The sequence below is a fragment of the Phragmites australis genome, chromosome 1 (assembly GCF_958298935.1).
Source record: "Phragmites australis chromosome 1, lpPhrAust1.1, whole genome shotgun sequence".
In the NCBI taxonomy this organism is placed as follows: domain Eukaryota; kingdom Viridiplantae; phylum Streptophyta; class Magnoliopsida; order Poales; family Poaceae; genus Phragmites; species Phragmites australis.
Window position 1 is genome coordinate 48,620,746 of NC_084921.1, and position 62,850 is coordinate 48,683,595.

Consider the following 62,850-nt stretch of genomic DNA (forward strand, 5'->3'; position numbering starts at 1 on the left):
ATTCTTTGTTTGTGCTCATTGCAAGTGTATTTAGGCTTCTATATGAATTTTAGATAATCGATAATAAACGATTAAAGGACTAATGTATTTATTGGAGTCATGAATAGACTTTAGTCCTATTTGAGAAGTTCAACAATGTTGGCGTCCCTCAAAAAGAAAGGAGAAGCTACATAAAGTTACTCATTAGGTTTAAATTGTTTTTATTCTCAAACTTGAGTTTAGGAATGTTGTAATATTAAGAGGGATTAGATTTAAATTATTTTTATTCTCGAACTTGAGTTTAGGAATGTCGTACTATTAAGAGGGATACGCTTATGTTGACTTGAAGAGACCTCAGTGCTCAAATGACTCTTTTAGACTAAATATGAGGGACACAATCACCTTATGGATAACGAGAAGGTCTTAGTATTTGTTTGCACTTAGAATGTCCAGGCTGATCCGGAGTCTCCAGGTTACCGCAACCTCCATATAAGACTCTGGCCACGGGTGCTCGGGTAGAATCTAAGCCTAACTCCGGAGTCTCTGAGTTGATCAGGATACTCTGAATTATGTTCAGTGACCCGGAGTCTTCGGGTTAGACTCCGAGTCAAGCTCTATGTTTGGCTTGAATGCCTAACCCGAAGTCTTCGGGTTGACCCGGATACTCTGGGTTATGAGGAAGTTCGGACCCTCTAGATAGGACTCTGGACAGAGGTCTTTGTGGCGCTTTCGAAGGCCAACCCGGATACTCCGAGTGAACTGGATACTCAGAGTCAATACAAGAAGAACTGTAACGGGTAGTTTTTAGGGGCCGAGTTTAAATACCCCATTCTCTCCTTTCATCGGTGTTGTTGAACCAACTCGAGATAAAAGACTTTATAGCCTCTTTAGAGCTCATCCACTTCTCTAGTGTATTAACTCTAGCAAGGATTTGAGAGTTTGGATTGGAAAGTGAGATTGAGTGCTAGTGAGCTTAAATTCATCTTTTGAGTACTTGAGTTTATCGTCAAGCCGTCAACTCGTATTCGTTACTCTTGGAGCTCTGAGCTCCTAGACGGTTAAGCATCACCCGGAGAACACCCAAGCTTGTGGAGTGTCCTGAAAAGTTTGTGAACGTCATCCTTGCCTCCGTAAGGAAAGATGAAGGTTGAGTAAGCCCCGAGCTCAATCTTTATGGTCGTTGGGTGAGGATAAGGGTTGAGATAGACCTGGCTCTTTCTGAGCACCTCAACGGAGATATAGAATCGTTGGATTCGAACTTGGGGAAACAAATACTTGTCTTCTTCGCTTTCTTGCATACTTTCTTATTCTAGTTGATCTTTTGGATGGGTTACCCCAATCTACTTGTTTGTGAGTTTGTGACCGCAGGTGGTTGTTGAAAAGAAACTCATACATCAATCGAAACATGTGGTAACTCATAGACTCAACTAGATTTGCCTAAAAATTCATAGTCTTCAATTTTCTGTTACTTATAGACTATCTGGGTTCACCCGAAGTATCCAAATCTTGTGCAACCCGGAGTCTCCGGATTGACCCGGATTGCCACTTCCTATTAGCCAATTAAACATTGCATATTTTTTAAAAGAAAAAAATTTGATGTGACATATCTAGTGCATAACAATAACTTAGTTACATCATAGAACATCTTCAATCTATTACAAAACTCTTTAGAAAATTTCCAATCATCCTTAGTTAGACAAGAAGGAGTAAACAACTTATCACGCTGAGCGAGACGTTCAAAGACCTCTTGGTACACTACTATAGTGATGAGCATTAGATAAGTAGAATTTCATCTAGTTTTACAATCAAGAGCAATTCTTTTTTCATATGTAATATTTATTTGTAAATCCATTTTTTTCAAACCTCTCATGCCTTTTTGGTGTGGATGCCCAAAATCCAACACTATCTCTAACCCTCTCAATCCCCTTCTCCAAGACAAATATTTCATCTTTCACAATCAGATTTAATATGTGTGTAGTACAACACATATACAACAATTTACCCTTCATTATAAAAGTGGCAAGTGGCAACTTTTTTTTGTCATTTTCTATATGAGATTATCGTTGGTGCTGCAATTATCAAGGGTTATAGTGGACAAATTTCTCTCAACGGCCTAATCCAGAAGAACTTCATGAAGAACATCAGTTATAACTTCGAGGGTATGAGGGATGTACAAATTATAAAATAGTAAACTTTTCAACAATGTTTACATAAACAAGAATATTGTAATAAGAAGCAAGAATGGCTATAGAAGCTTCAATATTACCTCACAATGAAGCTTTTATTTTTTTATCCCCTATAATACTATTATAACATCCTCTAACACTATTATAATATCTTCTATTTTTTTTCATCTCTAACTGTTACCATATTTCCTACCTTCTATTACTCTCTTCCTTTCCTCGGGCCCACAGTCATACTCAGGGAACAGTGATACGCCTCCCGTATCCATCGGCAAACTTGCCGATCAATGCCTCCTCCCGCTTCCATGTAGCACGGGGAAAAGAAAAATACTGATTTTGTTGGAGTTGTTTGCAGCGCATGCGATCTGCAAATGTACGGCCACACAGGGATACGACAAAAATACCATCTCCGTTGGAGATGGCCTAACATTTTAAATGCCATTGTCTGAATCATGGGAAAAATATAATCCCCTCAAAGTCACTTGGATTTTGACTTTCCCCCCTAAAAATTGTTTTGTTGCAAAAAACCCCCTAAAGGTTTGGTTTTGTTGAAAAACACCTTCAAATTTTTTTAAAAAAATAAAAAAAATCACAAAAAATTCTTAAAAAAACTATAGAAAATTCTAAGACCTTTTGTGAAATTTGTTTTCAAAAATAATATCCTTTGCATCATATTTCATGGAGAGTAAGTTTGAAAAGAAAAAAGAAAAACGTGCAACTCATTTCTTAATTCAAGGTAAATGCATAGTTAATTATTTACTAATCCAAAAATTATGAAACAATTTTTTTAGTCTTCTAAAATACATGAAATCTTGAAATAGTTATTGTAATGTGTAGGATTGAGTAAATGTGTTGCAGATAGATTAATTCATAACTATTCCATAACACCCCAAAATCAGTGAACCACTTTTATTAGTTTACTTAAACAATTATTTGTGTAGGAAAAATAATGGTAGATATGATAAAGTTAAAATAACATGAGTTAATAAATGAGCTACATTTTTTTTGTAAACTTTCTCTCCATAAAATATGATACAAAAGATATTATTTTTGAAAACAAATTTCACATAAGGTCTTAGAATTATCTCTAATTATTTTTAGAATCTTTTTGTGATTTTTTTTTAATTTTGGGTTTTTTTTTACCAAAGTCAAACTTTTAGGATTTTTTTCAACAAAATAATTTTGGAGAAAATCAAAATTCAGGTGACTTTTGGGGTTTTTTTAAACTTTTACCCTGAATCATTCCGCTCACGTCACAATCATAGGCACTCACGGACTTACCATGCGCCCCTCGCGGTGGCCGCGGCCCTTCCCTCCGCCGTCGGCGAGCAACGAATCCGACCCCGGAAAGGGCAGAAAAAAGGTGAAGCTTTCACGCGAGCTGCTATGTCGGTGACCACGTCGGCAGCCGTGCACCGGCTCTGCGCCGCCGGCGATGTGCGGCTAGCCCTCGCGGTGCTCGCCCGGGGGGCGAAGGCGGGCGACGCGGCACTGGACGTGGCCACGTGCACCGCGCTCGTCCATGGCTGCTGCAAGAGCGGCGACGTGTCGGAAGCTCCAAGGGTGTTCGACGTAATGCCGCGCCTGGGCCTGGCCCCTAACGAGGTCACGTACACTGCTCTGATCCACGGCTACTTCGTCCATGTGCACAGAGAGGTTTCGCTTTGTTTGAGGAGATGAGGAGACGCGGAGTCGAGCCAAACCTCTACACTTACAACTGCTTGTCGGGTAATGGAGCAGGACAAGGGAGTTCCAGCTCGCGCATCTCCTGTTCGACGAAATGCTTGTCAAGGGCATCGTGCGCAATGTTGTCAGCTACAGCATCCTCGTTGCAGGGCTATGCCGGCACAGCAAGCAGAATGATGCCGTCAAGCTGCTGGAGATGATGAGAAGGGAGGGTATCCATCCAAGCATGGTGACATTCAAGCTTCTCGTTGATGGCTATGGCAAAGTCGGGAAGATGTTCAATGCTTTGCATTTCTTCAACCGGATGAAGGCGGCGGGGTTCCCACCTAGTGCAGTGACATACAATGCGCTCATTGCCGGGTTCTGTCGTGTTAGAGATATGCCCTGGGCAATCAGGGCTTTCTCGGACATGAAGGAAAGGGGTTTGGCGCCCACCAAAGTGACGTACAGCATACTCATTGATGCATTTGCCAAGGAAAATGAAATGGACAGGGCATTCAAGATGTTTTCAGAGATGGAGAAGACTAGTTTGGAGGTGGATGTGCATACCTATGGTGTCCTCCTACATGCACTCTGCATGGAAGGGAAGATGATGGATGCTAGGAGGCTATTCCAATCAATGGACTTGAAAGGTGTCAAGCCGAATAATGTGATATATGACATGATGATCTATGGCTATGGGTGGGAAGGGAGCTCATATAAGGCTCTGAGGCTGATCATGGAAATGAGGAAGAGTGGCTTGGTTCCAAATGTTGCTAGCTATGGCCTGACGATCCGTCTTCTCTGTAATGAAGGGAAGTACCAGGAAGCTGATGCTTTGATTGATGACATGGAGCGTGCTGGTCTGCGAACAAGTGAATCCTTCTGCAGGGTATTATTGTATGCTAAGGCAAGCTAGATTGGATGGTTGTACTGATGACTCTTTTACTTAAAAGTAGTTAGACACATTGTTTCTGTTATCTGCCAGGTCGTATGTCACTATAATTATCATTTTATTCGAGCAGTCACTATAATTATCATGATGAAGTGGGAAGATGACACGCAAAGAAGCACTGCTACACAGTAAAAGTCTACTGAAATATGTCTTGTAACAACTTTCTGGTGGTTTATTGAACTTTTGTAACATCCCAGTTTTTCGTCAAATCAAATTTTAAATTTGATTCAAACAAATCTTTTCAAAATCCTTTCAAAGCATTTTAAAATCTTTCTCCAAAATCTCGAAACCTCATCCTTTCTCTTGGACTCAATTTCCTTCTTTCTCTTGGTCTAGCCTACTCCTTTCTTCTTCCTGACCCGGCCTTTTTCCTCTCCCTGGGCCGTCCTCCCTCTCCCTCCTTCCCCAGCCCACCTCCCCTCTTCTTCCCTTCCTTCCGCGCTGCGCCAGCCCAGCCCGTGCACCCCTCCTTCTTCCTCCCTGGGACAGCGCCGTCCCCACGCGGTACGCGTGCGTGTGTGCATGGAACTTGCTCGGCCACTGAACGCCTGTGACCCCCCCCTCTTTCGCATTGTGCACTTCTCCCTGCCGTACCGTCCTCTTGTCCCTTCCCCTGCCTAGCTTGTCACCTACCCGTTGTACCAACAACGACCGAGCACGGAAAGCCTACCGCCGGACACCACGGTGTCGACCGCTCGCCTCGCCCATGCTCCTTCCTCGCGTCGCCCACCCAGTACGCGCGTGTGGAGGCTCGCACGGCCAACGTATTATCCTCTCGCCTACGGCCCCTTTTAAGACACCAGACGCCGAGCTTGCCGCGCCGTCCTTGTTGCCGTCCTCTCATCGGCGAACTCCCGCCCCTTCCCCGCCTATAAATAGCCACGCTCTAGCTCCATTTCTCTTCACCGCGGCCACCCAAGCTTTCTGAGGCAAGCTCTACTCTCTCTCTCTCTCTCCCTCCCTCTCCCACTCTCACTGCCCTCTCTCTCCGCCGAGCCGAGCCACCACCATCGATCTCCCTCACCAAGCCACCTCCCCCATCCATGAGCTATCCCAGAGCACTAACTCACACTCCTCCACCCTCCCATGCACTTCCCGCCTCTCCTCCGGCCCTCACTGAGCTCCACGCCGAGCTCCCCAAGCCGCCGTTATAGCCACAAGACGTCAGCCTATACTATCCCTCCCCTCGCTTGGTTCATCACAAAAACGGATTCCCCACACCTCCCTCTCTCTTCCGGTACATTCGCCGTCGAGAATGGCCGGAAAGGTTTTCCAGTGAGCTTTCTGGCGGTGCTCCGCCGCAGAAATCTCCCAGCCGCCGTCCCGCGCCACCCCTCTGAGCCAACGTCTCCCCGCCGTCTCCCTTCCGTCACCCCCTCTCTCTGCCTTAACCCGACAGGTGGGCCCGAGGCCTTAACGCCGCCTGCTCCCCCTCCAGGCCGCCATGGGCTGCTTCGGCCCAGGAGGCCGGCCCACTAGCCAAGCCCAACACCATATACAACCCACTGTGCACAGTACTCTTTCACCTTTCCCAAGAAAACCAAATTTCAGTGGAATATTCCGAGGACATTTCCCCTTTTTTTATTCCACATATTAACTTCCAAAACCCATAACTCCTCCGTTTTAACTCCGATTTCAACGATTCTTCCACAAATATTCTTATAAATTCAAGCTCTATCCACTCATACTATTTTATATTTATTTAAAAAATTATTTATATTTTATTTTTAATGGTGTGTTTGCCTTGTTGTTTGTTGCGACTAGACGCCGGAGAGTTTGTTGAGGAGGAGGAGGTGCCAAGAACCCAGGGGTTCAAGCAGTACCCCCTCAAGGACTTCAACGAAGGCAAGTCTCAATTCGTTTTTCCTTTGACCATATTGAACCAAGTTTTATCAACACGCCCCGTAGCAGATGTTTTACTCTGATATACTGTATGAAGTATTACTATTTGGCATATTTTAAACTGTTGAACTAGTTATGACCTATTGTAGCTTAGCCAACCTTCTTTTATTTACCATATATGCTAAATCTTGGTAAAACTTAGGATCTCGCCTTAGTCCATATACTTAAGCTCAGGCGATTACCTTGTTATTAGCATGCTTAGGACAATAGTCTTTACTGCTACTTCATGCTTAATCATATCTAGCTTTTCAAATGTGTAAAACTTGGTGTTGGTGTTGTGTGGGTTATGGTTGGGTAAAACCTTGTTGGATGATAATGATAATACCTGAGTTGGGATAGAGCTGGAGCAAATCAGGGTTCCTTCGGGAATGTCTAGGGAGTCGGAGCGCTGTCAGTGAGACAGGCTTCGGAAGGAGCACTGCCCGTGTGGCAGGCTCCATATAGAGATATTTGCCTTGGCTCGTTTAAGGACCGAGTTGATGTGACATCGTATCTAGTCTATACAGTACAACCACTCGACTTTGTATAGACAGAGCTTAGTCTAAATCCCCTTAGCTAGTCTACTATCGTCTGGAGGTAGGTGTGCAGCGGGGAACCATGGAGCAGGTGCAGGCGGTGCAGGCTTGGCGACTCGGTTGGAGGCCTAGCTAAATGTCATGAATCCCTGATTAGCTCCCGGTGTTTAGTGTGGTAATGCTGTGGTGGGTAATGACTTTGTTGAGTCGTGCTTCTACGTACTCTTATACTTTCAGAGGATGACCTGAACTTCACCGAGGCAGACGAGTAAGCTTGGTCGCGTCCGCACCCGAGTTGCCTGTGGAGTGGTGTGTTCTTCATGATATCTCTGTCGTGTACTCTGTTGTCGTGGACCCTTGTAATAATGCATTTGGGTTTAGTGCTGTATGTTTTATTAGGCTGGTGGATTATACTCTCCGTCCTCCGAGTTATATGACATTAGTAATACCTATTATAAGACTCCTTTTACCAACGACTGATTCAAAGACTGATATAATAATAATTTTAAGCACTAGAAATAACCCAGACGCTTCAACTTTCCCACTATGGGCGAGAGTGGCTGGTTCCTATAGTCCTATATTCACAGCAGTTGAAAGATGAAGGGATTCATGTACCGAGGTATTTTTTGGCCAGACAAAGGTCAGTACATTTTCCTTTCAAAGGTGGATTTTAGTCGTGTACAGTCGGTTGATTTGTTGTGCAGCTACCAAGCTGTTGTCAAGTCTGATTTTTTTTTCTTCTTACTCGGAGGTCAACCACGGACATGCTGAAAGAGTTCCTGCTATACTCAATGATTGGTTCTTAACCATCTTGTTGACTGCCTGCCATTTTCTCCAGACAAGAAAATAAAACTTTACATTTCATTTTTGTATAGTATTCCATCAAAATGAGGTTCCTTCTTCTATCCTTGTGATTTTGACTGGAATAGCCTTTTTGGTTGCTGTCTTTGTGATACATGTTTTCCCAAACAAGCTTATCAGGGCATGAACAATATTAGGTGCTTATGGCTACGTATTTAAGGAAAGAGAGTGTTAAGCACTTACTAAAAATTGTAATTTTCAATATAAATAAAGACTATATGTGCTTAAAAATTGTAATTTCTAATACAAACAAAGACTACGTATACTTAAATATGGTTAATTATCTTGTTAACATCAATATAAGTATTGGTGTCTAATTAAGCACTTAGTTATTGGTCTAAACACCTATGCTACTACAATTAAGAAAAAATGTTTTTTCATAAGCACTTACTCTAAGTATCCCATTGTACATGCTCACAAATCAAATTTTAGAGCTTCGACATATCCAGCAGAAGATTCCTTAAAACATTGATGTTACTTCTAGCAAATGTAACATGTTACATAATAAACCCGTTTTAGTTTGTGACAAGCTAAACGCCTAAGCCCAGTCATCATATGTTGTGCTGGTCTGCAATTGCCACTTGCTGTGTGTTCTGCGTGCTTCATTTGGCTTTTACAAATGAGGGACTTCTCCACCAAGTCTATCATTCAGTCCTCTCCGTGATGTAACCACTTCATCAGTGGCGTAAGAAAAGTACATACTTTATTTTCCTTAAGTGATTGTATTTAGTTTCATCAGATAGATAAAGTACATTGACGGATACTCCCTTCGGTCATAAATATATGATATTTTAGACAAGCTTCTGATCATATTTTTAAAACTTTGACCATTAATATCCTTAAAAATATTTAAGTTGGAAACACTAAAACCATATGTACATATTCAATTTGAAAAGTAGTTTTACCTTATCATAACTTTATTTATTTTATAAAAAATATTCGAATAAAAAATAGTAGTCAAAGCTACCTTTAAAGACGTAATATTTAACCTTCAAATATTCGAATAAAAGTGGTTATTCCTCGCTAAGGATGACAAATGAGTTCTTCTGAATCTATAACAATGAGTTTATTGATAAATTTATCACTCTACCGAATGATATGGTGATAAAAATATCAAATGCCCCCTTTAAAGACCATGGCTTTCTTAAAACATCAATTATTTGTGACTGGGAGCGAGTATCATGTAACAGTTCATTTATGAAAATTTGATAGTACTAGTAGTATGATTCTTTATTACTGTTCCTAGTACTTCAGCTGGAATGCTTGATGGTTAAGAGTCGTGACGAGACCCGTTGTATTGTATTCCAGGGAGGCTACAGGCTACTGCTGTGCAGTTTGAGACGATGACCGCAAAACGGACGCGTGCCCTGGATGGAAATCGAACGGCGCAGGAGAGCCACCAAAGGAAGGGACGGCCTGATGCGGTGGGGTCAAGTTCTACCGCAGCATCGCACAAGAGGAGCCGTTAGGGGTTCAAACCTCCGGCCTGCAACGGTAACAGGTAGGCGTTAGCTAATGCTACAACCGCCGCTTTCCATGGTCCAGGCTGGCTCGACACCCGACGACGTCGTCAGCCCCTCCGTCACACCACCGTGGCGTCCGTCGTACGTTTCGTTCCGTCTCCGTGCGCACTGCTCCTCTTTTCATATTCCACCCCCTTGCTTCGACTAATTGCATAAACCGATTGCAAAAAGATATCGCAAGCCAAAAGCATTTGGCGTCTATTTGCATAATTTTTTTATGCAGTATACATGGTGTTACTCACTCTGTTTGCAAATATAGGTCGTTTTAGTCTCCTCATCTATTCTCTAAATATAAGTTATTCTCGAATTTTTATGTATTTTTTCTCTTTTATTTCTGTCTTGTTCTTGTTTAATAAATGCTATCACTCTCACAAATGAATGAGTTATTTTTTTTTCAATACAGAATAAATGAAGGGTAATAAGATCATTTGATCTATTTTTTAATCTTTGTGCACAAATCTAAAACGACTTATATTTATAATAAAAGGGAGTAGAACTCTAACTCTAATAATTCTTAAGCTGATTATTTTTAGTATAAAAATTTTTAAGTTAAAAATGTGAACAAATTGAAGATTTTTTTATTAAGATATCTTATTTTTATTGTAGATAAAAGTAAATATTTAAATTATTTTATTTTATTTTATTTTATAAATTTTAAATTATATATAGATCTTAAAACTAGGCCTAAATTAAATCATCATGAAACCCGATGAAAGCGACTTCACTAAATTTTAACCACAATTACATGAAGTTTAAGAGGCACATGGCAGTTTCGTCCATCCCCTGCCGAAGTGGATAATAATTTGACACTGCAGGGGCCAGTTGGGAAAAGATGCGGCTAGTAATTTATTCCTCTGTTCCTCCTCTTCCCCTGACCTTCAACGGGCGAGGTTTTTTGAAAGCATCCTCCTCTCCCCTTCAACTCCCCCGACACCCCAACCGAAGCCGTAGAGAGGGGTAGGGCAGCGAAAAGCTTGCTCTTTTATAACTTCCTAGGGTTTCGAGCCCCATCCCTCGCTCGCTCGCTTCGCGCCACCTCCCGCCTTCCCTCGCCGCCGATCGATTCGCCGTCCGCAGCCCCAATTCGATCCCACAGTCGCTCGATCTGGGATCCGATAGATTCGTAAGGCGGCGTCTTGTTCGATCTGTTTTGGGGGGTGGTTGCCGTGTGGATTTTTATCTGAAGTTTGGTGTCCTTGGTGGTGATTTCGCCGTTTTAGGTTGTGGCGGTGATGAGGAGGTGATGGGGGCGATGGCGGAGGTGGTGCAGGAGGGGTGCGTGGAGAACCGGCAGCACCTGGCGGCGTCGAGCTCGTCGGTGTCGGACGGCAGCAGCTATGGCGGGGGAGGACGGGCGGGGATGTCGCCGCCGGTGTCTAGCTCGGCGAATTCCATATCCGGTCTGAGGTGAGGCTCAGTTGGTCCTATTCGGGGAGGGATCTGGGCCCTTGACGTTGGGCGGTACCCTTTGCTTTATTACCTGGTTTGCATGCTTGCTCCGGTTGTGCCCTAGTGTGCTGGGTGTTGGGGGCGAGAAAAATGGGTCTTTTATGGATTTGCGGTGCTTGCGTGGTTCTCTCAGCGCTAATTTGCTTGGTCTGTGATGCCATTAGTGTTTCACTTGTGATTTTGAGAAATTCTCGCCGCTAGGAATGCTGTCTTAGTGTAGACATGGCACATGGGTGGTTTGGTGGTTGTTGAGATGAGAAAGGTGGACTCTTTGTTGGATCAATTGAGTTACTGAGGTTTTAGCTGGTACAGTTTGCTTGCCTTGTGATGAGTTACATGCTGAATTCATACGAGTTTAAGGAATAGCAGTACGCTACATGCTGAATTCATACGAGTTAAACGAACGACAATACATTCATGCTGTCTTTATTCAGATGATGTTTCTCTACGGTGGTTACTTCAATGGCATATGCTATTTTAGGCATGTCTACGTTAAGGATGTTTGAACTGCTGTGATTGCAGTGCTCAGTTGTTTGTGTGCGTGCAGTAGTTGTTGGTTTATAGGAAAGATGGTGTTTTTTTGTGTTATTTCATGATTACCGAGGTTTTAGTAGCTTAGTATGGTCGGCTTGCAGTGTTGGAGATATGGTTTAGGACTTTAGTCATTATTTTCATAACTTCTGCCTTGTATAAAATTTGGTCCTCGTGAAGGTGCTAAATAGTAAATACTGCTAGAGCACCTGCTGTAGCATAGTGGAGTTTTAGCGGCTTACAAACACAGCATAGTGGTCCAAAATTGAGGCTGCTATAGCCTAAAGTGGTGGTTGCAGATGATATAGCGTTGGTAATGGCTGAGTTAGTGGCAGTAGTGGTTTTGCAATATCTTTTCTTTCGAAATATGTAATATTTATACTTGTTATGCTAAAAAATGATATATGGATATATGATACTAATTCAATGTTATGTTGATACTAGGAAGGCTATAAATGTACACATATAACTCAAATTTATGAATATTGTTTTAATATACGAATATAGCTTCTGCTGTACACTGTCCCTGCCCTGAAGCTAATCCACTACTATCCGCTATGTAGAACCTTGGTCCTGATTTGCTAAGGCCGAGCCCAATTCTTTTAGGGTGGGCTTGTGACATCCAAACAAGGCATAAAAGAAAAGAACAATGTTGAGGAACAGTGTTCAGAAAATTAGTACCTTAGTGATGAATGGAGCCATGAAGTGTGAACCGCCATTTTTTAGTGACCAGCAGTGGCAGGAAGAGATGGGTGTTTGAGTATACAAGAAAGCCATTTCATTGGTGTAAAATTAGTCCGGTTGTGTTAGTAGCTGTACTTCACAAATTTGCAGGGGATTAGCTGTTTTATTATTTTTGTTGGCAGTACCTTGTTGCCTGTTCTTGATTCTTTACAATCTTCATTGTCCTGGATCACTATTAAGAAATGGTTGTTACCAATCTTTTCTTGAATGAAGTGTGTCTGCATGCTGCAGTAAGTTCTTCAGTAGTTGCAGCATACATTTTTTATGTTGGGCTGCTCACTCTGGTGTCTGTATAGTGGATACACAAAATTCTGGCATCTTAAGGTGCCATTAAGGTGTGATTTTTTGTGCATTTGAGTAAATCTTTTGCGAGAATTTAATGACCACCAATTTATGAAGATAGACTCCGCGGGGATGGTCTGCATGCTTGATCTAATAAGTCTAGTTAGTGTTTCTGTTTGAAGTGCACACTAATAATTATACCTGATATAAGCCCTTTTTTCAAAAACTACCATCCTGTTTATCATATGCTAGTGTATATCTGTGCTGTATCAGTAACTTCTGGCACCTAGTATGTTATTTTCACACCCCCAGATGATAAATTTACGCTTTTGTTTTGCTAATAAATCTTTCATTATGTTAGGCGAACAAGTGGGCCCATAAGGAGAGCTAAGGGTGGCTGGACACCCAAGGAGGTCACTATCTCACTTTCTTTACTATAAAGACCAAGTGTCTATGACATGCATATATGCTGAAGTTCAATGTGTCTAGTTTGGTTTGTTGATCTATCTAATGCGAACTTATGCATCAGTATCGTACTCCACGATCAATTTTCTTTTGTTATATTTATCATTCATTCATGTTTTCCTCGTTGCTCATGGTCCATCTGTTGATATTTCTCTCTCTGGAACTTTCTCTTTTCTTTCTTTTTGAACATAGCTATGAACTGTTACTAATTGGTTTCAGCATATGCAAACAGGATGAAACACTGCGGAATGCAGTTGAAGCATTCAAGGGTAGAAACTGGAAAAAAATAGGTTGCCTCTTCTTTCCACTGTATACAACTCATATACTCAGTCGTCCTTATAAAAATAAGGTTTCATGCATATTTTTCTTTGGCATTGTATGGCATTGTATGTAGTATGATTCCATGCTATTCTTAAGCCTCAAGTGTGCCCATCAAATAGGCAGGCATGTCAGTTTCATATATAGCTTTATACTACTTACCATTTGAAGTCGAACATGGTTCCTGTGGTTTTCTCTGCTTAACTGTTTATTTGCTACTAACAAATAGTTGTTTTGAACACTGCAGACTATGCTGTTGCACCTTTCTACTAGAAGTGGTTGAATAACTGTTAGTAATTTAATGGTTTGGATAGAATAGGAAAGAAGGGAACATTTGGCACCAGAGGCTATAGACTGTAAATCTAGAATTTAGAAAAGATGAATCAGGAAATGCTGGCAGTAGGTTTTGACATGAAAATTAACTGTGAATGTTAACTGGTCTCGGGAGAACTGAGAATACGTGGTTAGATTTTGCTTCCTGTATAATACCCCAAAGGTGCTCTCCTGCCATTGTTGAAGCTCCTCAGGCACTGCACTAAGGAGGTGAATCTAAAGCATTTAGCATATTTAATTCTATTAACAAATACCAACCAAGGAAAAAGGGGCATTAAAAAGGGAAGAGCAGTTATTGGTGCTCTTATAGCAAGCCTAGCTGTTCAATGCTGAACTATGGCATTTATCTCTATTTCCAATGGGTGGTAGTTGGTACGGTCACGCACATGTCTTGTTTTGGCTAGATAAAGAAATGTCAAACTTTTTTAGAAGTTTTTCTTTAATGTATAGGTGTATGGTGAACTCACAGAAGATATCTGTATCTATTTATGCAGCTGAATTCTTTCCTGATAGGACAGAGGTACAATGTTTGCATCGCTGGCAAAAGGTTTTAAACCCCGAGCTTATCAAAGGCCCTTGGACGCAAGAGGTTTGTAACTACAGTGTTGACTTCACTTTCACAGAAAAAAAACTTACACACGTTGCATCCATGAGATTTTTTGTAGAGGAAGATGTTATATCTATGTCATTTTTTTGCAGGAAGATGATAAAATCATTGAACTTGTAAATAAATATGGACCAACAAAATGGTCTGTCATAGCAAGGTCATTGCCTGGCCGCATAGGCAAGCAATGCCGAGAGAGGTATTCATCCGATCATGTACAGATTATTCGCAAAGTTGTGTGTATCGTTGTTAATAAACATTTCAATTGATATTATGGAAGTACTTTTCAAGAAGAATATGATGCACTTTCATTGTCATCTGTCCAATCTAAATATTCATAGAAATATCTATAGTCGAAGTTTTAAAAATTTGACTGCATGCGTCCAAAAATGCCACTTATGTTTGACAGGAAGTAGTACGTTCCTAGTTAGTTCTGTAGCCTAGTTAATTCTATGCAGCAATGGCACATTCTATATGCCTGAGAAGGAGAGGAAGTTGCTGGACAATGTGAGGAATCTCGTCAGAAGTAAAGCTTGTGCTCTTGTGTAAGATTTGTCAGGGTAAAAGGCCCTTGAATCTGTCTTCCTTTCTGTTGATGTCGTCCTCCCTTTGCTTTTAGCTCTAGTTGTTCTATGTTTGTTCCCTGGAATGGCTTGCTGTCAGCACCCTCTTCCTTTGTCTGTGAACTTAGGCTTACAAACTTACGTCTGGCTGGGCTGGTCCCCTTTTGTCTAAGAGTTCCATTGCCTATTTCATACATTGGAGCAAAGCTTGACGTAATACTATACATAATGTTAACTTTTGAACCTAGTTCTGAACTCATGCAATTGTAGGTGGCATAATCATCTTAATCCAGAAATAAGGAAGGATGCTTGGACCCCTGAGGAGGAAAGGGCACTCATTAATGCTCATCAGGTTTATGGGAATAAATGGGCAGAAATAGCAAAAGTTCTTCCTGGAAGGTACTTCTAGTCTTCTACACAGCTTACTTTCTTATGGGAATTTTTTTTTCTGTTCATCCGTTCAGTTTATACAAAATCACTTTGCTCCTCTCAGTAAACCTAGTGAAACGATGCTGAAGTGGCACTGAATTACTTTTAAATGTTGTTCTTGCAATTGTTTGGATACCTGACTTGTTAAAATATGTGAACAACATGTTAAAAAAGAAGAAGAAATAACTGTGCCATGGTAGTTTATTTTGGACTATACTCTGTACTTTATTATTTGTATAAAATTGTAAAACCACTGGATCATTTTAGTGTTACACAGTGTATGGGAGGTCTCCCCTTTTTTTTTAACTTCTATGTCGGATGTTCTATGACATGGCTTTCCAGTGACTGCTTCACCAGTATCAGCTGTTAGGCACCTGTTTGTTCAGATAAAAAGGAAATTCAGTTACAAAATATCATAATATAAATACTGTGCGATGCTAGATTTGAATAACGAATAGCATACTCCGAAGACACAGGACGCTGTAAGATCGAAATGCTCCAGAGAATCATGTGAATGCCATTATATTCGCTTGTACGTTTAGGCATCACTTCCTGGTGTCATGAACGCATCACTGCAATATACATTGTTTGATTTTCAAAGTTCTGTTTGCGACTGATCTATATCTCTGTGAAGGTATTAAACTCCTGATTGTTTTTTTTCATAAATATTAAATTGCATTGGTATTTGAAAGGGCGCACTTGTACAGAATCTTAGTTATCCCTTTGCACTTCACAAGAGCCTGAGTGCCTGATTCTGTATTCTGGAACCATGCTGATAGTGTCTTTTGTTTCCAGGACCGATAATTCTATAAAGAATCACTGGAACAGTTCTTTGAGAAAGAAGCTAGATGTCTACAATACCAGCAATGTTCTTGCTGCTCCAAAACTACTTGTCTGTGATGATTTCAAGGAAAAAATGAAGCCAGTGGCTACTGAAAACTATCTTGATCTGAACAAGATGCCCAGCGTTGGTTCAAAAGATCTCCCTGGAATAGCTCATCATTCCAATTTGAGCCCGCTTTCACAGGCATACAAATTGGAACCTGTCAAGGGCTGCTCAGGGTTCCTTTCTCTTACCATACCAACTGCGCAGCCTCTAACTTCATATGAAATGTCATCACTACTTGATGGTTCTGCTGTTACTTTAGCGGTACAAGGTCTGGAAAGTGACTCTGTCCGTGACAAGGGCCTAGAAATTGATTCTGTTCATGAGAAGGGTATTGAGGTTAGCTCCACACCTGATCCTGTGGGGGAGGCCTGTGCCATTCAATTAGAATCTGCACCAGCCAAAAGTGGGCCAGAATCATCTTTGAAGAATGTGTTGTATCCTACCCTTGGTCCTCTTTGTTATCAGATTCCTGATGTGGAAGTTGTGGCCCCTATGAGTTCCCTGCTTAGTTCTGAACATCATAGGGCACATCAGACAACACAACATTGCATGGATGGGCTAGGTTACACTTCTCCCTCTCCAACAAATGGAAAAGTATTAAGTCCACTAACGGTTGATTCAATTTTGAAGACTGCCGCTGACAGCTTTCCAGGTACTCCTTCAATATTAAGAAGAAGAAAACGTGGTAAATCAACACCTGCTTCAGATAATGAGTTGAAGACTGGTGGAGTAAGCACTGATAACTTTTACACTCCTAATGGGAAGAGAGCTACAACAGATACGCCACGATCGTTTAAAACTGCATCCTTTTTGTCATTGGGTCCTCTTGATGGGTTGTTGACTTCTGTAAGGAGCTCTGATGTTTCACCACCGTATCAGATCAGGTCAAAAAGAATGGCTGCCATGAAAACAGTTGAGAAACATCTAGATTTCTCAGCAGATGGATTGGATAGTTCTGGTTCTGAGATTCGGAACTCCCCTTGCCATAATTCTCAAAGCGCAAATTCTATCACTGAAGCCCTAAGAATGCAGGAAAAGGAGCTTAATGAACATGTTACTCAGCTGGAAACTTTAACCAAGGATTAGCACATACAGCCGATTTGGATGTAACCTAATTCCTTAATGGGCAGGTATGTTATCGTGAACTCTTTAACTGTGTATTCCTGCACTTAGGTGCATGTCTGTTTAGAAAGCTTAATGCGTTTTGTGGTCAGTGTGTAGAATTTAGTTTCCTGATCAATGTTAATGAACAATGCATCCTCTAGTCACTATGTAGACTTATTTCATTTTTTAGAACGAACTAAGCCTCTGTTTTTGGGGAGGTGTGGGAGCTAATCTCACAAAGACTAGAGGCTTAGTTCGTTCTAAAAAATTGATTCTCTTCCTTGCCTTTTAGGAACTAATCTTAATCTTACAAAGCACAATGGGACATATGAAGTGCCTTCCGTACTGACGAGCTTCATGCAAATGTCTCGGCTCGAGCCAAAATGCAAATCAAACACCACCAATGGAGAAAAGAACCTTCCACAATTGGAATGACGGGAAGGGTCACCAATTACCCTGTCATCTGTTGTAATCATGGTGTACAAAGACTGTCGAAATTAAAATGACACTCCATAGAAGACTAAATTTTTTTCTTGCATTGTGAACTTACAGCTAGGAGTCCAGAATGTAGAAGCCCACAGCTGTGTACAAAAGAAGAAAACATAGCTTTAGAAACATATAGCTGAATAAGAGCTTCCCCATTGGAATGTCAATTTCTTTCTTCTTTTTTATTTGTGTCCTGCTTGTTGCGTAACAGTAAGGGTCTGCTCTTTGTAATAAGTAAGCCTGATTTACGGGCTAAAAATCTGGCAAGAGTTTGTCAAGAAACTATTTATGACAGGCATCTTTCATGGATGACAGCATCTAATCTGCTTCTATACTTGTTGAAGGCATTCCACGCTTCTCTGTTGCGAACTAATCATACAAACTGTTCGCTGCATATCTGAATCAAACATGCTGTCGTGCATAATTTGATGATTGCAGTTATGTTTGCTTGAATTCAGAACGAATGCTGATCTGCCTGTGACGTTGATTTTGTTTTCTTGGAGATGATGCGACGTTGACAATTGACATGCCTAGCTCATCATCTGTATCACTTTGTGTTTTCCACTCGATGATTTGTGTGCTACTCTGAAACGGATCATCGGCCATCGGAGAAAACGCAAAAGGCAGGACCCAAATCTTCTTTCTTCCGCCCCAAGAAGCCAGCCACGGCCACCTGATAAATTTGGATTTTTTTTTCAATATTGGTTCTGAGGAATTGCCATTTAAAATATATCTCTTATTTTCTTGCCGTTATATCAATTCATGTTATATCTAATGACACTCAAAATATATTTTTCAAACCACAAAATAGCAAAAAAAATAAAATCAAAGGGACAATATTACAAATAGCAATTCTACGAAATCAACCTTTAAATTTGCAAAACCGTGAAGCCTCTGACTTCACAAGATGTGAAGTCACGGTGACTTTACCTTTTTTTTTTTGAGTTATTCGATCTCACATGAATAAATAAGATTTGATGCTATAATATTTTTTGTGAACAGTATAATTGATGTAGATAATGAATACAGTAACCAATTGTAAATTATTATAGCTTTTTTAGCAAATTACTGTTCTCCTCTGACTTCATGAGTACCTGAATCCGCTGTAACATCCCATCACAAAGTGAATGAGATCCTCTGATTTTACGGTGTAATGATGTTACCGTGACTTGTAGGGAGTAAAATCACCGATGGATAGGTATAATTTGATATTACAGTATTTTGTAAACAGTAAAATCGCTATATTAATGTTACTGCATCTTGACCACGTGAGACTAGTGTTCACCACTTGCGAGTCACTGTTCAGCTCACTGACGTCAGTCTAGAAGATTTGGATCCCGCACAAAGTCACCGACCAAAATCCACCGCTTCCATCGCGGCTGCTTCGCCTTGCCTCGCGCACGACGAACCATGGCTTCCAGGAAGGTCTTCGTCGGCGGCAATTGGAAATGCGTAAGCTCAGAAACTTCACTGCCCCCTCTCGATTCGAAGCTTTGCTTGGTTTGATCTCTGACGGCGTACGCTGCGCGGCGCGCGTGCAGAACGGGACTGGCGAGGACGTGAAGAAGATCGTCACCGTGCTCAACGAGGCAGAGGTGCCCTCGGAGGACGTCGTCGGTGAGTCGTCTCAACTCTCGCCTCCTTGGAGGACAACCTCGAAGAACTGTTTCGGCAGGGGTTTGAGTGATTGGATCGATCTGCGCTGATCTGTGTGTTGGTTTTCGCTGACGTGTCCCAGAGGTGGTGGTGAGCACACCGTTCGTGTTCCTGCAGCAAGTGAAGGGGCTGCTGTGGCTGGACTTCGCCGCCGCCTCGCAGAACTGCTGGGTGCGCAAGGGCGGCGCCTTCACCGGCGAGATCAGGTTGCTTTTCCCTCTTGTTTTGATGTGCAGTGGTTCCGCGTTGTGGTAGTTGCGGTAGAATAGAATCAAGCGCTTGCCTGCTCGGTTGGATCGTTGGGAGCATGCAAATCAATGTAGAGTACGGATTACAGAGTGATGAGCAGTTGGCGTAAGGGTTTCATGTCCCAGTTGCTCGTCTGGTTTCAGTTCTTGGAAATGTGGCTTGATTTCTGGAGCAAGGTGTTCTCGATTTGATCATTGGGGGTCAGATTTGCATGCGCACTGAAGATTTTTTTTATGTGTTTTAGTGTCCACATTATCGTGGTTCATATTTGAAACCAGTAAATGCACTGAGTCTCTGACTTTCTGGTCATAGATGGGATCCTTGGAATGTTAACTAGTGATGAGTAATGCGCTACAAAAGGCTGCTGTTCATAGCTAATCCAACTGTTTGTGGTTATTGTGGAGGTTCTGCAGTGGTATCATTATAGTGCGTGCATTTGTCCAGAGATATTCATTTCGTCAATCCAATGTGAGGAGTGCTGCCTCCAACTCGCTAACATTTGTTGTTCTTATTGCAGCGCTGAGATGCTGGTCAACCTGCAGGTGCCATGGGTCATTTTGGGGGCACTCTGAACGGAGAGCGTTGTTGGGTGAATCAAACGGTGTGAGTGTCTGTAATGTGTTTGGCTGTTGGATTTGTTCTCGTTGATCTGGTCTGATTTATCACTATTTACCTTCCTGTATTGCCTACCCCAACTTGCTTGGGACCAAGGCTTTGTTGTTATTGCTGTATTCCTGTATTATTGCTACTCTGCTAGATGCTTGGGGCTTTTAAGAAACTGTCATGACAATTACTGGAAATGTGTTGAATAGATTTCTACTTTTCATGTCAGATTCGATTGCATCACTTAACTGTTGAAGTTAATTTACTTAGATATCAGGATTTGGGTTCAGAAACCTGGTCGCCACTGCAACCAGATTTGCCTCTGGTGAAACAATGGCTGTTGCTAGGCTGGGGACTAGCAAAAAAAAAAGTAATATAGATCGCCCCCCATTGTCATGTTTTATCCTAACCAGGCTTTATGAGTCGAGTTTTGATCTTCTTTTTCACCAATTATGCAATTTTGTGCAAATATGTGATTATGTTCGCTGTTTAGAGTAATATGCTTATGCAGTGTTGATCCTCCGTAACCTAGCATAAAAGCTGTGTTGCTAACTCAGTGAAGATTGGTAATCTGAAATCAGCCAGTGCGCCAATTATAAGCCTTCTAGCGATCATGTTTATTAATTGTGTTGTTTCATCCAGTTTTTTAAACCTCTATTTCCAGCTGAGAAGTCTTCTGTTTCTTTACTAACTGCCTCATTTCACTTAATGACAACAGTTCATTGCTAATAAAGTGGCGTATGCACTCTCCCAAGGTCTCAAGGTAATTGCTTGCATTGGTGAGACGCTTGAACAGAGAGAAGCAGGAACAACAATGGATGTTGTTGCTGCACAAACTAAGGCTATTGCAGGTAACTTGATACCATTCAAGCAGATTACATATAATAAGCATTTGCCTTTCTGCCTTATCAGTTAACATCTTATCAAGTCATGCTTATGTTCAGCAAAAGCTTCATGTAAAAAAAGCTGCTTCATTCCTTTTTATAGCGTTTACACTGGATGGTCAAAATCCTGTAGGAAGAATCAGTGTCTTGTGAAAGTATGAATAAAAATGTAAGATAGTAGAGCACATTGGCTGATGAGAATACACTGCGATGAAGTCTGAAAGATATTATCATTTGAATATAAACTCGGAAAAAGAAGCCTGCTCTTTTCTCCCATTTCACTGTTTAATGTTCGCCTTTTTCCAGAGAAGATATCAGATTGGACAAACGTGGTATTGGCATATGAACCAGTTTGGGCTATGGAACCGGCAAGGTTGCAACCCCTGCTCAAGCTTAGGAGGTATACCTTCCTTAAGTTAGAACAATAACTGCATGATTGACATTTTATATCTTGACACGGCTCCTTCTAAATTGACAAATTGATGTCGATGATTCTTGATTCTGCTCTTTCTGATTCTCAAACTTGCATGATATTTTAGGTACATGATGGTCTGAGAAAGTGCCTCTACACTAATGTTAGTCCTGCAGTTGCTGATTCTACCAGGATAGTTTATGGAGGTAGTACCATTTAAGTTGTCTTCAATCTCTTTGACTACAATGTGTTGAAAGTGCTCTTCAGACTTTATTCAACTGTGAAATGAAAGATAACCTAAGTCACTCTCGTTAGTGTCAATTTCTTGGGTACACGATCACAAGTTAGCTTCTAAACTAGATTTGACCCTTTTGTATTATAAATTTGTCTTTCTAGGGTCTGTAAATGGAGCCAACTGCAAATAACTTGCGGCTAAACCAGATGTTGATGGATTCCTTGTTGGTGGAGCTTCATTGAAGGTCTTGTCCCTATCTCTTCTCCATGAAAATCTTTATGAGCAAAATCCAAGTAGTAAAAAAGAGAAGTGTGGTCAGCGCTGTTCTTGCAGCTGATACCACTTTTTTTTTATGCTTTTGCAGCCTCAATTTGTGGACATCGTCGAGTCTGCGACTGTCAAGTCTTCATCTGCCTAGTATTTGAATGCAGCCAGATGCTTGTAGGAGTGAACGCAGCTGATCTTTTTATAGTTATTCATTTTACCATAGCTTTGTTCTGTCATTCTAGCTCCAGTGTGCGTCGTTTGTGTATCATGCCTATGCTTGTGTTTCAGTATCCGAAGACAGTTGGATAATTCGAACCGCGCATCTATGCCCCGTGCGTTAATCCTGCTCCATTGCGGGCTTTGGATGCGGAACTGTAATCGAGTCATTCGGATGTCGTGTTGTTAATTGAATTCGTCAAGTGACTTTGAGTTAGCAAAGTGCTTGTCTTTTGCAAAGCTTCTGTCAGCCTTAGGGATGGCAATCGGATACGGTGGGTACGGATAGTGCTCAATTATATATGTATCTGTCAATTTTTTATCTGCCTATGAGCGTCCGTGGGCGAAGAGCAGCCCCTAGTCCTGTCGCTCGCAGGCATCCGTCACTCACAGGTATACCTATTTAACAGATATACCAAACACTGTCATAAGTTTCATGCATCATTCGTTCATTTTGTGTGAAAATAGTGTAATAGTAACAACAAGACATATAAATAAATTATTTCAGTATGATTTCAACTCAAATAATTTTAGCAAGATGTATTATTTCAGTATGATTTTAGCCAGACGTATATTAAACTTCAGTATAATCATTTGCTCACAAGCACCACACAGTTTCCACTTAAATGAATATTTGAACAAATGAGCACTTTGAAGGCTCAAATGAACATGTGAATATTGAATAAGGACATTGTTGATATAAAGAATAAGGGGTCTCTTCTTAGACGGGGCTCAAGTCGGCAGATGCCAACTGGCGGTTGATATTTTCAAAAACATGCTCCCCTACGTGACCAGACGAGGCTCACGACTAGTCCCCTGGTCACATATGGAAATATCGCTATCAGGAAGGGCTGGTTACGGTGCAGGTACTCATCTAACCAATCTAAGAATATTTAATATCATCCACTCATGTGGGCCGACGCAGAGACTGTGTGACTATTCCCGTAGCATTGCTACGGGACGGCCTAGCAAGGGTGTGTGATGGCCGGGCAGGCGGGCGTGACGAGCGTGCAGCAGACGTGACGAGCGCGCAACAGGTGTGACAGTGGTTGGCAGATAGGACAGGACGTGCAAGACGACCAGGTCAGGCTGTGTGTGCCCGCCACCCGTAATGATGACCTAAGAGTAGCTGTCTTTGTCAGGTATAGGATAATCATTGTATGTTGGCATAGTTTGCTTGTATGTACGCTTCACCTCTTACTATATAAAGGGGGAGGACTGGGCCTGTGAGGGGGACGTTAGATAAGTTCATCATCCAACTCATAAGAAAATAAATAAAACATAAGACTATTATCCTGAGTGAGGTCTGAACCTGGATAAATCTTGGTATTCTGGAGTTCCTTATATACATACTCACCAACAACCACTTGAAACGATGATCATGCACCCATCGTCCGGCATACCCTGGATATATTGTCAGTGACTAACCCTGGACAGTTGGCACACTAAGTAGGGAGGCGCGTTTTCACGTTTCGGTAAGTATTGATAACTCGATTGGGCTACCCATGGCAAGATAGACGGTAACCGCTAAGTCCCGTTCCGCCGACGAAGCCTTCAAAGACTGCCAGAACAATGTCTAGGTTAGAGAAGTGCTCGTTGACATAAGCGAAGACAAGGCAGACGCCGGGGAGTGCAGTCACAAACAAGTGGTTGCTGATGTTCCCATGGAGCCTCTGCTCGGGAGCACCCGCCTCCTTGGAGGCCATCAAGAACCAGTCGATATGACCAGTTACGGTGTCTCTAGAAGTGTGGCAGATCTGAATGCCGGTGACCTGGAGCATTGAGTTGAAGGGGGTGAACGCTTGACTAAGAAGATTGTAGAAACGTGCCCGCCGCTGGTCGTCCTCCCTCACCACTCACTCCAAGTCTCTCTTCATCACCAACAGCTCCTCCCGACAAGCTAGTCACGGAAACAGGTTGTAAACCACGCAAGAGTCAGCTAGTCGAGTCTCACTAGGCTAGCCTGGGACTACACATGGCTTAATGATGGTAGGGCTAACGCATCCCAAAGATCATTTGCAGGATCTCTCGCTCGACTGCAAACCTAAGTTCGCACTCGACCACAGCTTCTAGACTACGCTGGTCGTCGGCATTATCAACAGGCGTACTTTGGGGCTCAAAGTGAGCAAGTGGCATGGTCGAAGACTCAGAACGAGCAGGTGGGTGGTCAGTTCGGAGACTCTATGACCATAGCAGCAACACAAGCTTATCAGAGAAATTAAAAGATTCATTCATACATAATACAAGCCTAAATTACAGTTTAAAGTTTACTCTTCTACAGCCTCCTCGATGGTCTCCACCTGGAAGATAGACACTATGAAATTGGCCGACCCTTGACACTCCGCCTCCATCCTCTCCATGGCTACAGGATCGGCGGGCACGACACCCTTCCAAACAATCTCAAGGTTGAAGTTGGGATCACAACAGCAGTAGCACTTGAGAACGTACCGTGGCTTTCGTCGCTGTCATCACATCCTCTGAGGTCCTCACTACCAGGATGCTTGGGAGTTGGGCAAACCTCTCCATTAGAACGTGAATGGGGCAACCCTGTCAGCCTTAGGGTTGGTGAAATCTAGCCCGACGCTCTTCAAGGGTCGCCAGATTGCCTTAAAGGCTTCCTCAAGAATACCGCAGATCTTTCGCTCATCCTCCTTGAGCTAAGAACGTTCAACTGTGAACATTGCATTTTCTTGTTGAAGCTTGGCATTCTTTGCTGAAGCAAGCGCCTTGCCTTCTTCTCTTCGGCCACCAGCCTCTCCAGCTCGGTGCACCTGCTATCCGCCGCCTCCTTCTCGACGATTAGTCTTCGGATAGAGATGGGAAGGCTGGTGACCAAGGAAAGTAGGTCAGAGCCTGGAGCAGGCTCCACGATCGGCTCTGCTGACGCAGAGGTCATGGCTAGTGCTCCCGGCGTTGAAGCCACTAGAGGCTAGAGGGCTGGAGCATCTTACTGAGGCGTTGAAGGAGTTCTAACCAGGGCCTATGGTGGGGTCAAGGACCTGTAGAGATAACAGACTTTGGAGTCATGAAAGAAAGAAAACTTCCAAAACATCTACACCTAACTAGGAAAAGTACCGCGTGAGTGGAAGGGTAAGCATGAGCCTTGTCCTCATGAAGATGCCGGTGACCGATGTCCCATGGATGCGTTTGGACACTTCCGCGGAAGCCAAGTCCTCCGCTGATCTCTTCCTCACTGGTGTAGGACCATGGAAACTAGTAGCCTGATCGCCCTCCGCCTGGTACGAGTGTGTCTGGCCCGTACAAGCCTTGTCAGAGTGTGTCTGGTCAGTGCCAGCCTGGTCAACCCTCTATCATCCAGCACCGCTCACAGAATCTCCACTCATAGTCACTGGCTAGCTCCGAGCAGTCTGGTGGCTGGCTAGGGTGGTGCTAGACGATGGGGTGGTCGTTTGGGCGACCAAATTGATGTACCGAACGATCTCCATGACCTCATCTACTATCGGACACAGGATATCGACCTTAGGAAGACCCTATAGTGGCCCAAATCATAAATTCCTTTTCCCAAATCAAGGATTGAGGGTGATGATTGCGGGGAGAGGCCAGACTTACCAGTCTGAGCCGAGCCATCTTTGATGAAGTAAGGTCACTAACGGAGGAGCACCACGTAGAGGGCCATCTTTTCTCAGGACAGCCGACATTAGGACTCGGACCCGCGAATCGATGACCTCATCAGTGAGATCTAAACAGAAGGAGTATGTAATGGGTCATACGCCTAGCAAGAGAGAGAGAGAGAGAGAGAGAGAGAGAGAGAGAGAGAGAGAGAACACCAAAGAAACATTGCGATGTTACCCGTGGAGCTTTGCCGGGTGTCGTCGTCACTCCCAGTGTATAAGAATGCTGGATGAGACCTCCTTCGCAAGGGGCACAATTGGCACTTGATGAAATCACGGACGACATCCGATCCCGTTAGTCCAGCTTCTCTAAGCTGCTTAACCCTAGTGGCAAGAGTCAGCAGCTCCGGAGTTGTCTTTGGGATGCTCCCCTAGTTTTCGGTGACCAGCGTCGGTGGGCTCGGCATGCGCAAGTGTCCAAGGCATTATCTGATGATAGGTAGAACCAATCCTCCTTCCAACTGGACCACGACGATTTGAGGCCCATCTCGAGGTAGGAATCCGCGATGCTGTCATGGAGACGGAACCCACAGCTCCCGGTGGCACGTCCGGTCACCGATCGGGCCAAGTAGGAAAACTAGAAGAGATCGAGACACGACTCGTCTCCAATAAAATTCTCACACATGTGAGCAAAGATGCTCAACATAATAATAGAATTAGGGTTAAGATGGAGGTGGTGGATGTCGTAGAAGGTAATGATGGTGGTGAAACTCAGAGAAGGTCGGCATGAGGCTGGCCAGGAAGAAGGAAACAAACATGACGACCTCTATTTGGCGAGGAGCAGACACGCTCTCCCCGGAGCGAAATCCAGAAGACAAGCGACGAGGAAGCAGGCTGGTGTCGCGCATCTGTTTCATCTTCGTCGTATTGCGCTTGGACTTGGGGAAATCTAGTTCATTACCGGTGCGTGGCTCCATAGCGGGTGTAAGAATGGGGATGGAGAAGAAGGGCTCTGAGCGCAAAATGATTGGATGCTATGGGAGGTGGCGAAAGGATGGGGAACCTTGGGCTTTCTAATTTATAGGGCCAACGCGATATCCCAACCGCTACGGAGTCCAGCTGCCATGAAATTCTAAAAGATGCGCCTAGGGAACCAAAATTCCCTCGGGTATGGCGGCAATTAATGTTTCTCTCTCTCACGATTCTCTCCACTCACATTTTTCTCTCCCCCACGATCTCTCTCTCTCTCTCTCTCTAGACGTTTAAACCTCCTCTTGGGACGAGGTTTCCTAAGTTGACCCTAAGAGCGGGCCACATCGATAACCACTCCCTAGACGAACTAATGTTCATACGGGGCCCAAGTGATCCAACCAAGCCCAACCATGGCCACATAGAGTCCAGCGACCTCAGAACCAAATAGTGAACCACTCAGTCCACCCTATATGTAGTGAAGTTTGGGGGCTACTATCGATGTAAAGAATAAAGGGTCTCCTATCAGGCGGGGCCTAGGCCGGTAGATACTAGCTAGTGGTTGATATTTTCAAAACCATGCTCCCCAACGTGACCAGGCGAGGCTCGCGCGATCAGTCCCCTGGTCGCAGATGGAAATCTCGCGACCAAGAAGGGCTAGTCGCGGGGTAGATACTCACATAACTAATATAATCACTTTTAATATCATGCATTCATGTGTTTTCCTTCCTCATGTACCTTTTCGGCGAGCAAAGTCATGGGCCAGCGTAGAGACTGTGTGACATGTCTTGTAGCATTTAGCATTTAATGCTACAGGATGGTTTGGCAAGTGTGCGTGACGGTCGGGCAGGCGGGTGTGACGAGCATGCAGCAGGCGTGACAATGGTTGACGGATAGGATATGATGTGCAGGATGACCAGGCCGAGTCGGGTGTGCCCGCCAACCGTAATGATGACCTACGAGTAGTTGTCTTTGTCAGATATAGGGCAGTCATTGTATGTTGGCACAATATGCTTGTATGTACACTTCACCTCCTACTATATAAATGGGCAAGGACCGGGCCTATGAGGGGGATGGTGGACAAGTTCATCATTCAACTCATAAAAAAATACATATGACGTAGGGTTATTATTCTAAGAAAGACTTGAACCTGGATAAACATTGGTGTTCTGGAGTTCCTTCGACACATACTCACCAAGAACCACTCAAAATGCTGATCACACACTCATCGTTTGGCATACCTGGATATATAGTAAGGGACTAACCCTCGATAGACATCAGAGAACTATATGGGCATACATGTTTCGTGAGTATAAGTACGTCTTACCTGTATCCGTACATATCTATCCGCCGGATAGTATTTTCTGCCTAGTAACGTACCCGTGAGTACCAAATATTATCGATATCTTATCCTATTCTAATATTTATCTACGAGTAAATAGATAATTGGAATAAATTATCATCGCTAGTCAACCTGTTACATCTAGCTCTACATGTTATGCTACTCAATACAATCAGTACAACGTCTTGAATAATTAATTCGAAGAGAAAAGAATACAAGTTGACGAATAAAGTCAATAGTTGTTGCCCACAGCACACGGGTTCATCAGTTTCCTCGACGGGATACCTACTAACGAGTAACGACTACTTTCGATCTGAAACAAAATTTAATTTTTTTCACTTGCATATGTTTGATGTGCTGCGCTTTCTTTGTTTCGTTGTCAGCTTACTGGTATACCAAAACCAAAAGGGATGAGATCAGCGGCAGAAAAGAAATCAGGCTGAGGCCAGATGCAAATGCCGCCCACTCCTACATGTCTTGAATACAACATGACTTGAGACCAACTAGCCTTAGTTGAATGGTGCCTCAAACAGCGTACGCGAATTCATCCCTGATCCTGGTCTTGGACTTCGTCGCGTTGGGACTCGATGGATATCTAGCTAGTAGAAACTCGATGGAAGCACGCGTTGAAGCACACAATTACCCGCGTAGAAATGATCAAACCTTTCTAGATGACTATACATTACCGATCGCAGGCCACACACCAAGATACATGACATACGGTTGGTTAAGAAAGAAATGAATTGTCAAATGCCTAGAAAAGGGGATATCTTCGGGTGATAACTTTAAACCGTTCGATTTCAATCGGGCGGTCACCCTTCATTCTCTTTCCTCCCTCCCATGGCAACATGCTTCTTCCTTTGACTGAACTGACAGCCTGCTTTTCCCTTCCTCCTGTCGTCTCTAACGGTACCCTATCACCAGATCCGTACCCATAGCATACAGCTACGCTAACCTCTCTATTTTGAAACTCCCTCGCTCTAATACCGACCCATCCGATGATCCTCCGCTACCAGCGGTCGTACCCCCACCGCTTACCGTTCCCCCCATGCCAGTCTTCTTCGCCCAGACCAGTCTCCCTTCCGGAAGCTCTTCTAAGCCCGAAGGAAGCCTCCCTCCCCTAACCCCGCCGTCTCCCGACCGGTCTCGTTTTTAGCCGCTGGTCATTAGGAGGTGTGAACATTCTACTAGTAGTACAGGACGAGTCACATTCTACTAGTAGTACAGGTCGAGTCACATCACATGGCACAAACGCGCCGTGCGTTATAGCAACAGGTCAAAGGCACATCGAGGCAGGCAGAGTCTGCTCGGGGAATGCTTCTTTGTGTGAGGAGGGCGCGCGGAAGGAAGGTGTGGACTCGCACGTTTTGGGCTTGGCGACTGCTTCAGAGCTTTGACTTGTACAAGCCAACCGAGGAAGGAGCAGAGGTAGCGGCGGCCTATATATATCATACGCCCGATCACGGGCTCCGTGCCGTAGCGCACAGAGCGAGCGAGAGGGACGCGGAAGGAGAGGAAGCGCAGAGCTGCCGCGCGCGCCCGAGATAGAAGATCAGCAGCGGTTCGAGAGGAGGAGGAGGAGGAGATGGGGAAGGGCGTCCTGGAGGTGCACCTCGTCGACGCCAAGGGCCTCTCCGGCAACGATTTCTTAGGTGGGTGGGTCGCCTCGCCTCTCGCCTCTCGCGCGCGCGCGCGGGCGTTGGTGTGCGCTCTTGGTGATTCGGGCTGTGTCGTTCTTGCGGCCGGTTTCGGTGGGGGGTGGCCCGTGGTCCTGATCTAACCGTCACCTTGTGTTGCGCCGCTCCTGCAGGGAAGCTGGACCCGTACGTGATCGTGCAGTACCGGAGCCAGGAGCGCAAGAGCTCCGTCGCCCGAGGTCAGTCCTAGTATACATCGCGCTCCCCTTCTCTTCCGATCAGGGCGTGCCGAACGCAACCCGAGCGCCCAATTCTCAAGTTAGAACGGAGCGACGGGGACGCCGTTGGCATTGACGAATGACAATCCAACCCACACGAGCCACGGCTGTGAAATGCGATCTCTCCTCTAAACGAACCGTGACCTGTGCATATCGCAGACCAAGGGAGGAACCCGTGCTGGAACGAGGTGTTCAAGTTCCAGATCAACTCCTCCGCGGCGAACGTGCAGCACAAGCTCATCCTCCGGATCCTGGACCACGACCACTTCTCCAGCGACGACTTCCTCGGCGAAGCGACGTGAGCGCCCGTCAACCATGCCGAATCGCTGCTCCTGATTGTTCTGCCCTCCAGAACAACTGACTAAATTAACCGTTGGTTTCTCGCGCTGCAGGATCGACGTGACGGACATAATCAGCTTGGGCACGGAGAGCGGCACGTACCAGCTGAACGCGGCAAAGCACAGCGTGGTCCTCGCGGACAAGACGTACCACGGCGAGATCAAGGTTGGCGTCACCTTCACCGCCGCCCAGGTACAGGAAGGTGGAGAAGTCGGAGGCTGGAGGCACAGCTTCAATCACTAGAAGATGCGGTGAACTTTCAACTTCTTTCGTTGATTGGTAGTATTCGGATTGGATGTAGCTTTGTTCGTACCGACAGCAATTTACGCCTAAAATTGTGATGGGATTCAAGTGTACTGCACATTCTTAGCTCTCTAGATGTGTATTCAGGAATGCTCATCAGGAATGAATCTGAATGGTGATTGGACCGACTCGTTTCGTTAGGTTGGTTGGTTGGGGGTGATCCGTTAACCGTCCGGTCCCGGAACCAGTCGCCCGCTCTTGTCTGTGATTTTCGTTTCGTCCCTGGCCAGCTGCCAAGCTCCATCGAGGGTACCATGCGCTCCACAAAAGGTAGCCACCTGGTGGACCGTGCCGCGACCGCCTTCGGCATGGCGATTTTTTAAAAAGAAATAATATTATTTTATTAAAAAATTGTAAAAGTAATATTCAAAATAGTAAAGTTACATAAATAAGTGTCAGTTGACACTTTAACGGTTGATTAACCACCAATCTATAATTGAAGTGTCGACTAATTCTTTATCGGTAACGGAATAGTTGACATCTAATTCCCTATTACCCTATCAGCATACCAATTGCCAATAGATTATTTGTCACACAAACAATATTAAAAAAATCATAACTTTCTTGTATAATCTCGGATGAAGATAATTTTTATATAAAAATTATACCTATTTGTCGGAGGATTAACTCCAGTAGCAGAGATCCCGAGAGACCCCTTTTTAGAGATTCGGTCGGGGGGTGATCCTGAACAAGTTCGTCGGGGAAATAAATGGGAATGAATGCAACGGCCGGCGGTGGTGGTGTGGCCTAGTGCAAGAAGAAGTAAATGCACCAGAATTTAGACAGGTTCGGGTCGCACGGGGGCGTAATACCCTACTCCTGTATGGATGCTATAACTGTCCTGAAGAAGTCCCTCAAGGATGTTACTGGTTACAAGGATATTGATCTATCTAAGAACTTCGGACTCCTTTTTCTTCGGCTGGAACTGAGCTCAGCCTCCCTCACAGTATGTCTCTCGTGCTGTGTTCTTTGCTTGGTCTACGTTTTTTTCTTTTTCCTTACTTTTTTTCCCTCTCCTTTTCCTATGCTGCCGGCTGCTCTAAGTACACCCGGCCGCGACATGCCCCGGACCGAAGGAGGGGGCTCGAGTTCCGAGGCGCTACAAAATGGAAGAGGCGTCATCATTTCCTCTGGGTGAAGCGACCGGGGGTGGAAAATACGTTGCACGCCCAGTCATCTGTCACCATAAATGCCCTGGCAACGGACGCCGTGAAGAGGGCCCACTGGGTAGCCGCAGCGCAACCCGGCATGCCCGCCCTGTCTTGTTCCCCTGCCACAGCAGCACGGCAGACGGAACGCCTTGGTCCCCACGCCGTTATCCCGAGATGAGTCGGATGGCACGGGACGGGACTCGTGCAATTAATAACCTCACGCCTCTCTGCCAAAACATGGCAGGAACTGGCGCTGAGCGCGGCGGGAGCAGTTGGAGGCGACAGGCCACGCACGCTCATTAAATGCGGCCTCGGACCTTTGACTAGTTGACACCTCAGCGGTGGGCCCCGCGGGGGCCTTTTTGGTCATCGGGGCACTGAGTGCTCGGGGGTGCTGTACACCTCCCAGAGCACTCCCTCCCGAGCACTCCTTCTAGTCCTCGGGGAACCGAGTGCTCGGGGGTATTGTTCACCTCCCCGAGCACTCTCTCCTGATCCCTCGGATACGGATCCTCGGGGAACCGAGTGCTCGGGGCCCGCCGCGCGCAGTCCCGAGTACTCTCTCCCGGAACTTAGTTCTCCTGGTCGTCGGGGGACTAGGGTGCTCGGGGGTGATCGCACACCTCCCCGAACACTTTCTTCCCGGTACTTGGGCTTCATGGATCACCGGGGAACTAGGGTGCTCGGGAGCCTCGGACTGTGGCCCCAAGCTCCTTCTCCCGGGACTTGATCTTTTCTCATCTTGCAGGGGAGACCCCGTGAGGCGGCGCCATGTGGCGGATGGCTGGCCTGGCCTTGGGATTCGGAGACCCCCGGTTCCTGATACACCGATACTATTGATAATATCTACAAATTTGTAGTTCAACACTTTTATATTTAAATCTATTTAGATATAAAAAAAATAGCTAATCTAAACGGATTCAAATGTAAAAGTGTTCAACTACAAAATTATAGATACTATCGATACGTACAATTTTCATATAAAGATCATCTCAATCTAAAATAATTTAAGAAAATTTTGATTTTTTCGTTAAATATGATCCGTCGAACACAAGACTTATTGACAGTTGGTACGTTAATAGTCCTCCACGTACGTGACAAATAGGATGTATTTCGATTATCAATAGGTGGCTAGTTAATAATTGGAGTGCCGACTGACACGTATTTTTACAAATTTCTTATTTTAAATAATCTTTTTTAATTTTCTAATAAAATAATATTATTTAAAAAGTTCCGGCAGGACGAGGGTAGCTCGCAGCTCTTGCGCCGCTTTAGCGGACGCCCACGCTGCCGGGTGCGAGCGGGCCGCGTGGCCGTCTCCAACAAACAGATCCACCCGAGTGCTGCCAAGTGCCAACTGCCCAGCCCCTCTCCAACCCGGCGAAACGCGGTGGTGCAAAAGCAGGTGAGCCTTGCAGAATGGCAGCGCTCAGCATGGATCGGCCGAAGAAAAATCCTAGAACGTAAATGACACCTGAACAGCACAAAATTTCAGCACATTGAGCATGGAAGAGATTTATGATGCCATGTTACGTTAGTATGAAGCATACTATGACACGGGTATACTGAAGGTATACCTCCCTGCAGGGGAATTAGAAATGTCTGACCATCCATTATACTGCGTGTATTTCGCAGCGAGCGGGAAAGTGCATTCAAGCTTCTCAGATTCTGCCAACTGCCTAGATAACTGAATTTGGTCTTTGGCAATTCCATCATCTTAACCCATTGGTAAATGATACTGTATTTCGTACAGTGTTAATACTATATTACAATAAATTATACTTCAGAAGGAAATCTAAGGAAATGTCCTATCCTATACATCGAGTATACACCTCAACAGTTCAAAGGTAACAGCTGAAATTGTGCAAGAAATGAAATTTCCGACACCAGCAGGGGCACAAAACTCACAAAAATGATTCATACGAGTACAGCTATACAAAATTCCTGTTTATCAGCATTTGGACCCCTAACCATCACAAACAGAACATAATTCAAGAGAATGGAACTGTCAGCTTGTTTATCAACGCTGTCCATCTATGCTTTTACTGTGTCGTCCCCGAAACGGGTTAACAAGTTAGACGACTGGTACCTCCTAAAATGTTCGAATCGAGACCAACCTATAGCATCGGCACCAAAATGAAAAGCTGCAGTCACAATAGAAGAGCAGACGACTGCAACATTGCTTGTTGGCAAGAACGATTCTCAGGTGCATATAGTACCTGCAGGGAGTGAGCATTGCGTGCATTTACTCCTCAGTATCCTGTATAACCTCACTGACTGATAAGATATCGTCACGTGGATGAGCTGTTTCGACAGCGACAGTAACTTCATCTCCCACTTTCCCACGTGAAACAACTGTTGTAACTTGGATCCCAACCTGTCAGTGGCATTAGCCATTAGCATTGGAAGAATCATACTCGTGAGAAAGATAGAGAGGGAGATGGAAACCAAATGGAGACAGTTATTCCCTCTGGTTCGCAATACAAGTCAAAGTAACAGAACTGATGGCTGATTAGGCTAGCGAAGGGATACAGTTAACCAATTGTCACTGCAAGTAATAACTTATTTTCTCCAGAATTGCCCAGAAGCTCTGGAACTCACTAAAGGAGATAGCATCCAAGCTGATTCTAGGACTCAACCCGGATGGGGTCAACAAGGCTCCCCACTAACCATCCACAGGTTGGATCTCTCAAGTAGTACTCGAATTGGCTGTCTTCATTTAATTCTAATGGGAGAAAGGTGTCATTTCATTTTCTTTAGCCAGTTTGGATAAGTTTGACTAGAATTACTTTAAATGTTTAAGTAGTTATAAAAACCAATGGATAAAATCCGTACAGTCAGAAAAAGACTGAACTAGATACGGTAGTATTGGTTCAATTCTGTACAATTAGCTCAGTAGACCGACTGACTACCACTTTGTGGATATACCATGCCTCCCCTTCCACAGCATGTGTTTTTGGTGACCCATTCAGAAGGTAGAACCAAGTTTCCTTCTTTTATTTAAAAAGGAAAGGAATCAAGTTGTTTTGTACCCCCTACCAATTTGCCTGAAACCGTCAGGAACCAGGTTCTTGGAATAAATGAAAAGATCATGAACCAGTCAGAAGCAGCATAGATCATCTGGGATCAACCAGAACCGGTAAATAATCAGAGCAATTTAGGACTAATAGGAGTTAATCAGAACATATGCACACATACTACAGCTACTGCTCCAAATACTATCATGATGAAAGCAAAGACAGTATTATATGAAAATCTGCATCACCAAATAAAAATTTATTATAAGGAGAATGTTGATCTACCTCCACCAAAAGCAGAACTGCCATACGATCCTTGACAAACTTAAGAATCAGTGCTTTGTACTTCCTCCCCTTTGGTTGTCTCCTCAAATGTTCCAACAACCAATACCGTAAGCTGTTGCTATGAAGCCTCCTAGCTACTTTAACATGCATACTCGCAATAAATGTCATTCCTTCTAGGTCACCAGCTGAATATGGTGGAGAATCACCTCTGAGAAAAGCTTTTACCTACAAGTTAATTCTCCATCAGTATTCAAAAATAAGTTGACCGTAGATATATTCTTTGGATCAAGGTGCAATGATAAAATTACGAGAAATTGATAACACAATAAGAAAGTTAGGAACCTTAAATACGAATGCATAATTTCCAAATTTCTTGAATGCTATAAAACTTTTCCCGGTCCATGAGAATAATATAGGCGTATTTACCTGATAATGAGCTAGCAGATCAACATATCTTCGAATAGGAGAGGTGAACTGCACGTATCCAGGAATGCCAAGTACACCATGCGGTACAGGTTTTTTAAAATCCATTTCTGCGGCACGGAGCACACCGATATTGGCAAAGCTCCTCACAGGCCCTTCAGGTAGATGAGAAAACGCTGACACTGACGTGTTAGACTGAGGGTGACCTCTGTATGGCAATGGGAGATTGTTGTCAGAACCAAAAGTAGCCACTGCCTCGCCACAAAGTATCATCATCTCAGATACAAGCTGCATTGATGGATTGGCTTGGTCCTCAACATACAGATTAATATTTGGTTCAGGATCATCAGGATTTGACACCTTGATACGTGGCTCTATCATCGCAGTGTCTATTGAACCCTGCAGACTTCTGAGTGTCAACTTTATGAAGTAATCATCAGGTGGTCTCCGGAAATGGAAAGTTTTGCTAAGTGGCATACAGACTGAAGTGAAAACTGAAAAAAGAAAATAAGTATCGCCAATGGACAATGGAAAATGCCAGCCCAACTTCAAGGGATTTACTTTCTAATATACCAAGAAAATTTTGGTTTGTTTTTCTAATATACCCAGTCCTCTGATGAAATGTGCTAGAGTAAATTTGGTTTGTTTTTCTTGAAGAAAAAAGCAGATTTAAGTCGAGGGAGATGTGTTAACATTATTGATGTCATGCTAATGGTTCTTGTCATTCCAGGAATCTATAAGTACAGTGTGTCGTGCTTTCATTTGCAAATCAGAGTGACTTGTGCATGGATGAATTATAGACCAGCAAATAGCAAAGAAAAATTAGCACCTACCTGGCTACGACGCCACTGTCCACGAATGGAAGCAGCTTCTTGAAGAATCCTTAGTTCTTCCTCCTCTTCCAGGTTCATGTAAAGCAATTCAGTTGCACTCTCATATGTCAACATGTAGGTAGGTTTGATGACTGAATTCTCTATAGTATATTCTGCAATACTATGCACATAACAAATGGAATGTCAATGAATTCACTATGCTCTTATGAAATTCCTTTTTTTTTAAAGGCAATCTCAAAGAAAACAGGAAATAAAAGAACTGGTTCAAAGTTAGAAATCAGCAAGGGAAATAGTGGAATATTACCTCCCATCAGGATGTAAAATCACAGATACGCTTACAGATTTGCATTCTTTACCCTGCTGCAAGCTCATAGCATTCATGGCAAGCCTCTCTGGGAACATCGGAAAGGTAGCAGTTGGTAGAAAGATAGAGGTTCCTCTGTGCATTGCTTCCCTGTGGGCAAGAAACATGGTTTTCTAACAAATATAAGATGCTAATGATAGAAAGGCTAGAACGGGAGATGCAACAATGACCTATCGATGATGCTCCGGGGTTTAATCAAGCACGTTGGGTCAGCAACATGTATCCAGACCTTTATCCTACCATCAGGTAGTCTAGTTGCGCTCAATGCATCATCAAGCTGAGTCACCAAGAATTTGCAATGTTATATGGATTTATTTGTGGGAACTAACGCTAAATACATCGTTCATTCTCTGTGGAAAGATGTAATAGCAGAAGAAACAGAAACATACTTCATCAGCCTCATCTACATCAATGGCGTACACTTTCAAAGTTGAAAGATCCTTCCTGATATGCTGAAAAGAGAAAATACGAGAGATGTAGAAATGTATATACACATATAAAGAGTGTCAGCATCTGGTAGTAACTAAATACCATGTCTGAATCAGGGCAGTCCGCCAGAAGCTCCTCAGCAGCTGACAAAACTTCCTCATTGTACCTGATACGAACATCATACCTGAAAATATCGAGATTGACATGCACAGGGAAGTATCCAACATTTATAAGGAGCTTTAGAGCAGCTGATGACGTCCTTGTGAACCCCATAGCTTTGAGAATCTGCCATTACATTAAAAACCATGTTGGCAAACATAAAGAAGGGAAAACTTAACAATTTCCTTCAATAAAGAACGATGTTAGATTAAACAATGTTTCGAGTAAGAACTTTAGTAAAGGACCTGATACTTAACAAGCTAATTTTATGATAAATAAGGTTTTCAGAAATCCAAAAGACCAACAATAGTGTAAACAAACTCCAGACTTAAGTACAATATTGTGCATGGCAAAATAATGATAGTGGAATATGATATGTTACATTTCCTGCTAGTCTTCTTTGCCCATCGTCACATGCATCAACTGTGTATGCCTGAAGAGCCTCAATTTTTTTCCTGACTTTCTCTTCCATCAACCATGAATCTTTAGGAGGCTTGGAGTCCAGAGGTAATGCTTTGGCAGACTTGAGTAAGTGGACAAATTCTTCCAGTTCCTTCTCAGCTGCCTCTTTAGCAAGTTTCCGTCGTAGAAGTTCCTCTACCTACTACCAGATAAAAAAATATAAGTCTACCAGCCAATACAACAATGCAGGAATTAATTGCAGAAATTAATCAACAAGAGTAATTTAAGGAAATGTGCAGTTGCCAAATATACATAAATCAAATATTTATTTGACAAAACATGCCAGATTACAATGTCAAATGTCATATAGCACTCAATTGTGAAGCTTGACGAAAAACATGAGAACAAACACAGTGGGCTCAAAAAAATGTTCTTCCAAGGAGCAAAGATGGTATCCAACTAAAACCACGTACTCGGATTTGTGTTGGGCTTACACTGGAAACTGATGAGCAAAACCAATATCAAGAGACCAAAATGCTAGTTCGCATATCAAGTCATACAAACCATGGTCGTCAACAGATGAACATGCAGTGAGATAAACAGTGGAAAAGAATTGGCAGGCTTAAAAGAGACAAGGGAACTAGCGAACTGCGTTGTCTATTAAACTTCAGTCAGCCAAAGCAGTCTGAGGTCAAATGACCCCATGACGTATTTGCAAAAAAAAAAAAAAAAAAAAAGAAGACCCGTTACATAAAATAACTACAGAAACCAAAAGGAAGAATTAAAGTTTGTATAGAAATCGACCGCACTAGACATGTATATTCTATAGTTGGCCCTACAGAGTTAAATCTGGAGCTGCTACTGATAACAAGATCACCTTAGACAAAGCACTCTTAGATGGTGCTACCTATAAAAGATGTGCCATCTTACTTGCCAAAATCATCTAAAATATTCACATGATGTATCTCGCACAATATTTAGAATATATACCTGAGCAGGTGGGCGAGGTTGGTATATGGAATAATCTCTGCTCTCTACTTTGACAAAATATACTATATCCCTTGATAACAAGAAATGTGCACAGTAGCTTTCCAGAGACTCCTTGGTACCATACACTATCTGAGAAAATGACAAGAATGATATTTGAATATGTAACGGGACAAAATAGGAAATCAGACAAATTTATTGAACCTCTGACCTCTGCAAACTCCTCAACTGTTATTGATTTATCCTTCTCGGAAAGCTCCATCCAGGCACACTCTAAAACGGTTGGGTCCTATAAACAAATAATATGATTATGCTGATGCACACTATACATAGTACATCACTACACTTACAGCTCATGCAGCATTTCTTACCAAAAGATCTTGCGCTTTCTCAAGAAATTCCCCTATTCTTGAATAATCAAAATCCATGATACCAGGTACAACATATGTAACCTGCTGGGGCTTTATAGAAGACAAGATACCATTCTGTACAAAAGTGAAACAGCCATGTCACTAGATAATCTATAATGTCTCTGTTTGAAAAAAAATGATAAATATATGTTCAGATATAAATAAAATAGACTGGATAGTCTATTGCATAAATTATAGTTATCCTTTCCAACAAACCTGATCTGTCACCATCCAGTTTTTCTTTCCATCGGGCCTTTCAACAACTGCAAGCAAACATCTCTCAGAATCTTTCAGAAATTCAAGAAGCAATCCTTTATGTAATGTTCTCTTATCTATCTTATTGTCAGACAGTTCCTTTGTGCCCTGCAATCCTATCCTGAATAAGAATAAGGAATTCCAACAGTAAGCTTCAGTGTGTTTTAGATTGTTAGGAAATGATTAATAGCGATAACAAAATTCAGTAGCCATCGCATCATTTCAGAAATTATCATAAACATCTTGCAAAAATGCAAAAGGAAGGTGAGGAGAAGGGAAAACACCATATAGGGCAGCGTCATGTATATTACCGATATAAAATGGCCGTGATCTTGGAGTAGCTAGCTGAGTATCTACAATTATACATATTCCCACAATCGTATGAATCGTGTTAAACATATCTATCTAGAATATCTGCTGGCAAACACAGTCTAATAGATCAATGCAGTCTGTTGCTGTTCTTGTTCATTATATAAACTTTTATAGTCTCGTTATTTTTTAATAGGATTAGTTCCCATGCACAAAGTCTAATAGGATTAGTTCCCATGCACAAAGTGTAGAAGTGATCTCATGTAAGCTCAGCCACTGACATGACATACATCGTCATGTTTTCTGGTCATGAATAGAAATGACATGTCCTTTGCATAAATTTTTTAATTATACCCAAGAGTAGTCTCGTTATTACGCAACATAAAGAACACAACAGTTCACCACAAGTTCATCATGCACCAACAGAAGGGGCACATCAGGAGTCTACCTCATAAAAAGCGTGCAATCGCTCAAGAATGTTTGCTCCAGAAATTAAGGGGTTCAACCTCGAACAGCATTTTATCCCTCCTCCCACCACACACACAAAAGAAAACTTCAAACATTCATTTTCCTGCCCCTTTCCAACAAATTAGGAACTGAATGAACAGGTCGCTCCTAAGTTTTGCCGTTGTAGTTCAGTGGTTTCAGTGTTCAACAATGCAAGCCCCCACGATTCAATAAGGATGGCATGCTACTACTAAATAGTATTAGTTTAGTGGAATTCAGTAGCTAGTAGCACAAGCACATGCATACATACAACTCAAGCAACGCAATGGCAGACTCGTTCAAAACATGATAGCGATTTTTTTGGAGTGTATAAAGGGCGCATTACTTAGCCGATACCCGGACGCGCCGCCCGGACCGGAGCTCCTCCAGGACGGAATCCACGAGGCTATGCGCCATCCGGCTCCGACAGCCGCCGAGGACGGAAGAGTGGGCCCCGGAGAAAGCGGCGGCCGGGCGGACGGCGCGGCGGAGGGGACGGAAGCGGAAGAAGGCGAGCGCCGCCGAGGAGCAGCCGCCCGCCGCCCACGCCGCCATGGGCGACGGCCTCATCGACGCGCGACGAACGCTCGCGAGGGTTTAGTTTGGGTGAGGGGGGGATTTCCGGTGGGGTTTTGGCGATAAGAGACGACGAGCTCCCGCGAGTGGAAGGCGGGGATGGAGCGAGCGTGTGTGACGGGGAGGGGAGAAGAGGTGCTGCTGATATGGCAACGGTAGACGGCAGGGAAGAGAGATTATTATTATTATTATTATATTTATAATATTAATATTTAAATAAATAGACTTACAATGGAAATACGTATAAATAGATGTCTACTATTTTTGAAAAGACTACAGCACTTTTAAAAGGTGATACTTATGTCACAATAATACAAGTAACTCTTACCATCTTTGAGAAGGACAGACGGTGGTTAGACCCCAAACTCCCATTACCACCCTCTAAGAGGGTCTTTAGCGCCTGTGTCAGTGGCGGTTAGCTCATTTAACGTGCTCACCCTATACCGCCCGTTGAGAGCGCTCCTAATCTCATGAGTTATTTAAGATAAAAATAACAAAAATCTTAAAAAATATTAAAGTGAAGGTAGAATACATGTAAGTGAAATGAAAAAAAAACACTAAATATTAGATAGAATATATAGATATATTGAGTACACGAAATTTGAACATTACTAATAGCATATATGCTATATCTAAGATAGATACACAACTTAGGTAATAGATTAAAAATGATATAACCACATTGAATTCAACAAGTACAACATTTTAGTATGGAAGAAGGGTCCGCACAGTGACTTCCTCGCGTACGAAAGAATGGTCCTCGACACCAGGTGAACTTGACCGCTAGTAAACATAACCTAGCCAAACAACCAAAGCAGGTATGCCTTCAAGTGTCTCATGATCGAGAGTACACACTGACTTCCGGTGGATGTATGCAGGCTTAAAGTAATGCAAATAATGATAAATAAAATATCTTGAAAATCATAAAATAAATGGGAAGATAAATTGCAAGATACCTAGAACTGAAGGATCCACTTCTTCGTGGGTCCTCATGGGTCCGATAGGAACTCGAGCACGTAGGCGGGTGCGTCGTTCGTTCACTGAATTGGGATGAACCATGCGGGCATGAGGTTCATCCAGTCTGCATCCATGTCGATGGCTCCAACGACGGCTCCAGCGCAAGGTAAACCTAACAGGTAGGCTATATTCTGCAACGTCGGAGTCATCTCGTCGCATGGGAGGTGGAAAGTGTGGATTTCAGGCCTCCACCGATCGACCAGTGCAGCGATCAACGAGCAATCGAAATAGAATCACCTCGCAACGGCATCAGGGTTCTCTGTCGCTCGAGCCTCCACCAAACGACACAGCGGTAGGAGTCCAAATGTTGCCAACTTATACCATTTGGAATATTAACTGAATGTAGAACATGCAATACATAAATAATCAGGAATATACGCAGCTAACTCGCGACATACCGATGCTTCCAACGATCGTCGATCGTAAGTAACTCCGCAAGGCTACGTGGTCGAAAAACTCCTAACTCTGTCTGGTGAATGGCAGATAAGAAGCTATGGTGCTTCTTGTCCACTGCAGGGTCAAGAAGCTCGAGGGTCAATGGGTGCACCATATCTGCATTGAAACCAAATTTAAACAATTTGTATCATACATACACACAGTTACATGAACATCATATAACATACAGGTACACAAAGTTACATGAACATATTACATATGCACACAGTTACGAGAACATCGTATGCCATATAGGTACACATAGTTAAATGAATAGATTACAACATATATGTACACAATCAAATAGAAATGTAAGGTCCAAATACAACGTAAATAGGTAAGGTTAAAATCTTACAAATATAACATCGAGATACGCTAAATACATTTATACTTGACTGTCGTCATGACCCCATTTACACAGCAGGTGTATTTTTCAGACAATTTTTATATGTGTGGCCATTTTCATTGCACTTGTTGCATCGCTTCACCCTTGGACCTGACTCGGATTCATCCATATCATTCTAAATCCGTCGAGTTTGTTGACGTCCCGGTGTGTACTTCATCTTCTCTTTGTCTACCATATACATTCGCGCTGGACGTGAATCACTTGTAAACGTATCAATAATGTTGTAGCCATAAAGCTCATGATTCCATGTCTTCAGTATCCGATTCTTCATAAAGTAGCGTGAAATATATTGTTGGGGCAGCACATTGAACTCCCCCACATGCAACTATGACGTGTGTACATGATCTGTGTACCAATTATGGCTTCTAGCACGTACAGATACATGTTCCATTTCTAAGCACGCACTCTTGCATATGACACTCACGACTGCCACCCCTATAACCCTTATCCTGGCACAAGACACTAAACTTGTGCTCCATAGTTCCCTCCTGATTTGTGTGTGCATATATGTCTTCTTTATGACCTTCTTCATGTACTTACATAATATCGATATACACATCATACGGTTATTTGTAATTGCCTTTGAAGCAATTATGTACCGAGTAATGAAATATCTACAAGTATGTTCTCCTTATTCAGACTCAGATAAGACTGGTCTGCCAAGGTTCAGTAGGTTCAGTAGTTGGTGTGCCAAGGTACAGTTTTGATAAGACTGGTAGTTTAATAATCACATCAATCGTTGGATCGATTTTGATGTACTTGAAAATCAGCATATCTGATTAACAAGTGAAAAGTACTTGAAGATATATATATACTTAAAAGTTGAAACTCATATCTATTTGCTTATATATACTTCAAATTCAACTCTATTTGCTTCTTATGCTCTTCTCAACTTATACAGATGACTGGAGTATTGTCTGTTTAGCCGGATACAGATGATGGATCAGAGAAAGATAGTCACAGCCCGAGTCTCTCAACAGCTAACCTTGTAAGCACCAGTGATGGTGCTCCTAACCATTCATCTTCAAGTGGGAAAATGAGTTTTGGCTTGTCAGAACGGAGAAGCCCAGAGTTGAAGTCGTGATAAAGGCACAAATGGTGGACCACTATACCCAAATCCTAATGGAAGTGTTGGGGAAGTATGTAGTCTCACCAGATACTACGCTATCTGTCTGCCCTGTGAGTGGTAAGATTATTGTTATCTTTTCAATTTCCCAGTGAAAAGGATCCGCAATGATACTCTTTACAGACAATTCTGGTTTTTTTTTTTTGGCCTTTGGATACACTGAGAGATTAACTTTTCACACCACAGGCATTTTGACAGAGAAGAAAATTGCATTTGTGCTTCAACGAAATAGGACATATGTTGAGGTCACATAAGGGCCACAGGACATAGGCCATATGTTTTTTTCTCTTGTAAATAGGATTCCTGATGCCTGACGATATACATTGTGAACAATCCCGTGGTGTTGTAATAACGCAATTTGGTTAAGAAATGAAGTGATCTACCACTACCTTATACATTAATCAAACTTAGGGTATTCTATAGAGAAATAGAGCGATCTAGCACTTCCTTATACCTAACCTACTTATTTGGTCTCCGATCATCACCAGTCATCCTCGGCGGGTCATACAGCGTGCCAAGACGCGCTATTTTCTAGTTCAGAAGCTGAAGATGGGTGGCCATATAGGTTTCTCGGAAAAATCTCGACCACTGTAGGCCTTGTGCATGCGTTTTTTACAGGGGCCTTGCCTCTTAGAGTTGCGTGGCCTCTTGGGGCCATATATGGGAAGAGAAGCAAAAGAAAAGAAAGAGGAGTAAAAAAAAAAAAAAGATAGTACCAAGGTATCTGTCTATGCTTCACATCCATTTCAACGGATGGTCCTTGAGGATTTGTATATCACATAAATGTAACATTGGTCCTCAAGGTTCCAGCAAACCTGATATAGACTCTGATAAAGCATTCAATGTTATATTTGTCGACTATTGGTAAGTCGGTCATATAAATATTTGTTTAAAATAAGGATGGATGTTCACCAAATGCACGTATCGAAGAGAAGGACACGAGATTTTCTACATGTTTAAGTTTTCTTTAAGATAATAACTCTACGTCATATTCTATCTTGATTAATTTTAGTGAAGATATTTCTAACGGGATGTGTTTATATCTGATCTTAAGGATCTCGGTGTGTTCTCTTATGTTCTAAATTATGAAGATATTGTCAGATGAATCTAATCGTGGTTCGAATCTGCTGTGAATCTCAATACGTTGTTTTTGCTTCTATCCGATTAGGCTTTTATATTGCTTGTCCGGCTTCTGGCTTGCAAACCTCGTTTCCTTTGATCCTCCATTGGACACACCCCCATGTCCTTATATCAGGCCAGAGAGATGTATCGTACTCGAAGTCTCTGAGTATAACCTTTTCTGGATTGTATTACTTTCGAATATTTAGAGTACTCATTCATAATCCGGGGATGATTTTCATGTAGAACGTGATAAAATACCTGAAATATCAGCACATATCTTATTTATCTTAAACCTACTATATTGGATGAATGACACACATACGATAGTGATGTATCTTTAGTATATATCATATTTCTAGTAAATCATTGTGAGAAACCAAATAGATATGTACCTTGGTTTATACGTGATGAGTTATTGATATATATCAAGTTGAGTTGAGTTGAGTTTGATTTGTATAAGCATGTCTATATACTATAATGCATGATTATGATTATGACTAATCGAAATTGTAGAATAATGGAATTGGAGTTTTTATCTTTGAGCCAGGAAAATTGTTAACACCAGATGGTCCTGTGCTTAGGAAGAAGATCACACCATATGGTCTAACGCTCAGAAAAATTTCACACAAGAGTATTTCAACTCAGAAGCGAAAATTGAAAAACTCATCGGATGGTCTGGTGTTAAAGTGATGTGCAAATTGGAGTGTTTTACAAGAGAAGTGCAATTTTCGAAAAAATGGGTTTGAACTCATCAGATGATTCGGTGCTCAAAAAGAGTGTGCACCGGAGGCTTTGTTGTAGCTTTTTTCAGAAGGTTTTCGGTGGAGAAAGGTTTTATACACACCGGATAGTCCGGTGATTGAAGTTGTGCATATCGGATGCTTCGTTGGAGCACTTTCCAATAGTATTCCTTTGGCTTGATGGAGTTGCACACGCCGGATGTTCCAGTGCTTATACTACTGCTAACACTGGAACAATCGGTGTTTACAACTTTCTTTTTTTTTTTTTGGTTGTGATGAGCTTTCGATAGAGAATTTTGATTTTGGACTAATCGGAGATGGAGAAATGGAGTTGGAGAAATGTGTGAGCTTGTCTTATGATGTGTAGATGATTGATGCAATTTGACGGTCGACGGTGAGATGATCAGGGCTAAGCGGAGTGCTTGGTACCAGACCATCAAGAAGGCCGGACGGAGTCAAGGGTGATCCTAGCTATACACATGGAGAGTAAGCAAATCATGAGAAGGTGGATAAAGACGGCATGTTAATAAAATCAAGTGAAAGGGATGCCGATGCAAGTGACAAGTCAGTTTGAGGAATCGAGAGCGGGAGAGACTTATTGACGGTCAATATCGCAAGATAGAGTACATGCATTATCATCAAGAATATTACTTAGCAAGCAATGAAGCTATGTTATTTGAAGAGCAAGAAATCTAGAAAATTTAGGAGACAAGAAACCTTCTAAAGGCCTATAAATATAGAGGGATGGCTATGAGAGTCCCTTGAGCTAGCTATTTTAAAATGAGTTTTAGGGTTTTAGAAGAGAGAGGAGAGAGTTTAGCCTATATGTTAGGTGAGAGACTTGTATTCAAAAATACTTTGTAATCTGCTAAAATTAGAGTGTTCCTCTGTAAGTAATTAAGATTATGTTTTCTCTTATGCTTGTGTTCATCTCCTTCTAATTTTCTTTTCTTAGCTCGCTTGCATAATTGTAAGTTTTTCGTTTTTGTTATGATGTTTGTTTTTTGGAGAGCTGATTTTTTCAACCGTGTTGGAGTTATTCTTCTTGTTACTATAGGGATAAGAATCATCTATGAGTTATTCTTGAACCATCTCCTACCTCTAGATCTATCAATTTGGAGAAGATGTCTAGTTTTTTGGGTTTCTCCATCAATTTGCAAGTTTTGGGGAACTATAACATTTGGATTGGTTTCTATAGAACATAGGGTTCATATATATCTATTGGAACTATGTTCTTTTTAGAGAATTTCAGTGTGATTTATTTCTCTCGATTTTTTACTTTCGCTCTTTGATTTAAGACGTGTTAGATGAAAAATTAAAATAAATCATCTAAAAATTTAGTAATGCTTCTATTCACCCGCTCTATTTAAATTTCTCGATCCTACATCTTGATTAGTAATTATTAAATCCTCATTAACCTTCCGGCTTAGTGAGCCATGCAGATGTGTCTTGTTTCCCATTGTCGAAATGCAGTACCTGTTGGTTGGGTTTCAGGCAACGGTTCCTTTCAATTCACTTCTTCTGGATCGAAGCACACACGTGACACGTCCCTCTCGTCTCGGGCCGGCACGTACCGAATGGACATTCGCAATTAATGCGAGAGCAACCCGAGATCACTCGCTTTTAACACGCAGGCCTTCTGGGAGCTGAACACGTGCTACCATTGCATCGAGGAGGGAAAGCGCCAATGGCCTTTGCTTCTGTTCTGCTCCCCATATCAGACAAGGGATTCTGTTTATTTGGATTTCTACGGACTGTAGTTTCTTTAGAAGTTTGTTTTTAATATAAACATATTTAGATTTGTTTTTGTTTTCTTAGATTTTTTAATAGTACAGGTTGTTTTTCTTCTTAGAAAATCATAACCGAAACTAACAAAACAGACTACTCCATTTGTTTTAGTTTCTGACTTTCGAAAAACAGAAACATTAGAAGTCTAAACAGACAGAGGACGAGAATGAGACGGTGCTTAGAGAAGCAGTGAAATGTTGCGTGTACAATTTTAAGATGAATTAAATTTATTATGCCACTTTTCATTTCAGAAATGATAACAGACTGTTAAGTATAGTTGTGATAACGGACATGAGGAGATTTTTCTTTTCTTTCTTTCTTTTTTTTACGAGGAGACATCAGCAGGTTTTCATTGCTAAGAAGGTTTTGACTTTGTAGCCTCCAGAATTGTAACGAGCTAATGGGAAAATATAATGTCCAGTTGTTAATGTCCATAGTTAGTGTTATAACATGCAAGTTTAGGGAAATGAAGTCATATTCTTTTTTCATGTCTCCTCGCAAAGAGATGAAAGGAAATAAAGTCATAATTTAACGCCGACGGCAGTGCAATTTGCTTGCTCTTGCTCGTTTGTCATCACTATGCATGTACTCTCTTCGATTACAAATATAGATCGTTTTAGATTTATGTAAAAAAATTAAGAAAGTAGATTAAATGATTTTGTTGTCTTTTATTTATTCTGTATTGGAAAAGATAACTCATTTATTTATGAGAGTAATATTATTTATTAAATAAAGGCAAGACGAAAATAAAAGAGAAAAAAATACATAAAAGTTAAAAACGACTTATATTTAGAGAATAATTGAAGAGACTAAAATAACCTATATTTACGATCAGAGGAAGTACATGTTATGCATGGTCAAGATCAGCACATTGAAACCAGAACATCAGAGACTATTTTTTGGTGATCCACTACCTAGGAGCCTAGGACTATGTGCTGGGCAACTCCTCCCAGACTTGAAGCAGCATGAAAGCCAAGTCAAATGCGACATCTGCAAGCTCTCTGGACTCTGGTGGTCATTTGTCAAGGCGCTACTTACTCCTACCAGAAAAAGATGCACTCAAATGCTTGTGCAGTAAGAATACGATGAACCTGGACGCTGTTTGGTGCGTCCAATTAGCAGCCAGTCAAGTTGGCACGTTTACATGTGTCCATTTTTTATTAGACAAAGTATGAAAAAAAGACTAAAAAAATTGAATTCACTGTGTTCAATTTTTTGTTGGACAAAACATGATAAAAGCAGACTAAAAAATTAGATTCATCAATTTTAGATATCTCAATATTTAACACATTTATTTAATTATAAAAAATAGTAGTGCTTTCATGCATGCATATAATTTTAACATGTAGACGACAATATTATTAACCTAACTAAATTTACGTCATATTTTTTTTGAGTTTTAGATATTTTCATATGGATTTTAGATTATTTCAACTAATTTATTAATATAACTATTATTACTTTCCTTATTTTCTAGAATTTTGCAAAAAAAAAATATGTATACATACAGATACATATATGTATACTTATATATACATATAAGTATATATACATATACTATACATATGTATATATATACACATGCATATACATATCGGTATATATGTGTACAATATGTAGGACTCGTATAAACAGTAGCTACATCAACTTAACTTGACCACTGAAATTACTTCAAATATGGATACTTTAATATATGTAATAGATTACCGAACGGTGCTTCGCCAGACGTGCAGTCAGTTGATTGGTCAGTGGTTAGCAGTATTATAACACGGGCACGAAGTGCTGGTGCGTTGTGTTCGGTAGATGCAGAATGGTGCATGAAAATGTTTGTTTACTTAATCGAGAGGTTTCCTGGGACGTGTATGGGGGTACAAGAATGTTTGTTTATACAAGTTCATACATATATCATCATATACATATATTCATATAATATCTACTAACGATTAGAGATGTAAAATTTAAAAAATAATGAAGTTATCATAAACATCTTACTATCGACGAAACGTCATCTATCACTAAAAAAAAATCTCATAATAATAAATATAAAAAAGTAAACCTAAAATTTTGATCCCTGATGAGCAGACCTTCACTAACCACTCAAAGTTTAAACTTAGTTCTCGGGTCAAAAGACTGTTTTGACTATGATACCTGCAGGATGCTGCATGCTAATTGTGCAAGGTTTATGACAATAACAAATAAACGTCGGTAGCATGCATCATCACCGATCAGGGTAGTCATTAATGGCGAACCATACAATTACTAGAACTTTCTGAGATGATAAAAACTTTGATCAACAAGACAATCAGGCCAAGAGAGGGAGCAAAGATATATCAGTCCGCCAGTACGTACTTGCCCGGCCGAGCTCTCTTCTGATGGCGACCGATCAAATGACGGTTCATTGAATAATTTTTGCCCACGCGCTTGGAGATGGCCTCTCTGTATTTACAAAGCAAGCTGAACGCAGCCACGTATAGTGCATATTCCTTTCGCGTGCGCTTCTGTTAATTTCTGGAGATCTAATGGAGAGCAAATAAAGTCTGATTGATTTCATTTTCTGTAGCCGCCTCTAGGCACCAGGTTATCAAACCATACGGTCATGATTGATACTACAATATTCAAATCTATTATCCACTACATGGAAAAAGGATAAAAAAGATACAAAATTAGTGATGAATTGTAATATGACCCGCCACCTATGTTAAAAGTGATGGGTTATAGTTGTGACTCATCATTGATGACTCATTATCAGTGACGGATCATTCTAGGTTAATTATAAATGACAAGCCATCTAAGAGAGTTATTAGTGACGGATCAAATTTTGTACTATCACTAATAACAAGTTTTGACCCGTGCGAACAGATGAATAAATCTTAATTGGTCAATCATTAGATGTATTAGTCAATCAGTCTGGTGAAATATTAGATATATTAACCCATCAACTCTTTAGTTTTTTAGGTAATTGTGACATGTCTAATATATCCTTCATAATGTATCAATTATAAATCTAGCTAGTATTAATTTAATTAATAACTATATAATTTCTTGTATAAAATCTAGCTAGTATTAATTAAAAATAATAACTATATAATTTCTTGTATTCAATAGTAAAATTTGCATTGATTTGCAAAATATAAAATATGTAGTAAAATGGTAAAAGCAAATATCATTTTTCTAAAGCAATTTGATTTATAGTAGTGTATTCATAAATATTTTTATTTTATTTTATTTTTATCTTATTTTTTCTCACCTCACAAACATTAGAATAGGAAATACTCTATATTTCTGCTCAAGTTTGATATAAGGGATGACAGCTATGGACGCAAACACGTGTTCCGAAAATACTGCAGAAACTTTCAGAGGGTGAGAACTCAATCTTCCAAGCCGTTTTTGGCCTCGAAAATTTTGCCGAACTTGACATTATCAAGGGAAACTGATGTAACTTTTTTTTAGATATCTGTAGAATAAAATAACATCAAAATCAGAGTTCGTATGCAAAATTTATACCTGTTTAACTGAAGACACTATGGATAACTAATTTATGTGTCTATTGTACAAAGCTCAAAAGAAATGGATCATAACTATGACCCATCACTTATTATAAGTCAAAAGTAACGGGTCACAGTTATGACCCGTCACTTATGACCTTCGATAGAAAGATTAAAAGGATACAATATCTTGCTCCCTTCAGAACGCAAGTGAGGGTGAAGTGATAAGACGGAGACACGCGTGAGGGTAGGTCGTGAGTTTGATTCCTATTACGCACATTACGAAAACAGCTTAAAATAGCAAGGGATACGTGGCGAGTGGTGATGACTTTGAGTTGGGTTGGCTCGAGTGAAATATATATATATTTTGACTTTTTTCGTATCCAAAAAGCGCAAAAACCATTTATCAGTTGTAAGTGCCGGGTAACCCATCACTTATGACTTATAATAAGTGACGGGTCACAGTTACGGCCTATCACTTATGAAGGTTATAAATGACAGGTTAAGTTTTGACCTATCACCAATGATCTCATTGGAACCCTTTGAAGCAACATGAGTTGCCCCCCCCCCAGCCAAGTGGAGTATGCATGAAAGAGTCAGATGCTTCTTCTATTCTTTTCCCTGGCGCCCCAATGACCATAGATCGAACCTATCCTATTTTTACAGTGGTCCTTACCTGTCACTTATGACTGGTCATCAGTGACGCGTTCGAGGTGACGGGTGCGGGACCTGTCACCCATGACAATTATGACCGATCACTTTTGAGCTTTTTTTCACATAGTGATAATAAGTAAATAACCGATTAACTATATAAGAAAAGTGACAGAAAAAGGTGAAAGAAGGCACCACGACGACAAACAGAACGCCAAATTCCGTGCCTGGATGGATGACAATGCAGCAAACATATAGAATTAGGGGGAGCTCCAAGGAGGAAGACGGAGATTCGGGGAAGGGAGGAGCGGTACATGCGCTGGGAAAGCAGGCCGTTCTGAACATGGGTGGAGTTACGTTCAGAGAGGCGATACTCGCGTCGCGAGAGAGAGCGGAGACGAATGGGAGTCCTGGTGATTCTACCGGTGACTCGGCGGAGGATTGGTCGGTGGTGGGGCGGGTGACGATCTGTGCCTTCCCCGCCACCCCTGCTGTGCGGTTTTGGCCGATTTTAGCACGACGCGCACTAGGGTTTCAGGATCCGAGGGATTCGCCATCAAGTTTGCTGATCAATCCTCAACTCGGGGATAAGCTTCAAGGTGAGATTAGAGATGTGTTGTTGGATTCTTGGGGTGCTTTGGAGGATTCTCAATGCATGCTCAGTGCGATTCATTTTGGGAGTTTACCGATGGTGCCGGTAAATTCGAGCACTGAATACGAGCATGAGAAGTCCCTAGTTGTGGCGAAGGTGGAAGACACCATTGGTGATTCTCCAAAACTGCTCTAGGATGATGGCCCATTACATAGCCTAGCTTCTTCAGGCTTTTGGCCTGTTCCAGGTTTGCATTTGGTACTTGTGTCGATGACATATACGACCACTCTTGGACAGATTCGCCTGGTTTCTAGGCGTGGGTGCTGAGAGGATGAGCGCTTGAGGCATTGATTCTAGGGTTCCCTACAAAACCGGTGGAGATTTGAATATTTGGGGTGTCGGCACGACGAATCGTTCGAGCAGTGCAACGTAGAGTTGACTCTCATTCATTCGCGGCGGTGGTTAGAGGTGAGATGAACCGTAACAAGGCAAAGAGATGATGATGGGAGGGCCTTCCTTTCGATCTGGTAATAGAGCTGATCCAAAAAGAAGAGAAGGGCCTTCAATGGGAAGAGATGAGGAAGATCGAAGGCACCCTAGCAGAGATATGCAACATCAATGTGAAGGTCAGTCTTGTTTTGGTAGAGATGGTCCTCTAGTCTTGGGTAGAGATGCTTCCTCCAACTTCAATAGGGGTGGTTCTTCCAGTTATGGTAGAGATGATCAGAACATTTTTGAGAAGGTTGCCAGCAGTTTGATAGGGATCCATATCTACAGCAAGGGGGAGGGGATTGTAGTCAAGGAAGGGGTGTCTTCCAACAGAATAGCAAAAGGAGACCTGAAGAGCAAGATGAAAAATCCTTTCGAGTTGGAGCATGACCTGCGCAATAAGCTAAAAAAAAGACCAAGAGGAGAAGTGCAAGGGTGATGTGGAGTTTTCAGAAATCCAAAGGAATGTGGGGCAATAGGGGAATGTGAAAAATTTTGGAGCTCCTGCATCTGAAATGTACTGCTATAACTATAACGAGTCTGGTTATCATAGAGTTCACTGCACCAAACTAACACTCTACTACAATTGTAAGAAAACTGGTCATAAGGCCACAACTTGTCCTAAAAAAGAGGTCTTAGAGTGTGTGTGGTTTTGGATAGTAGGCGAGGCTAGGCAAACTCAGCCGCTAACTTCTAGGCATGGGATTTTATAGCATGCATATTCCATCTACTAAAAAGGCTAGGAGTAACATGGGCTGATGAGAATTGAAAGAGGAAATGCCACCACCGACATAATAGATAAAAATATGATCTATCTTTTTAGAGGCAAAAAGGGTGGAAGATAAGATAAATGTCAGATCAAGAATTTACGATTACAGTTCCTAATGATGATATGAGGTACCAATTAACCAAATTCAAGGGCTTTGAGTTTCAAATAGTGGAAAAGACAGCGATTAAAGATAATGTAAAGCCTACAAATATAGCTGCTAATGCTTCTAGTTCTCTAGAGGTGATATGGATCAAAGCCTTTGGTATTCCTGCCTTTGCTAAGACTGAGGAAGCTGTTACTGAGATAACTTGCCTGGCTGGTAATCCTTTGGAGGTTGATGAACATTCTTTAAGTGGTTCTGGCCCTGTTAAGGTGAAGCTGGCATGTAGAGATTCTTGTCAAATTAGAGAGGAGACATGTCTTTATAAATGGGGAAGGTCATAAGATCACTTGGCAAGTTGATGCTGGTGACAAGCATCCTCCACCATCTGACAACCCCCACTCTAGATTTGATAGACACACTGATAAAGATGAGGATAATGGTGAGGATTTAGGTGGGGATTTTGAAAGGAAGCCATGATTCTGGCTTTGTTAGATTGATGCAAACTCAAGTGGGTGAAGAGGGTATCAACAAATAAGGCAAAAGTAACACCACAATAATAAAAAAACAGACTGATACTGGAGAAATGTTTGCAGAAAAGTTTGAGAAGGCTAAAGATAATATCACAAATGAGGGATGTCAATTGAAACAACAAAGATTCAAGAGTTGAAGCAGGATGAGGACAAGATGGAAGTTGTGCCAGATATGTTACCTGGTACAAGAAGTAAAAAATGATCACATGGATATCAATGACTCTAAAGACTTTACACAATAGATAGTAGAGGATGAAGTAGAGGAGGAACAAATGGATTATGAGGAGGACCCCCTAGAAAGAGAAAGGGAAGAGATGCAGAGGCTGGAAGCAAGAGTGGAAGAAAGAGCAAAGAAAGTTGCTCCATTGTTAAACCTGAACCCAATTAAATATTTTCAATTGATTCAAATTAAGAAAGTGGTAGAGATGGGTAGTTCTAAACAAGAGAAGCAAATTCATACATCCACACAAGAGGCTGTTCATTAGGAGGAGTTTACACCTGTGACCTGCAAAAGAAGAGGTGGTCCAGTGATTGCCCAGAGGAAAAGCTCCAGAATTGTTGGTGATGGTGTCCCTGTCTAGATAAAGGCTGAGGCAATTAAACAACAAAAGAATGACATCTCAAGTACTTCTAAACAAAACTCTTTTACTGTTTTTAATTCATTAGATCTTTTGCATTTAGCTAGGGTTGCTTTGTCTTGTAAAATCAATGTGGGTAGTGATGATAATACAACTTCTGAGAATATTTCAACTATTCAAGCTAAAGAGACCGCTAGGGCTGCTCTTGCTGAGGCTAGAGAAAAATTAGAGGAATCTAAGAAACTGATTGAAGGCTGGTCATGAGGCTGAAATTGAGGAAAAAGTTGAGGTGAATATGGGTATAACCCAAGAGAAGATGCTGGACTGTAACTGTGAGGAACTGACCAAATAATATTCTAATTAATCACCAGTATGATCATTTACTTAATCACATCCATGATGTTTTGTGCCCAAGATCAGAACACATGCCTTCCCAATATATAATATCATAACAAAGCTTAAAAAAGAGCGAATAATTAGATTATATTACAAGTTCTAAAGCATTTAACCATTTATAATAATTTACATCAAAAGGTAACTAGAGGATAAAGAACATATCACCTCCTGACCAACTAGAAACTACACAGCGGAGGATAAACATCTATGAACCAACAAAAGCTAGGTGAAGTCATATACCCTTAGGCTCCACCCAAAAGTACGCCACACGAGTAGTTTGCACTACTCATTTCCACCACCTACATCGGCGGGTGTGAAGTAGCCAAACATGAACTCCTCCTCACCGGTAGAACATAAAAGAGCAGCGTAAGTATGAAGGTACTCATAAGATTTAATCCATAATGGGTACATATAGATAACCCGACTCTAAGAATTATGCAATGAGTCATTAACAAGATGTAGGCCACAATGTTAAGTAAACTCCTATGCATAAGCAACCTTACTACCTATGTGTGAGCACCTATACTTAACTAAAATATCTTTCTACCCTGTAACCAACTACTTGCACATAAATGTAAATGGAATAATCTCATATGAACCAATACCATCACCAACCATGCCCAAGAAACCATACCAAACACCCCTAATTCTGGAAACTCTACAACCAATGCAGATGGATAGAAGCATGCTCATGACCGAGAGTGTGTTAATTCAAATTGTTTTTATACCATACAGGAGGTACAACTTTACCTACACGACTTGGGTCCATCCTCTTGGCCCCCGAGATAACCTTTCTCATATCCAGAACTACCCACTTGCATATGCCCCTATGGCACCGGGGTTACCATGAGCGTGTCCCGGACACCTCCGGCTCCTCGCCACCTTGCTTCTCCTTTATTTTTCTTACGTGTCATAGGGCCGCAAGATAAGCGTCAACACGGCGTATGATACATAGCTCATTTGTCCATTATCCAAATATGTGGTTGTACAGAAAGTGCTAAAGCAAATGGCACCGATAGATGGTGCTTAAACTCATTTGGTGAAGAAAATACCCATAGTACCGTCCACATCTCTCCTCATCCTCACATCTCATACACCCCATATCATTGGCATTGTGTTTCTAAACAATAAGTAAGCTCTAATCTCGCGAATAACTGTTGAACCATTGCTCTTCTTCTATCGAGGGACCTAAGCATTGCTAAGCATTTTGAATAACTCTGAAGTTAGACACTAACAAAGTTATCCAAGCTACAAGGATATGGATAATCAACAACTCAAGGTAGAGGTAATGCAAATTAGTATAGGTTCTACCCATACAAACCCAACATCGATATCACTAAACATGCAAACATACATCAGCGATAACTTATCAATTTAGACTTCATTCAATTCAACTACAGGGGGCAATATGCTTAGATTCTTGCCTTGCTACTCTGGCGATTGTCTGATACTACCCGCACAATACTCACAGAACTCAGATAGCTCGATGTCACCTTAACGCGCTTGGACCATCGATGTAACGCTCTCTAAATGAATTAAAAATGCATTGCATAAATAATCAAATGATAGAAAAGTGCACATATGATGCATGCTTGAATATTGATAAAGTGTTGTGTTTCAAAAACATTTGCAAAAGACCGCCAAATGATTAGGGTATCGAAGTTTGAAACCCTGGATAAGACAACCTAAGTGCATATAGCTTTAAGTGGTTGGCGATCAGACCGGTGTTGAAGTGGCGGTTAGACCGTCGGCATGCAGAAGGTTTTGGCCTCTGACGATCAGACCGACAGTATGTTGATGGTCAGACCACCGTCTGGCAGTTAGACCGACCCCAGTGGTGGTCAGACCGTGAGACTCTATTGGAAGCACATTTTGAAGGCCGTCAGTGAAGGTTCTGGTGATGCCTTTGACTGTGAAGGGTACTGAAACACTCTATAGGATTAGTGGAGTGCTTCTAAGTTGATTTGGACAATATTCATCAAGTTAAACTCAAAATACCCCATGGGAAAGCTCTAGACTCGTGTTGAACTTGGGTGTAAATGAAATAGGGACCGATTAGAGCTCGGGAAAAATGGGAAAATGGTAGGGGATGCCTCACCTTAGCGTAGAGAAGCTTTCTATTAGAGAGGTTCATTTTGGGGAACATTCGATTTAGAGATCGGGCTTTGAGGTGATGTAGGGGCTTGAGGTGGATGAATGCGCATAGGAACTCATCCGACGAAAGGAGATGAAGGGGATGACCTCGAGTGAGACTTTGGGAAGCTCGAGGAAGTTCCCTCTATCGATCTCCTATTGTCATGGATGTCGAGGTAGTCTCTCCCTCTCTCTTGGTGTGGGTAAAGGAGTGAGTGAGAGTGAGAGTGAGAGTGTATGAGAGAGTGAGTGTGAGGGAGTTGATCGATTTCCTTAAGTGGAGCCTCTGTGTTGTGGTGGTCAGACCGCGAGATGGGTTGGTCAGACCATGGGAAGCCCACATGGTTACCCCCTAGCGGTCATATATTTGGTTTGAAACTGGAGCTTTCACAAATGAGGAGGTTGAATATCTTGTGCGACCTTTCACTGATGAAGAGATTGAGAAGGCACTTAAAGAATTGAAGTCTAATTCTGCACCCAGAGTTGATGGCTTCTCAGTGATTTTCTACAAACAGTTTTGGGGGCAATTGAAACAAGTTTTTTTAGAGACGTTTGAGTTGTTTTATAAATGAGGGTTTAGCCTCAGCAGACTAAATTATGGCTTGATTACACTAATTCCAAAGTTGAAATAGGCTAACACTATCAAGCAGTATCGACCTATATGTTTGTTAGGGTGGGTTATAAGATTTTTACCAAAGTGTTGTCTTTGAGATTGACCCCTTTGGCTGATAGACTTATCAGCAAGTCTTAAATTGCCTTCATCCCCAGGAGACAAATATTGGATGGTATTGCCATCCTACATGAGGTGTTACATGTGCTGAAAGTCACCTACCGATCTGGTGTTATTCTAAAACAAAACTTTGAAAAAGCTTATGATAAGGTTCAGTGGAATTTTTTAAGGAAGTTATGAGAAGGAAAAAATTTCCTGATAAATGGATAGAGTGGACTAAACAAATGGTTGCGGGTGGTAGAGTTGGGACCAATATCAATTATGCCCGTGGACCTTATTTTAGAACCTTCAAAGGTTTGAGGTAGGGTGACCCTCTTTCACCTCTGCTTTTTAATTTGGTTGGAGATACTTTGGATGTTATTCTCAGTAATGCTAAAAAGAAAAGGTTGATAAAATGTTTAGTTCTCATTTATTTCTGGTGGGATCACTCATCTACAATATGCAGATAATACAATTATTCTTTTAAAGTTGAATGATCAATCAATTGCCTATACAAAATTTTTGCTGTATTGTTTTTAAAGCATGTCTGGGTTGAAAATCAATTATGAGAAGAGTGATGTGATTGTTGTGGGAGCGACTGATCAAGAATAAAAAAAGTTGCTAATATGTTGAATTGTAAAGTGGGCTCACTGCCTATCAAATATCTGGGCATACTGGGGAGTGATACTCATCTTAGAGTTAGAGAGCTGATGTTTGTGGGGGCAGAAAGTTGAAAAGAAGATGGGGACATGTCAATGCATGTACCTCTCATCTTGGGGGAAAACAATCTTAATTGAGTCATGTTTGAGTTCTATCCCTAACTACACGATGCGGGTCTACCTTTTGCCAGAAACTGTTCATAATAAGATGGAGTCTGCGAGATCAACTTTCTTTCAACATAGGCAGGGACAGAAGAAGAGATATCATATGACCAAGTGAGATGTATTAACTAAGCCAAAAGATTTTTTTTGGGGGGGGGGGGGGAGGGGTTGGGCCTTACTGATATTAGAGTTATGAATGTTTGCCTTTTATCAAAATAGATTATGAAACTTGAAAAGAGGTGACTGTGATCCTGTATGTGAACTTTTGAGGAGGAAATACCTTGGAGATGCGGGGTTTTACAGTAGCAGCACAGCTAGTGACTCTTAGTTTTTGAAATGCTTACACTCCATTAAATATTATACTTCTATGGGTTTGATTTATACCTTGGGGAATGGGAAGAAGATTAGATTTTGGTTAGATGTTTGGTTGGATTAATATCCCCTAAAGATCAAATTTGAGGAGTTGTACAAAATATGCTTTCAACAAGATGCAATAGTGCACCAGGTGCTTGGATAGAGTTTTCTTATTCTTTCCTTTAGAAGATCTTGTGGTCCCCAGGAGGTGAATGAGTGGAAAACCTTGATTGAAATATCTAATCTGGTTTGTTTGTTTGAGGTCCCTGATTCAGTTATATGGGCTTTTGAATAGACTGGAAAGTATAGCACTTCTTCTCTCTATAGACATACAACTTTTCCTGGTGTTAAAGATGAAAGTTTCATGGATATTTAAAATAGCTATCTCCCTCTGAAGATTAAAATTTTCCTTTAGTCTTTTTATAAAAACAGAATTCCTTCTGCGGATCATTTGCTTAAGAAAAGTTGAAAGGGTAGTGAATGGTGTAAATTGTGTGGTCTTAGAGAGATAGCCGAACACATTATGTTTCAGTGCATTGTTGCAAAATTTGCTTGGTGTATTTGTAGAGATGAGCTGCACTGGAAGTCAGTTCCAGATTCTCTTTGCATGCTTAGAGATATGTTTTCTGGTATTAAAAGTTCTAGAGATAAACTAATTCTAATCTTTCTTTTAGGTGCTATTTGTTGGACTTTTTGGCTAACGCGTAATGATTTTGTTTTTCAAAATAACTGTTCTTCTCCTTAGGCCATTATCTACAGAATGCTCTCATTCATGATGCGGTGGAAGCTGAGTGCCAAGGAGCCAGATCGGACGCAGATGGAGGAAATGATAAGGAAAATCAAGATGGAGGTGGATGCTCATCAAGAACAACACGTGGTTGCTAGATTACAGATAGAAATTGGATAGTCTATTTGGTCTTATGTGTTTATTGGGTATACTGTGTATGCTGGTTTTACCAACTAAACTTTGAGGTACTTTCTATAAAGCGGGGCCAATGCCTTTGGTCTAAAAAACGGAACGCCGAACAAGGCCATTTGCGGGATGCATCAATCATATATTACTCAGTTATTCATCTTGACATGTCGTCTTGTTAATCCGATGTATATTACCTGGTGGATGCCTGGATGAGAAGGCATGTAAATTTGCTTGATTCCTACATGCGACGATGGCAATGGTTGGCAATGGACAATATAATTTACAACTTTCTCAGCTACACATATCCGACTAGCCAATAGGCATATGCAGCCCCCGTCAAAAAGGAAAAACAGAATTATTCAGCCCAATTTGTTGCAAGATGCAATGATCGACAAAACCTCGACAGGTTTGTGCTGAAAAATAGTATACACACTTTTCCTTGTCTATTTACCCGTGTACCGTCCTCACAAAAAGGGACAACCTGTGGCGAGCTTCAGGCACTACATCTTATCATAGACACTTTTGGCCAGACATCTAATAAGATGTGAATAACCCATCCTTGATCATATCTCCCAACTCTTTCTAGGTGAGATCACACATTTCCCATGCCACTATCTTGATCTCCAATTGCACAGCCATAGGCTCTCCAAAGCTTATCCCCTCACCGACAACTTGGGTGCAAGGCTACAATTATGGCTTGGATAACTACTTTCAAAAGTGGAGCGATTAACACTTATCAATTCAGTGCTCACATTCATACCAATATATCATCTCACGGTCTTCCCACTGGCCAAATGGGCTCACAAGAAAATTGACAAGCCATGACGATCTTTTCTTTGGAAGGGCACAAAGAACATAAATGGAAGACATTGCTTAGTTAACTGGAAAAGGGTGCATGTCGTCCACAAAAATTAGGTGGTTTGGGAATCTTAGACCTTCAAAAATTCTGTCGAGCTCTACACCTTCGTTGGCTTTGGTATGACTCGATTGATGCTTCTAAATTGTGGGCTGGGACTGTGTTACCGCGCGACTTCACAAATCAAGGCCTATTCGAGGCCTCCACCACCATCTTGATCGGGGACGGGAACTAAAAATCTTTTCTACTCCTCTCTTATTATGAAACAACATAACTCCTGCATGATTTTAAAAAAAGGACAAATTTTTCTACTCCTTTCTTAATATGAAATAACATAACTCCTGCATGATTTAAAAAAAAGGACATTTTTTTTTTTGCTTTTGTACCGTGTATTTTAATCTGTCCATCCACTGTCAGGGGAGCTGATTTTTTTCGAGATTCATGGCTGTCTTCCTCAAAACTCAACATAGTTCAGGTTGGTCCCTTTATTTGAGCTTAAGTTAGTTCATTGTATCGCGGGGCAGGATGCTATAGCTGCTTAATTCATGCTCGTACGTCCTACTGTCTGACCCCAAAAGATTCCACCTTTCAGACTAGCAGTGTCCAATGTACTGAAACCTTCTAGAAGGAATCCTGCCTGGGCCCCACTCCACTTTCATTTGCATGCACGTGAATGTGATGCAGGTTGGATCGTACATAACTACCCAGCAATCACGATCCGTGAATGAGATTATAGGAGGAAAGATCCCAAGTCTCAAAGAGATATATGGAATATTAAGTGCATGGAGATATGAGCATACATATACTATAACTAACCCAGTAATCACCACAATTGCACTACGTTTGCTTGAATGTTGCATGTTCTTTGTGACTGTTAACAATGTGTTGGTACCGTTTTGGCTAGTCCTGAGTACCGCTACTATCACGACGGATCCAGAGCTATGAAATAGAGGCTCTTTCTCATCTTCTTTCTTTACCTTCTCTTCTTTTTTCTTTTTTTCTTTCTCCTATTCTTTTCTTCTTCTTTCTCTTTCATACCAAAAAATTAAGGGTAGGGGGGTTAGTGCTCCTGAGGTAGTAGGGGTGGACAGCGAGCTAGCTTAGTTTGGGTTGTTTTGGAATCGAGCTAAAATATAAGCTCAACTCGTGAGCTAGCTAGTTAGGTTCGCGAGCTAGACATAGTGAGCCGTAGGGGCTCTTAGAGCGAGCCAGACTGCGATGTCGTGTACTGCACCAACACCATTTGTGAGCTCATCCACCTTCATCAGCTTCCTGACTTGCTTCGAAGTGGCAATTGCACCAATACCAATTGGAATTACACAAATTCATCACAACGATTAAGAAACAAATGTGCAATTATCCACAACAATATGACAGATGACACAATAAGATCATGGAACCTGATAATGTGACAAACATCACAATCAGACCCCACACGACAACGTCGGGTGTCAGGGGCTGGGCGGTGCGGTGCAACGTCGAGGGCTCTAGGCAGCATGACATGCTAATGTTGAGAGCTCCAGGTGGCGTGTCGTCGAGGTCTAGAGGCGATGTCGGCTAGGGAAAAGGGTGTTGTTGATGCGTTGAGTGACTCGCGTGGAGCTAGGGTGTGGTCACGTGGAGCAATGCCTAGGCCTCAAGCCTTGGGTGGGTCAGCTATCTGGGCCTGGCTCGCTAGTGTGAGACCTTGAACCCAGGATCTCATATGCCTCCCATATCAATCTCTGGATCAAGTAGCTAATACGCATAGTATAATAATCATGGCATCACAGTCAAACTTTGTACATAAGTATTAAGGTTCAAAGTATAAAAAGTTTACAAACCATACTGTATATTATAGGCCTGGTCGAACGACCAACCAAAAAGCATAGTGGAAACAATGACTCAAAACCACAAATAGCTAGGGTGCCAACGCGGCATCTAAGTCTATCCTTCATCCTCTCCTTCACATTCGGCGAAGTCAACATCGGCTTCCTCATCTGAATAGTAGCAAGAGTGAGTACGAA

The 62,850-nt window shown here is 42.0% G+C and overlaps 3 protein-coding genes, 1 long non-coding RNA gene and 2 pseudogenes across 5 annotated transcripts; 5 read left to right on the forward strand and 1 right to left on the reverse strand.

Moving 5' to 3' along the window:
* Window positions 1-3,439: 3,439 nt before the first annotated feature.
* LOC133890414 (pentatricopeptide repeat-containing protein At4g11690-like) lies at window positions 3,440-4,846 on the forward strand (annotated as a pseudogene).
* A 5,594-nt stretch (window positions 4,847-10,440) lies between these two features.
* On the forward strand, window positions 10,441-18,097 carry LOC133924234 (transcription factor MYB3R-2-like). Its single transcript, XM_062369682.1, has 9 exons — window positions 10,441-10,706; window positions 10,804-10,990; window positions 12,951-13,002; window positions 13,287-13,344; window positions 14,200-14,294; window positions 14,405-14,508; window positions 15,143-15,271; window positions 16,097-17,320; window positions 17,587-18,097. Exons 2-8 carry the CDS (start codon window positions 10,827-10,829, stop codon window positions 17,274-17,276), a joined length of 1,782 nt encoding a protein of 593 aa, XP_062225666.1. The 5' UTR covers window positions 10,441-10,706; window positions 10,804-10,826; the 3' UTR covers window positions 17,277-17,320; window positions 17,587-18,097.
* Window positions 18,098-19,098: 1,001 nt separating this feature from the next.
* Window positions 19,099-22,523, forward strand: LOC133924242 (triosephosphate isomerase, cytosolic-like; annotated as a pseudogene).
* Window positions 22,524-29,642: 7,119 nt separating this feature from the next.
* On the forward strand, window positions 29,643-30,870 carry LOC133924252 (elicitor-responsive protein 1-like). Its single transcript, XM_062369704.1, has 4 exons — window positions 29,643-29,837; window positions 29,996-30,061; window positions 30,260-30,398; window positions 30,493-30,870. Exons 1-4 carry the CDS (start codon window positions 29,771-29,773, stop codon window positions 30,680-30,682), a joined length of 462 nt encoding a protein of 153 aa, XP_062225688.1. The 5' UTR covers window positions 29,643-29,770; the 3' UTR covers window positions 30,683-30,870.
* Window positions 30,871-33,573: 2,703 nt separating this feature from the next.
* Window positions 33,574-40,977, reverse strand: LOC133924260 (ribonuclease II, chloroplastic/mitochondrial-like). Of its 2 annotated transcripts, XM_062369726.1 has the most exons (15): window positions 40,599-40,977; window positions 39,419-39,578; window positions 39,164-39,277; window positions 39,004-39,081; window positions 38,796-38,924; window positions 37,786-38,004; window positions 37,347-37,529; window positions 37,205-37,267; window positions 36,986-37,092; window positions 36,756-36,905; window positions 36,452-36,611; window positions 35,622-36,017; window positions 35,196-35,420; window positions 34,113-34,270; window positions 33,574-34,010 (listed from the first exon to the last, which is right to left on the reverse strand). In XM_062369726.1, exons 1-14 carry the CDS (start codon window positions 40,820-40,822, stop codon window positions 34,139-34,141), a joined length of 2,340 nt encoding a protein of 779 aa, XP_062225710.1. In that variant the 5' UTR covers window positions 40,823-40,977; the 3' UTR covers window positions 33,574-34,010; window positions 34,113-34,138. The 2 variants fall into 2 exon arrangements, with proteins under 2 accessions (XP_062225710.1, XP_062225700.1); XM_062369716.1 differs by having other exon boundaries at window positions 33,574-34,270.
* A 2,330-nt stretch (window positions 40,978-43,307) lies between these two features.
* Window positions 43,308-44,186, forward strand: LOC133890423 (uncharacterized). Its single transcript, XR_009904036.1, has 3 exons — window positions 43,308-43,381; window positions 43,588-43,872; window positions 43,999-44,186. It is a non-coding gene; the product is annotated as an uncharacterized LOC133890423 (long non-coding RNA).
* The last annotated feature ends 18,664 nt before the right edge of the window (window positions 44,187-62,850 follow it).

Bases quoted from the DNA above. Each gene is read 5' to 3' on its own strand.
- LOC133924234 (XM_062369682.1), top strand. From the start codon at position 10,827: ATGGGGGCGATGGCGGAGGTGGTGCAGGAGGGGTGCGTGGAGAACCGG. The intron at 13,003-13,286 runs GTCACTATCTCA...ATATGCAAACAG, and splicing joins GTGGCTGGACACCCAAGGAG to GATGAAACACTGCGGAATGC. The intron at 14,509-15,142 runs GTATTCATCCGA...ATGCAATTGTAG, and splicing joins GGCAAGCAATGCCGAGAGAG to GTGGCATAATCATCTTAATC.
- LOC133924260 (XM_062369726.1), bottom strand. From the start codon at position 40,822: ATGAGGCCGTCGCCCATGGCGGCGTGGGCGGCGGGCGGCTGCTCCTCG. The intron at 39,278-39,418 runs GTTTGTTGGAAA...ACTTTTGTACAG, and splicing joins ACTGGATGGTGACAGATCAG to AATGGTATCTTGTCTTCTAT. The intron at 35,421-35,621 runs GTAAATACGCCT...ATTAACTTGTAG, and splicing joins ATCTGCTAGCTCATTATCAG to GTAAAAGCTTTTCTCAGAGG.
- LOC133924252 (XM_062369704.1), top strand. From the start codon at position 29,771: ATGGGGAAGGGCGTCCTGGAGGTGCACCTCGTCGACGCCAAGGGCCTC. The intron at 29,838-29,995 runs GTGGGTGGGTCG...CCGCTCCTGCAG, and splicing joins CTCCGGCAACGATTTCTTAG to GGAAGCTGGACCCGTACGTG. The intron at 30,062-30,259 runs GTCAGTCCTAGT...TGCATATCGCAG, and splicing joins CAAGAGCTCCGTCGCCCGAG to ACCAAGGGAGGAACCCGTGC.